Source organism: Pinus tabuliformis, chromosome 9, assembly GCF_031772625.1.
Source record: "Pinus tabuliformis cultivar Carrire ecotype Pingquan chromosome 9, CPIR1, whole genome shotgun sequence".
NCBI lineage: Eukaryota > Viridiplantae > Streptophyta > Pinopsida > Pinales > Pinaceae > Pinus > Pinus tabuliformis.
The window spans coordinates 190,184,643-190,256,731 of NC_142307.1; the positions used below are offsets into that span (position 1 = coordinate 190,184,643).

General features: G+C 38.6%; 1 pseudogene; it reads left to right on the forward strand.

Moving 5' to 3' along the window:
* The first annotated feature begins 1,894 nt into the window (after positions 1 to 1,894).
* Positions 1,895 to 30,162, forward strand: LOC149147777 (inorganic phosphate transporter 1-4 pseudogene; annotated as a pseudogene).
* The last annotated feature ends 41,927 nt before the right edge of the window (positions 30,163 to 72,089 follow it).

Sequence of the window (72,089 nt, forward strand, 5' to 3'; positions counted from 1 at the left end):
ATATTTTATAATATTTTAATAATAGAATATTGAGAATTTATAATTATATTATTTATAAATATTGAAGTAATATAAAATAAAAATAAAAATATATAGTTTTTTTTGTTTATTAAGTTGTTTGTGTTTGCTATATATATTTTGTTATAGACTTAATTTTTGGTTTTAGAATCACTTTGGGATAGTATTTTTTTAGGCTACATCATTCCTGAATCATTTTGGGATAGTATTTTTTTTAGGCTACACCATTCCTTAAACAGTGACGTTTCACATGAGAGAGAAATTTAGCAGTACATCTTATCTCCATTTATTCTAATTCTATAAGCAATATATATGGATTTTAGAGAAAAGTAAATTATATATATTTCATAATATTATATAATAGTGGTTGCACTAATAAAAAAATTACATAATTTAATGTTTTCTATAATAATTTAAATGTGTTATATAATAATTAAGACATAAGTTTTTTTTTCATTATTTTATAAACAATAAAATTTCCATTATTAATTTAATTACACCAATAGATATCTTTATTTCATAATAGAGTTTCCAAAATTTTAATTTAATTATTAATACTTATTAGATGGATGATAGAGATTTAGCTAAATATTCTACCATATTGATAATAGAATATTCATAATAATATATAAAAATCAAAATTTAAAATTTATCTCCAAAATAATTATAATTTTTTCATCTTTTTAACTAGATTCACTGATTAAAAAATTATTATTATATAATTATAGTTCATATCAACTTAACTATGATTTTATAAATATATAATATTGATAATAACAATACGAGTAAGCATACTTACAAATTAGGATTGTTTATGGTAAAATGAAACTACATCTCGTGATTAAAAATCAATCTTATTACATAAGATATATTAATTTTAATTTAATACTATAAAATTTGAGTTTCAATATCTATCATGGATCTCTATTGGTCTCCAAATAACATAATATGATATGAAAAAAGAATGACTCTTTGAAAAAAATTTCCCCCATTTAATTCTGCATTGACTTTTGAACAATAATATTGAGATAAATGAACATAGACAACAACGTTTACTGCTTTGTTGTAATCGATTCGGAATGGCATAAAGGAATATACTTCCGAAATGTGGCTCGAGTTACGAACTTTGCAAGCAACGAGAAAAAATCAGAGAGAGGGATCCAATGACGAACTTTTAAAGTGATGAGGAAAATTGGAGAGGAACAGGAGTCTGTAGAGCATAAAACTGTTGTGGGGAAGCTTAGGGAACTGGACACAGATACTTTCCTGCTCAGTTCTCAGTTCCATTGAACGAGAACTAAATAAGGTATGGTATGGATCTCATGCATTTTTACTCTAATCGAATCTAGTGTGTTACCTCGCCCCATTTTTCATCTTTCAGGTAATCTTCGGTTCCCAGAATTGCAGAATGGTCATAAATCATGACTTCGATCTATGAATTTTGGTCTTGGCGTCCTATCTGTAGTAAAAATTAACTAGAACTCGAAGAACTGAGAGTTTTCCATTTTGACGCTTTTTATAATTTTTAAAATATAGCCAAAGCTTTAGAAAAGGTTGTGGGTATTGCAATTAACGGTCTTAGATCTTTTTTATTTGGGATTTTCCGATTTCCATGATTGGTTTTCTCAACACTTTCAGGAGACTTTGCAGCCATGGCTTTTGAGTTGACCCTTTCCCCCTTTTCACCGTCTTCTGATTTCTAGGTTTGAGTTTCCTGCATTGAAGAATTTCACAGTATGAATTTGAAGCTTCTTGCTTCGCAGCTGTTGAATTTCTATCTTTGGTTGAATCTGGAAGTTGTTTATTTAAATTGAAGTTTGTGCTGTACAGTGGGAATTTTTTTTTCAGAAGAAAGCTTGGAAACAAGGTTGGCACCATGCCGAGAAATCAGTTGGAAGTATTCACTGCCTTGGACTGGGAAAAATTGCAATGGTACCACTTTACTGCCATCGTTATTGCAGGGATGGGCTTCTTCATGGATGCTTATGACCTGTTCTGCATCTCCACCATCACGAGTCTCCTCGGAAGGATTTATTACTTCGACCCGCACAGTAAGAATCCCGGTACCCTACCTAAACATATCGCGGGTGCTGTGATGGGAGTGGCCTTATGTGGAGCACTTTGTGGGGGGCTATTCTTTGGTTGGATGGGTGACAAAATGGGACGAAAGAAATTCTTTGGAATAATGCTTCTGCTCATGGTCTTTGCCTCCATAGGATCAGGTCTTTCTTTCGATCGAACAGCCAAAGCTGTAATAACTACGCTCTGCTTCTTAAGGTTCTGGCTTGGCTTCGGTGTCGGTGGAGATTATCCTTTATTCGCCACTATTATGTTAGAGTATACCAACAAGAAAAACTGAGGGGCGTTCATCACAGCAATGTTTACCCTGCAAGGGTTTGGGATTCTAGCCAGCGGCGCGATGGCCATTTTCGTCTCTGCAATATTCAATAGCAAATACCACCGCCCCGCATATAGTGACAATCGTGTAGGTTTGACAGCCCCTCAAGCCGATCATGTGTGGCAGACCCTTCTTACGTTCGGGGCCATTCCCCCTGCATTTACATACTACCGGCGAATGAGAATGTCAGAAATGGCTCGCTACACGGTGCTCATAAGAAGAGACGCAAATAAAGCTGCGACCTACATGTCTAGTGTTCTTAACATAGAAATTGAAATAGACCAGAGGAGGGCTGAAGAGATTGCAATGACCAAGCCGCGGTTCAGTTTATTTTCCAGAGAGTTCGGAAGGTGACACGGCTTGCACCTACTGGGCACTTCAAGCACATGGTTTCTGGTCGACATCGTGTTTTACAGCCAAAATCTTTACTAGAAGGACAAGTTCACAAAATTGTGATAGCTTCAAGATCCCAAGTCAATGAATGCCATTGAAGAAGTCTATCAAATAGTAAGATTCCAGTTGTTTGTTGCTTCTTTTTCAATAGTCCCGGGCTACTTCTTCATAATTTCCTTCGTTGATCAGATGGGTAGAAAATGTATTCAGCTGATGGGATTCTTCTTCATGACACTCTTCACCATTGCATTTGCTATTTCATACAACAGTTCGCAAAAACATCTCATCGGCCTGAAGATCGTACTTTATTCATTCAAATTTTTCTTTTCAAACTTCGGTCCAAACGTTACCACATACATTGTGCCAGTGGAAATCTTCCTAGCAAGGCTTTGTTCCACATGCCATGGCATCTCCGGAGCAGCAGGAGTAGCAGGCGAAGCAAGAGCTGTAATCGGAACCATCATTTTCCTCTACATAGGTGACCTATTTTGGAAAGGTAGAGAAGACAAAAAACACAAGTCACACATAAAACATGAGCCGCTGCTCTTCTATTGATCACACAAAACATAACAATTACAATGAACCTGGTGAAGGGTATTTAAATCTTTTCCAACTAGCTAACTGCCTAAAATATCTTAACATGCAACTACATGCAATCTCACACTCAAAGTGGTCTATCACTTAACTCACTTGACTCAACACTCAAACACTCAATCATACAATCACTCAGTTAACTGACTCTCTATTTTTATCTAACTCTTCATGCATGAGTAATTATCTTATTTTAACACTCCCCCTTAATTATGACTGCTAAACTAAAACATGACTCATGACAACTCAAACATGCCTGCTGGTCTATGTCTCAGCTAGGCTTACAACACCCAAGTTTCTTCTATGAAACTCAAACACATCTTGTGCTAATGACTTAGTAAATATATCAGCCAATTGATCACTATATTTACAAGGCTTCAAGTGAACTTCTCCATTGCTCACAAGTTCTCTAATAAAGTGATATCTAGTATCAATATGCTTGCTCTTCTGATGAAACACACTATTCTTGGATAGTGCAATCGCTGAGGTGTTGTCACAATATATTGTTGTTGATCCTTGTTGTTTCTGCTTGAGTCCATCAAGTACTCTTCTTAACCACACTGCTTGACATGTTGTTGATGTTGCTGCTACACATTCCGCGTCTAGTGATGAAAGTGTCACAATGGGTTGCTTCTTAGATGCCCATGAAATCACACCTGAACCAAGGTGGAACACAAAACCAAAAGTGCTCTTCCTATCATCCAAACTGCCTGCAAAATCTCTATTTGTGTATCCAGTCAATTCTTTCTTTTTTGTGCTTGCATACATTATGCCACAATCTCTAGTTCTTGCTATGTATCTCAGAATTCGTTTTCCTTCACTCCAATGTATGTCTTTTGGAGTCTCCATAAATTTGGAAATCAAACTCACTCCTTGCATGATATCGGTCTTGTAGCTGTGAGATACATGAGGCTACCAACCAATTTTTTGAATAAAGCTGGAATGACATCTAATCCTTCATCATCCTTGCTTAACTTTGTATCTGTTGCAACTAGTGTAGGGACAAGTTTGCAATTTTCCATTCTGAATCTTTTCAACAAATCTTTGGAATATTTATTTTGACAAATAAAAATTCCTTTTTTAGATTGCTCAACTTCTATGCCAAGAAAATATTTCATGAGACCAAGATCTGTCATCTCAAATTCTTTCATCATGGCTGCTTTAAACTCATCTATGTCAAAATCACCTGTAAAAATCATGTCATCAACATATAAGCAAACAATCAAAATTTGTCCATGCTCATTTACCTTTGTGTACAAGGTAGGCCCAATGTTGCTTCTGCAAAATCCAATCTTAATCATGTAACTGTCAATTCTACTATACCAAGCTCTAGGTGCTTGCTTCAGTCCATAGAGCGCTTTCTTCAACCTGTAAACTTTGTCTTCGTTACTTTCAACTTCATATCCTGGAGGTTGCTGCACATAAATTTCTTCTTCTAGAATTCCATTCAAGAAGGCTGATTTCACATCCATTTGATATACTTTCCACTTGTTCTGAGCTATTATGGCTAGAACTGCTCTTATAGTATCCAATCTGGCTACCAGAGAAAATGTTTCTCCAAAGTCTATTCCCGGTTGCTGCGAGAATCCTTTTGCTACAAGTCTTTCTTTAAATCTGTCAATTTCACCTTTCTCATTCAACTTTGTCTTGTACACCCACTTCACACCAATGATATTTTTGTCCTTTGGTAAATCAACCAAATCCCATGTGTCATTCTTTTCAATAGCTTCAATTTCTTCATCCATGGCTTGCACCCAATTTTCATCTTTGATTGCTTCTTCAAACGAAGAAGGTTGGAATGACAACAATGAAAAATTTGAAATAACATCCAAATCATCATAAATATCTTTCAAACTTCTCATATTTCTCTTACCATTGCTTGATTCATCACCTGATTGATTGCTGGGAGAATCTTGATCTGTTGATCTGCTTGAGGATCCATGTTGCTCTGAAAATCTTGGAGTCCTTGTTGGTGTGTCTCTGTTTGGTGTCTTCACCTGTGATTCTTGCTGCTCCTTTTCTGCTACATCATCTTCTTCCATCAGTGGCACTTGTGCATCAACTGTTTTGTCTGCAGTTCCATTCCATGACTCTTGTTCCTTGAACACAACATCTCTGCAAATTATGCTCTTCATTGAGATAGGGTTATACGATTTGTAAGCTTTTGATTGCTCACTATAACCAATGAATATGCATTTTTCACTTTTATCATTCAATTTTCTTCTTCGCTCCTTAGGCACATGTGCGTAAGCTACACATCCAAATACTCTGAGATGAGATACACTGCAATACATACCTGACCATGCTTGTTCTGGTACTCTATTCATCACACTCTTTGTAGGAGATCTGTTGATCACATAAATAGCACATGCAACTGCTTTTGCCCAATACTCATTAGACAAGTTTCTACCTTTCAACATGCTTCTTACCATGTTCATAATTGCCCCATTCTTTCTCTCTGCTACACCATTTTGCTGCGGTGTGTACCTAGTTGTAAACTGTCTTCTGATCCCATGTTGTTTGCAATAATAATGGAATCCCTTTGAGTCATATTCTCCACCATGATCTATCGATCGGTTTGGTTCTCTACTAAGGCTTTGAATTCTTTAAAATTTGCAAAAGTTTCAGACTTCTGCTTCAAAAAGTAAACCCAAGTCTTTATGTTGTAGTCATCAATGAAAGTGAGGAAGTAGCAACTTCCACCAATCGACTGTGTCCTCATAGGTCCACACAAGTCTGTATGCACTAGATCAAGAGGTTGCTTTGGTCTGCATGCAACTCCCTTTGGAAAAATTTCATGGTGTTGTTTCCCAAGATGCAACACTCACAAGTAGTAGAAGGCTCTTTGATGGGAGGTAATCCTCTGACCATCTATTTCTTCTGCAACAATCTTAAACTAGAAAAATGCAAATGTCCAAATCAAAAGTGCCATAACCAATAATCATCAGAACATGCAACTGTAAAAGAACTCACCTGACCACTGTAATTCAAAATGAGAGGAAACAGTTTGTTCCTTGTCATCTGCACCTTTGCTATCAGTTGCTTGCTTGGGGGCTTGTCATATATAATAACTTCTTGACCTTGAAAGATAACCCTGTATCCTTTCTGTGCCAATTGACCAACACTTAACAAATTATGTTTGAGACTAGGAACATAAAATACCTTTGAGATTGTCTTTGGCTCCCGTTGCTTGGTCGAAATGTTGACCACTCCTTTGCCATCTACTTCCACAGTATTATCAGTCCCCAACTTTACCTCTGTTTTCACAGATTGATCAAAATTTGCAACCAAATCCTTGTTGTCTGTCATGTGGTTACTGCAACCACTTTCTAACAACCACACACTAGCAGAGGGTTCATGCATGGTATGGCAAGCTAGGAACATAGATTTAGTACTCTCTGTAGTGACATTAGCTCTCTGGTTCCCTTGATCAGCTATTTTCTTCCTGCAATCATGAGCAAAATGACCAAATTTATTGTAGTAATAACATCTCACATTTGATTTGTCAACTCTTTGATTATTGTTGAAGCTTTTGTAGTTGCTTCCATTTGCATGTTCATGATTTTCTTGGTCATCTCTCCAACCACCATATCTTCCGCTTCGTCCTCTGCTTCTCGTTCTACTTCTGCCTCGACCTCTATCTCTTGAAATAGAAACTTGACTTTTGAAAGCAGTCTCTAAAGTGGAATCCTTGTTTGTGTCTATCCTTGCCTCATGCAATAGAAGTGATCCCATAAGTTCATCAACTGTCAATGATGCCAAATCATTGGCTTCTTCTATGGCTGCTACCACAACATCAAATTTGGTAGACAAAGATCGGAGGACATTCTCAACCACTCTTTGATCTTTTATATCTTCACCATAAATCTTTAACTGATTTACAACAGTTATGACCCGATTCATGAAAGAATCGATGTCCTTTGTCTCCTTCATCTGCAAACTTTCAAAATCTCTCCTAGTATTTTGCAACTTAACAATATTGACTTTGGCCATACCTTTATAGTTTATCGCCAAAGTATCGCATGCTACTTTTGCTAAAGACATGGTCATAATCTTCTGGAACACTGCTAAGTCCACCCTCTGTTGAATAAGCTGCAACGCATGTGCATTCCTCTTTGTGTCTTTCTTCCATTGTTCCCTCTCTGCATTAGTGAGAGCTTGTTCTTCTTCTTCATTCATAGGTTCTGAAAACTCAAACTTCACATAATCCCAAACATCTGGTGGAAACTCGCGCTACAAATTTGAGAAAGCCATCTTTCTCCAAAAATTTCTCTTTAAAAAAAAACTTTAAAAAACTTCTTCTTTAATAAAATTTGCAAAACTTTTTTTTTTAATACCCCTTTTAAAAACTTTGAGTTTTTTATTTAAAAAAAACTTAACAATTTTTTTTTTCAAAAACCTGAAAAAAAAAAAACCTTTGAAAAAACTTTAAAACAACTTTTAACAACCTAACGGTTATTAATGTTAAACACACATGGACAGCAAACAATATGAAAGATAAATCATGTGAGTTCATTTTTTTATTAACAGGAGATGTACATTTATAATACAATGTTGTGACTCTTGGGTTTCGGATCCCAAGGTCTCTTGGACTGCTTAGTCTTTTCGGCTTCCACACTAACCCTTTAGGATTAGGTGTCCAACATTCCCCCCCTTAATCCGAAGGGTTATGTATGAGTCCAAGAAGAGAGCTGTAATACAAAATGTGCAAAAATGCATGGCAGCACTAGGCTGAATGTGCTCTATGAAATGTTGGTATAAAGGGCAGTGGTTTAAGGATGACCACCAACACTGGAACGCTTAGTGCAGTTCCCGGAACTCTTCCAAAACTGGCAAGAAACTGAAGTTTTCTGCTAGAGGAAGTGTTCTTAATCTGTGATGGTTTAAGGATGACCAACAACTCTGGAATGCTTAATGCAATTCCTGGAACTCTTCCAAAACTGGCAAGAAGCTGGAGTTTTCTACTAGAGGAAGTGTTCTTAATCTGTGATGGTTTAAGGATGACCAACAACTCTGGAATGCTTAATGCAATTCATGAACTCTTCCAAAACTGGCAAGAAGCTGGTGTCTTCTGCTAGAGGAAGTGTTCTCAATCTGTGATGGTTTAAGGATGACAAACAACTCTGTAATTCCTGGAACTCTTCCAAAAACTAGCAAGAAGCTGGAGTCTTCTGCTAGAGGAAGTGTCCCAGATTGCCAACTGAAGGCATGTTCAGGAATCTTTGTCTTTGGCTACAACTTTGAAACTGGTGTGGCAGGTTGTGGCTCAGGCTCGCTTGATGTGACTTTGAAGCTTGTAGATGACCATCATTTCCCCCCCTGTCAGGTACAAGGTGAGAAGATGGAGAAAACTCAACTGCAAGACTGTTCAATACTCTGGAACAAGTTCTGACATGTGTTTGGAATGTCTTCTTGGCTGTTGATGCCCATTGCCAAGAAGCGATCCATCCAAGATGAATCTTTGTTCTTGCAGGACATTTGTTTCTGAAGCATCTGTGTGAAGAATGAATGGTTTTATGACAGTGCTTACATGGATGAAGATCAAAACAGTGATCTTTCAAATGGCCAACTCGATCACAGTGTTGGCATTTCACAATCTGTTGTTGTTGTTGTTGTTGTTGCTGTGGAAGAGGGGCAGAGTCTGGAACAGCTGAAGCTGAACTGTCATGAAGAGCAGGTGAACTTTCATAAATGAATCCAACACTTTGAAACTGAATGGGCTTTGAGTAGTCTGGAATATGAAAGGACAAGTCCTTGTCATATCCAAGACCAGTCTTGTGCTTGTTGTGGACAAGCTGTTCCCAAGGTCTGATGATGGGCTTGGGAAGTGCAGACTGAGTTTCTGCATCTGCATGTACAACTGCTGCTTTATTTGAATGAATGGTAACATTATTGACTTGCTGTTTATGGGAGTCTGTTTCAATCCTTTGAACAGAAACAGGTTCAGAATGATGACTCCACTGCTGTAATTCTTCCTGCTGCAGTTGTGATTCAAGCTGCAAAAACTCTATCTTTTCTTGTGCATATTGCAGACATGTTTGAATGTCTGAAAGAGAGGCTTTGTTAATTTTGACTGTGCTGTTAGCAGTGGACATGATTAGAGTTCTCAATAATTCTAATATTCTTTCAAGCTTAGCCATTTTTCTACACCTTAAAAATCTCCAAATCCCACAGAAAAATGTAAGCTGCTAAATATCTTCAAGTTGCACAAGAGAGCCCTATAGCTTAAAGGGAAAAATTAACCAGAGATATCTTGAAACTGTCAAAATTATACAAATATCACCAGACTTTCAGAGATTTTGTTCTTTAAATTCTGTAGAAATTTCACAGCAAGAATGAGAGGCTCAAAGTCCTTCCAACACAAATACAATAGATATGTTTCACCCTTAAAATGCTCAGGTATACCAAGATACGCTTTGTATGGATGCACAACTAGATGAATTTTTCCTTCTTTGAAATTCGAACTTCAACTACAGGAATGGATTACATATACTTCTGATATATCAACTTTAATAATAACAGAGATCTGAAGTAAAATATACCAGCAAGTGTAACCACAGAAAATACAAGTTTGTAGCCTTGGGGCTAGATCATTCTTTATGGAAGTCGCTGTAGAAAATACAAAGTTGGCCTATGCAGATCACGAACCAACTTTAGAAAGATTGCTTTAGTGCTGCTCAATTTTAACGTTACAGATTTAATGGAGCACGAAATATGGCGATCGGTCCCTCCTTTAGCGCTGGGTTACCTCGCGTTCCGAGGTAAATGGAGCAGGTACTGTGGCGATCGCTCCAGCCTCCTTCAACCGAGGGGTTACCTCTTCAATCTGATCAAGATCTCTGAAACTTCAGCTCAACTATAGAGATAAAAATTCAGTCTTGTTACAGACTTCAAAAGACTTCAGGCTCGGCCTCGCTACAGACTTTAGATTCTCGGTCTTAACTCAAGTTCTCGGATCTATTACAGACTTCAGATACTCAACTTTGTAGATGTGACAGGTATAGGATAGAAATTCAGACTTCTGTTGCTTTTTATCTTAACTTCTTTTTCTCCTTAGAATCTCAGATTCCTTTCCTTCTATGAATCGCAGAAGTTGAACTATCTGTGCTTGCTTGTATGTCTGCTCCTCCTGGACAAGTTCTCAAAACTTATGAGGCTATTATCACAGATTATAATCCTGTAGATATTCGATGGGATGGGGAAAAAGGAATCAATATCTTCGTCTACAGATGAAAGTAATAGCGAGTCATTTCCCTGACTCGGTCTGCCTGAAAAACATGCAGTCCATAATCCTACATTCGTTAAACCTGAAAAACAGAGTTTACACGCGTCCTCCTGCGAGAATCTTCAGTCGACAACTTAGCAGTATGAAATTCACCTTACCGATCCAAGCCTGATAATTCGAAAAATGTCGACCAATTCTCTCCCGTAATTTCATGCTAGAATGAAGAATCGACGCATACCCGACGAGCCTCCCCGTTTAAGGCCCGAGACCCATCCGAATTATGGATCGATGGAGTGCACGAGTTCGAGTCCCGAGCATAACCGCAATATTCATTATCATCGCCTGACCACAGTTGCTAGGGACTTCGTGGGATTCGAACCCGGATTCAACGGCATTGAATTTCTATTCGGCTCTGGGTACTTACACTATAAGCCAAGAGATATGAAGATAAAATGCCCTTTATATCCGCATTGGTGGTTTCTTGTTTTCTTTTCGGGCGTTATAGTGGCAGCTGATGATACAATAACTCCAGGGTCTGTGCTTAACGGAAACCAGACAATTGTCTCGAAGAACGGCACATTCGAGCTGGGTTTCTTCAAGCCCAGTGGCGCAGATAAATGGTATGTCGGTATCTGGTATGCCGGAATCTCTTTCAAAACCTGTCCATTCGAGAGACTAGGCGTTACATATGGGATGCGTTACTATGCTCAGCAGAATGGCAGCCAGAATGGCGCTGAACATTTATGCTGCTCGGTCTCTTCTACGCATCCGTCTCCCAACGTTCAGATGTAATAAGTGCAGGCTTGAGCCCAAGAATAAACATCCTCTTAAAATAACTAAGTAATCAGACCATATCAACGCGTTATTCAAGGAGGCTCAAACAAGCTTGGCAGGGAATGACAACATGTCAGAGAATCTGGCGTTATCTCAGGGCGCAGAAGATCACATAATGGTAGATGCGAGACATGCGCAAAGAGTTGAGAAATTTTTCAGCCTTTTTTTTTTTTTTTTTTTTTAAAGGAAAACACCAGGCCAACAGAAGATTGAAAGATTGATACTGAAGAAAGAGCGTTTCTTAGAAGCTGGAAAGAACATTAACCTCTACGCCTTAGTCGCTGCCCAAATGCAGAAAGCCACCCAGATTCTACAACTGTTACAATAAAAAATACCCTTCCAAACTGTCCATCTCAAAATCAGAAAACAGCTATCCACCGTCCAATTCTAAGTTGTCGAATGAATACAAATATCTAGAGACACAGGGATTCGTAGGTTTACACAGGCCACACAAAAACAAGTGGCTCACAAAAGATTGAGCATATTATGAACGAACTTGCTCTGATACCATGTTAAACACACATGGACAACAAATAATATGAAAGATAAATCATGTGAGTTCATTTTTTTATTAACAGGAGATGTACATTTATAATACAATGTTGTGACTCTTGGGTTTCGGATCCCAAGGTCTCTTGGACTGCTTAGTCTTTTCGGCTTCCACACTAACCCTTTAGGATTAGGTGTCCAACAATTAAAGCCATAGTTTCTCTGCTGCTCTTAGCAGTGACAAGCGCTCTAGGGTTCCTTTTCACATTCCTGATCCCCGAATCAATGGGCAAATCACTCGAAGAAATCTCCGGCAAGAATGATCAAGAGAAATCAGTCCAGCTTGGACACTACCAATCATCTACATCCGTATCTGCCCCAAGTGAATACTCGGTAAATCTCAAGTGACAGGAACAAATGTGAAATTATTTGAATAGTTAGAGCGATAATGTAATCTAGTCGTCTGCAACACCAATATAATTCAGACATTTGCTTAGGATTTCTGCGCATTTAGGCTTTGAGTGTCCGAATTTTCCATTACATTCCTTCTCATCTGCAATATTTTACACGTTTGTCTGAAATTAAATTAAATTGTAATTATTTCACAGCCTCCAACCACACAAATAGTGGCTTTTACAGAGTTTTTAAGGTTGACCGTTCTGGGTTTATTATTTGAAATTTCAATCTTCCACATAGTATTACCGTGGCCATTGTTTAATTCCCATGAAACTTCTGTATTGGTGTAACACTTTCAAAACCTACCGGGTTTTACACAGTCTTAGGGGTTCATTCAACTGCTAGGGAATTGTTATCTGGCACCGTAAGGGTATCTTTTCCTTACAGCCTAAAACTGAGATTATTTTAAATGTGGACATTCTTCTTAGAGACGAAACCCCAAACCTGACGACCCACCTGATATGCGGTTTCTTTTCACACAAAGAGGTTAAAGGATGATTTCTTAATTTTTTCAAAGATTTACTTGCTTCAAGATTCTCATCCCTCTCTCCAAAAGAAAATGTTCGAACTTATAAACTAACCATTTATTAAAGGCCAATTAGCCAAAAGTCCCCAAACTAACATGTATCAACGGCCCATTTCCCAAATGTACCAAGCTCTTTTACATTTGTCAGAAGAGGCTTCATGAGTAGCTTCCATGCTCATGTGATAGAAAAGATATTATATATCAGTTATCATGCCCTTATATCTGTCACATGTTTCTTTGGTTAGATTCCATGCTCATGTGATAGAAAAGATATTATATATCAGTTATCATGTCCTTATATCTATCACATGTTTCTTTGATAGTTTGTGATAGATGTTTGTAGAGAAAATGTTTTAATTTTCTTATTTTTCGGAGTTTTTTTTTATTGTTTTCCTACTCTTTGGGTAGCAGTCTATTTATTTTGCCCCTCTTTCCTGCTTTGGCCTTACCCACCTTTCTCACGGGTAAGATTTGACTTATAAATTGCAGATTTGTACCTAAGCTAAAGTAAATTAATTTCAATAAATTGCACTCAAAACAAAGTTGTTTGATACATACAAAAGTAAAAAAGAGAAGATAAGAGCTTAGATGATTATATTTAGAGAAGTTGCAAGTTAGTCAATGCAATATTCAAGGCTTTAAGGTTCCAAAGATGGAAGAGAACATGCTATATTATTTAGAACATTTTTATGAGTGTTGATCCATACTCACCAAAGGTCATTATTGTAAAGGAGCTTAGGGGATATTAATGGGATACACTTATGAGGAAATTAGGGATAGAACAAGAAGATGTCACAATTTTCACTAAAAATTTAATAGAAAGTAATGTACAAGTAATAGATGTGGAAACAACAATTCTTAGAATGTTGACCTTTCGAGTGAACACTTCACCTATCTTTAAGGATTGTAAACTTGAAAATTCATGGTGAAGAGAGAGCAAGATGAGTCAATTTAAAGAGGATTATGGTTATTTAGTGATTAGAGGAAAATTAATTAAGAGGGGCTTTTGAAGGTTTAGTCCATTAGGGGAATCTTGAGGTAAACAATGAACCTCAAAAAAAAATGTACTAACAAAATTAACTTTAAAATAACCAATAGAATTTAAGATGGTGATGTCATCCCCAAGGGAACATATTAAAAGAACCAATAGAATTTAAGATGGTGATGTCATCCCCAAGGGAACATATTTTGGAGGAAAAAGAAGAAAACTCCTCTTTTTACTTTAGAATTATGTTTTCAACTTATCTCCTTATAGGTTTGCTCAAATTTTAAGAGTAGATATCTGTCGGATCTCAAATTTAATTCGGCATCCAATAGGTTTCTACTCTTGAAATTTGAGTGAACCTAAAAGGAGATAGGTCTAAAATACAGTTAAAAAAAAATGTATTTTCTTTCGTTTTCTTTAAAAATTCATACATCTTGTTTTTTTATTTTATTTTAACTATTATTTTATTCTTTTAATTATGAGGCTCATTTCAGAGCTCAAAATTTCCCTAATGTATAAATAATTTAATTTTAAATAAATTTCAAAGTTTAACATTCAAATAAACTGGAAGAATGAATTAATAATAAAATAATAAATTAGAAATGAGAGTGGGTAAAAACGAGAAACAAAAAGTCATAAATAATTATTAAAGAATTGTTGAATAATTAAGGAGAAGATTATATGGGGAAGAACGGGTGGGAGGGGTTATTTTTCGCCCCAACAATGGAAGAGAGATATAGTATTCTTAGGGTTTAGGGACTTTAACCATTAACGAGGCCAAACACTTAGTGTTGTGGCAAGTGTTAGATTTCACAATTGCAAGAAAAAAATCACATTTATCGGTCTTTGGTGACTCCATGATTATAATATAGCAAGTGGTCAAAATTAAAGAGAGGTTTCAGCATATTCAAATCCCAATTCTGCATACAATCAACCTCTAAATTGCTAAATTTGAAAGTGTGGAATTCTTTCATATTAGAAGAAACTCTAGAAAATAAGGGTGCCACCTAGAAACGAGGAGTGTTTATTTTGGATGATGAGAATCCATCTCATAAACTAATACCATGACAATATCTCTCTTAACTCAGATTTTGGAGATTAGGTTTAGAGTTAAAAATCAAATTAAGAGATGGGACATATGTTTTCCTGGATGGAAATCTACTTTGTAAAGATGTAAACGTGATAGTTATGCAGTGTGACAGAGAGAATGGACAAAGAAATATCAGTTTAGAGATAGAGGGATAATAAAGGTGAATTTTAGGAAAGTATACATGGATCCCGTGAAGAAAACCTGCGTACATACGCAAGTATGATGAAAAGAAGTCGCGTACATTTTTTGCACTATGGTATTATGAATACCAGGGGTCTTTACCATGGTATTCACCCTTAGTAATGAGCGCGACAATGGGTATTTGATCCCGTCAAAGAATACCATTGACATTACTAAGGGATTGGCCTAGGGTATTGACTAAGGCTCATACTATATAAGGAGATGGAGATCAAAGTGTTAAGTGTGCATATGATAGATTATTTATAAATGAATTGATATGAAATAACTGTGCACCAGGGAGCATGGAGATTGATCAGATCTAACAGATCTTAAATGACCACATATTAAATAGTTTGTTTATGGTTTGATAGATCTGTGATGATGATATTATGATGTGTTTGTAATAGTTTGCATGTCGAGATTTGGATTTGACAGATGTTGTGTTGTGCAACAAAGGTATGACTTAATGATTACAAATTTGTATGCTGGTTTGCCATTAGGAAGTCACATACATATGTGGATCTTGTCCTGGCTAGTCGAGTATATATTCTGTAATATGGATAGATTTGTACGCAAGCGTCAAGTATGAAAAGTGCATACATACACAGAAGTGCTTTATAACAATAAAACACATCTACTAGGGTTTTGTAGTATGAGTTGTTAATGATATCTTATCAGCTCTTTCATGTTTGTTAATGTCTGTCAATGATGTCTCTCTCATGATAATATGTGTTTGATAATTCTCATTGGATTGAATTAATTATGGATTGATATGTTGACTAGGGATGATGCTATTGTGTGATGACCTATATCTGGTTCGGTGATATGTGATGGGTTTAGTATGTGAGTCAGTGGTTGATTTAGTGTGATAGTGAGTTAGACCGAGTTTTTTAGGATTTTGAGATCTGTACATAAGTCCTCTTAAGGAGAAGCACGTACCTACGTGGTCCTGTTGCAAAAGAGTAGCATATATATTATGACATATGGTTGATCAAGGTGTGTAGTAGCAGCACTTGGTTTCTATGATGGGTAAGAATGTTTGGCTTGGTATATTGATGAGTAGTTGTGCATTGATATGATCTATCTTTGTTTAGTTTGATCTAGTTGTATTGATTGATTAAGATTCTGTGATTTCTTTGATGATTTAGTTGGTTCAGTGATTGAGTGATTTCATACAGTGATTGGTTTCAAGATTTTTATTTGGTATGGGGCTTAAACGTTGTTAGTGGATCCAGTCTGAAACTATGATGAAAAGTGGCATACAGGTTTGATGCAGTTGAGTCAAGTGGATCTAGTATGAAATATTATGAAATGTGGTCCACATAGGTGCTGTTGGAGCCTTCAGTAGGGGAGTTGAAGCTTCCTTCCAGTGGTAGCTAGTAAATCTAATAAGGGGATTTGAGCTCCCATTCGTTGGGTGTCGGTAAGTGAGATTAGGGGGTTGAATCTCCCTTCCAATGGGTGCTGGAGAATGAGAGGAGGTTGTAGCCTTCTGCAGGTGGGTGCATGCATACTGGTATGAGTCTACACTAGTACAAGATTGTAAGATGTTTTCCTTTATAATAAAAGATGAAGACAGAGAGGATAACAACGATGATTCTCTCCCACATTGGGTTTCCACCTAAAAAATCCGAGTGTCCTCATGTGTTGTTGTGTTGCTTATGTGTGATGGTTTATTTTGTTCTTACTGTTCATGGTTATTGTTTAATTAAAGGCTAATGAAGTAATGATACACTAGTTAAAGTAAAACAGATGATGAAATATATAAAAGTTTAGTTAACTAGATATATGTCATTTTCCTTCATCATAGTCGCGTACATACATTGGTTTACTTAATGAAAGTAGCATACAAAAATATGAAAAATAAATTGAAAGTCTTAAGTGAGTTTTAAAATACTGATTCACACCCCCCCCCCCCCCCCCCCCCCATTATTTTCCCCAACAATTGGTATCAGAGCATATCACTCCAACAGAAGCTTAAACGCTTGAGAGTGGACCAAGGACAATGGGAAATAAGAAGGTAGCTCAAAGGAAGAAGTCAATCAAAGAAAATTGTGAAAGAAATATGTGACATGAAGTGACGATTATTGATGTTAACAAACATTCAGCTATAGGAACACCTCGCTTTCTGGTGATCAAGAAAGAAGAAGCCATTAAAGATAGTCATGAAGAATCACGAGGTATTGATTTTTGTCTTAATTGTAGATGTGATGACCTTTGTAAAATTGATTGCACATTTTCCATATTATTTAGTGATGATGATAATGAATCTATTCATATTTCCCTAGTGGCTAAAAGAAATCATTTTCTCTGAATAATAGAAAAATTAATCGATTCTCTCCTTTGATCAATAATATTGAATTTTTTATATGTCATAATTATGGACATGTTGCAGCCAATTGCAGAAGAAAATTATTTTGATCTCAAGTAAATAGTTGCTTCACAGGAATATCATCAAATCCCAAGTACTTAGTTTTCTTTAAGGGATATTTTTTTCTTGAAACATATTTGGTGACAAAGCTATTGATTACAATAAGAGGAATATGAAACAAGATATTATGATTACTCTGCTCCCTTTTCTGGTCATATAAGATGTTATGCTTGTAACAAATTTGGACATGTAGCAAAGGAATGCATGAACAAATCAATGGATCGTCGGAGGCAACATGGAAAGAAATTAGATAAGAATATTAATGTAAAAATACCTAAAAAAGATGGATCCACCAACATTTCTCATAATAAATAGAAAGAAAAAGAGTAGATAAGGTGTGATCTTGCTCTTAGCTTGTTTGAAGATGAAGATGAATGGTACATAGAGAATGGATGATCTAATCACATCACTAGAGATAAGAACATGTTTGGGCCTCTCAAGAAAAACACAGATGGTAAAGTTATTCTTGGAAATAGTGCTCCAACAAAATTTCTGGGAAATGGTAGAGCCAAAATTAATAAATATATAAGAGTAGTTGATACTTTATTAGTTCAAGGGCTAAGGAAGAATATTCAAAGTGTAGGTCAAATGGTGGATAAATGAAATGCAATTGTGTTTACATCAACCAAATCCAAGGTTATAGATGAAGAAACTAGAAAAGCCATAGAAATAGGATATACAAAGTCAGATAAATTATATGTGTTTAAAGAGAAATTCTCGCAGAAATGAGGAGGATGCTTCCTCTTGTTCAAACTTAGAGTAAAAGAAGATGGTCTCTACTGCAGTACATTGTTCTCAAAAGAATACTTCTCACAGTAACTTCTGAAGTGATGTGAGGTACATGACCTCTTGAAAGGGAAGGTGATGATTATCAGGTCCTTAGAATCATTGGTGTATGATCTTCAGGGTAGCTATACATATGCATATTTTGATGATGATTCCCATGATTTTTTAATTTTCATGTTGCTTATATTAGTGATAGTGCATCTGATGTAGTAACACTGAACATGAACATACAATATAGGCTTAGGAGGAGTTGTGGTTATGAAAATTCAACATTTTACTTTCTGTATACGGATACCATGAAATACATTCACGTATATAAACGAGTTTTGATCTAAATAGTCGTGTATGTTTATCTAAGATAAAAAAATAGTTGTAGATACTCAGGGAGAGGTTCTTATATGCTTCAATTAGTTATAATTTGGATTTATGGTTCTCACATTGGTTGGCTACAGTTTTTTTATGCTTAGATACTACTTAGAAGTAGTATTAGCTTATGATGGTTTATTAGTTGTTGCAATATGACATTGTTTCTTTGGTTCTTTTTATGGATTTATTGATTAATGAAGATGGATTTTATTGGTTCTTTTGATGGATTCATTGATTAATGAAGATGTATTTTATTGGTTCTTTTGATGGATTTATGATGTTCTGAATTTTTTGACCAACAAAACAAAAATTTACGGTGGGTTGACTGGGTTGCTGACTAGGCAGATCATACTATTGATGTCATGATGATGTCAGCATGCCAACTGGACATACGGTTGACCAATTGCAGCTCACCAAGTGTCAAGCTCGCACAGGGTTTGTTGGAAATTTTTTATTAGGTCGTGCAATTTTCGTGGTCCAATAGAAGGTTGCCAAGCGGCCTAACTAGAGGCTTCCACATGGCACCTCATCACTGGTCAAAAAATTGTGTTTCGCCTGAAGGGCTTGACGAGGGTCTAGCCCGCTATTGTCACTTACTGCAAAATGTGTTTTCATTTGTCCAACGAGTAAATGAGTAGAGAATTTTAAGGTCATTTCCCAAGTAGCAAAAGGAATCAAAGCCTAAATTAGACCCTCTCCATTGGCAAGTTCCCTAAGCAATCTTTCCAATGATATGTGGAAGTCCAAAAATTGGCTCCTCGATCAAAAGATATGGTCTACTGAAGTTCAAGGATTGAAGCCTTAGGAAGGTCTAGAATATTGGAGATCACATATCAGAGGTCCACAGATATCGGCGATCGCAACATCAGATCATCAGAGATATCGATGATTGCATATTGAAGATCCTAACATATCGGTGATTTCATATCGTAGGTCCTGCATGTCGGAGGTCCAATTCATCGAAGTAGGAAATATTGAAGCTAGGAGGAGATTTGTGCATCACAATATGGCAACATCACAGCATCGAAAATTAGAGAATCAAAACTTCTGAAAGTGTAAACCCTTTAGAATTTGTGATACTCAAAATGTTCTAATAGCATTAAAGACCGTCGTGGGTGTGTTGATAAGGACGAACAAAGAATTTCATTGCAAAGGTGGGTGGGCCCTTTTCTCTCTCCTCTAGAAGGACACGTGGTGACATATGATTGGTCATTGTTCATTCAATTTAGTTTCCTAAATTTCTACATAAATTATCAATTCGGGTATCATAAACTGATGAAGTGTAGTGCACTATATGTGCTAGATAACCCTTCTTACCTCACTATTTTTGAGTTTATGTTTGTTTTGGGGGTTTTGCTCTTTTGATTCCTAATGTTCTGCAATGTAATATACAAAATCTTAATCTACTGCTGCCAAGGATCTAGAGAAATGAAATGAGAGTTAAAAGTTATTTAAGCTAGATTGGAAGTAAAGTTTCAGACAAGAAAATGAAAACAGAGCTTCTCTTCTTGCTGTTATGATAGTTTCCAAAACATGAACTGAAAGGACTTAGAACTACTATCTACTCAATCACAAAACCAAAGCTTAAATGAGAAAATCAAATTGCAGCTATCTATGATAAACCAAAAATGAAATACTGGAAATAAGATTACCACTACTGTCTAATCTATTTGTAGAATCAAAACTTTGATGAACAACTGAAGATGGAATTGCAATTAAACTAAGTGAAAAACTATAATTGAAAATGAAGTTGCAACTATTCTATTATGAAAGCAAGGCTAAATGAAGTACTTTTGTCACGCTGCTACAAAATTTAGGGAGAACTACCTCCTTCTGATAGCATTTTTAGAGATTTCATTCTTCATTATTCTAAGAAAAGTAAACATAAAAATACAGAGAAAGACTCATTCACAAATGAAACATTTCACATTTAGGAATTGATGGCATTTAGGAATTAATGAATGTCGAGGTCCCCCGTTGCCCCGCTTATTTTGAAGATTAACCATCAATTGAAAGGGCTTTTGGAAATATTCATTTATAACATGAGCTACTAAACTAATAAGAAAATGGCATTGAATAGATTATTTCAAAATCTAAAAACTAATGAACAGCAAATTAAGTGAATCAATTTATGCTACTGACATCAACTTAAAACTACTGGTAAGAAATTAGAAAGAAGTGAAAACCAAAGAACTATTTTGAACTGAAATGAAACTATTTTGAGTTAGTGAAAAGATGACACAAGCTGCATTATAAACAGAGTTAGAAAAAAATTATAAACATTATGAAAAAAACACAGTGAATATACAGTTGAACTATGAAAGACAGAACAGCAAAAAAATGTTCCCTTGACCACGCAGGGGCCCTCTACAAAGGTCTCGAATTATGAGCACTCAATCAACAATGCTTCAGGTATCCATTGAAAACAGAGTATTCATATTAAAACATAGAACTGAGTTCTTCAAACTACAAGCGGAAATTTGAACTATTACATAAGCAAAAACTTGGACTTGTTCTGCATTCTACACGCTGATATTTATAGAAAAATATACAACTATTTTGAAGAGAGAAATCGGCTATGTAGACAGGCCAGTATGCGTAATTCTTGTCCTTGGTTGCTTGGAAACATAAATCCATGGTAGTGGCTTGTTAGATTCTGTTTGCGCAGGTGGCATATGAAGTTTGTTGCTTCAGGAGACTGCTTCGGATCCCATCACTGAGAGCCATGTGCAAACAGAGTCCTGTTTTGCCATAGTTTTCTATAGTTGACTTCCCTTTGACCGGAGTCCTCCTCATTAATCTAGGCCAGATAGATAGGATACGATCCATGCTCTGATGTTTTCCCAGCTACCCATGTGGTCCTTTTCCTTTCTTAACATCTATAACCTACAAAAGCGTGAAGATGGCTGCGGAATAGCCGATTAGCTACGGAATGTGGCTGCGTTCCATAGCTGAAAGACAAAAACCTATTCAAATAGAAAACATAGCAGCATAACTTGTAAATCACTGAACATACTCCTTGAGGCAATGTGTAATGGTTTTTGATGATTAAGGATGCATTTTTCATGGAAAAGCAAAGAAGGAAGGATGAGAAAGTTGCTTAAGCGAAAGGCAGTTTTGGAACTCAACATACCCCCACTGTGAGACTATTGCATGTCCCCATGCAATCAAAATTGTGGACTCCCTCTCCTCCTACTGTATTTTCTCTAAGACTTAAGCCAAAACATCCAACCTCTTCTTGCTTTTCTTTGCTGCAACTGCCATCCTAGGCTTCCTCATGAGAAATATATACTTGAGGTTAATGAGAGCCCTTTTTAGCTTCTTTGATCCAGGTGGATATTGGTGGCCACCTTCCAAGTCCACCTGGACCCCCACCATTGTCTTTCTCAGCATTTTCAGTTTCCTTAATTGTAGCACAACTTACTATTTTTAGCAGTTTTTCGGGTCCTGAACTTCCAGAGCCGTTTTGAGGCCCTAAACGATGTTTTTTGGGGAATCTGGGGGCAACATGTTGCCCGTTCCAACAATGATAGTGCTTGGATAGATCTTTCTAATGAGCTATTGTACGCGTCAAACGGAGATCATATGCCAAAGTTACGACCCCGGGAAGTTGATGTACCACTTACCCCCAAACGGGGCCCATAGTTTGGCGTTTCATCTCCTAGGGTTAGGTTTTGGAATGTTAAGGGTTTTCCATTGTTTCTCAACAATAAATAGGCCTTCGAGCCTCATTGTAACACAGTTCAGAGGCATGTAGCCATCACATCTCTTCTCAGAGATAAGCTACCATCGCCCTAGCTGGTTTATTTCCATTTCTGGTTGTAAGCATATTTCAGTATTTTCCATCAATGAAATGAAGTATTATTTCCGCTGCATCTTTGTGTATATGGTTATCTCTGTAATTTGTTGCGTTCCTGTTTAAATCCGGATCAGTGGTATCAGAGCGGTCTGCTTTTTCTCTGTTTTTCTTTGCATGTACCCAACAAGGTCGGGATATAAGGAGTTAGGGCTTGAACTGGTTGAACCTTTGCAAGACCAGCCTCGCAAATCCCGACGGCCTCCCATGGCGGACGAGAAGAAAGACGAGGGGGCAGAAGATCCCATCAAAATCTTGCTCGAAGAAGCCCTCGAGCGACAATGGAACGCGATGATGGACAGCTTTGCCCAGATCCTTCAGCGGCTACCCAGAAGCAACGCATCGGCTTCCAGCAGCTACTCTGGAAACGCCACACCCTTTAAGGTACAAGTTAATTTTGAAATCCCCATATTTGAGGGTCAGATAGACGCAGATGCCGTAGATAAATGGTTAAATCTGCTAGAGGGTTATTTTTCTGTTCATGAATTTTCGAGTCGGGAAAAGATTGTTTTTGCTCTCCTCAAAGCAGCCCCCCACGTCAAGGACTGGTGGGAAACCTACTGCGAGCAGAAGGATGAAAGTACTGGCTCACTATTTTCAGCTGCACCCACCTAGGATTCGTTCCGGGATGCCATCAAGGAGCAGTACTACCCTGTCAGGAGCTATGAGGATGAATACATAAAGTGGACCACGCTGCGGCAGGGAAGGGACCAAGACGTGCCGGAGTTCACCAATCTTTTCCATACCCTTCGCACAAAGTTGGGTATCAAGGATTCGGTGCAACATTTGATACTCAAATATCGTGGCTGCCTGCACAAGTACATCCAGGAAGAAATACAATTCCTAAACATCCCCTCGCTCGGTGCAGCATATCGGTATGCCGTCAAGGTCGAGCAAAAGTTTAAACAAAAGAAGCGAGACTTTGGATCTGCGAATCCAAAGCAGGGGAAAGGTGTCCCTAAACCACAAAACAAAGGACAAAGCCAAGGCAGGACAGCCCAAGACAACCAGCCGAAGCTGCAAACAAAGAACAGCGTCGCGAAGCCGAGAAAGGACACTGGAAAATGGTGCGAGTTCCATAAGAGCTCCACTCACAACACAAGTGAGTGTCGGGCCAAGCAGTCACTGGTGGCTGAGCTAAAGGTTTCAGAATCAGATGCATGTTTCGACTCTGAGTCAGAACCCGATAAGGGGTATGAAAAAGGGAAGCAGATCATTGATGCGGACCCCAGCGCCACTGTTGCTACCGCAAAGATCCAGAAAAATGAACCCGAAGATCCAGAGGAGGAGGAGCGTCTCTTCCACTCCCAGATGTGGGTAAAGGGCTCCCCGATACAGTTCATTGTTGATAGCGGGAGTCAAAAGAACCTCATTTCGGCAGAGGTCGTGAAGCGATTGGGCTTACTGACCACAGCACATCCACAACCATACACCATTGGGTGGCTTCACCAAGGACGAGATCTTCGCGTGAGCCAGCAGTGTCGCCTTCCATACAACATCAAGCCCTTCACGGATGAGGTATTGTGTGACATTGCTCCCCTTGAAGTTTGTGATGTATTACTAGGGAAACCATACTTGTGGAAGCGACATGCTGTGTATGAATCAAGGCCCCGTGCTGTTATTATTACATTGGGAAATAAGTTGTTTAGGATACCAGAGGTAGCACCACCTGCCGCCCTCTCTTTGATTACTGCAAAACAATGCAGTAAGATCATTTCCAAAACCAGGAAATTTGTTTTCCTGATGATACGCCCTCAAGGAAAGAAGAAGACAGTGGCCGCGACCTCCAAACGGGGCCCCTCTGCACGACAACTACAGATGGACAAGATTGTGGAGGAGTACGAGGACATCTTCACATCCCCGGCAGGGGTTCCTCTGCACTGTCAAGTCAAGCACTCCATCGATCTGACCCCAGGTGCGCCGCTACCCAATGGACCAATTTATCGGTGCTCCGTTCTGGAGAATGATGAAATCAAGAGGCAGATTCAGGAGCTCCTGCAGAAAGGTCACATCCGTCCGAGTTCATCGCCCTGTGGGAGCCCAATCGTGTTGGTACAGAAGAAGGATGGGACGTGGAGACTCTGTATTGACTATCGGGCGCTGAACAAGATCACTGTCCGTAATAGGTACCCGATCCCGCGGATTGATGACCTCCTAGACCAACTAAAGGGGGCAAAATATTTCAGCAAGATCGACCTGAAGTCGGGATATCACCAGGTACCAATCGAACCCTCCGATGTGTGGAAGACTGCCTTCAAATCCAAGGAGGGCCTCTTCGAATGGTTGGTCATGCCTTTCGGATTGATGAATGCTCCTGCAACCTTTATGAGGCTAATGGATGACATCTTGCGGCCATTCACCAACTCCTTTGTAGTAGTATACTTGCATGACATTCTGATCTTCAGCCAGAGTTGGGAAGAGCACCTCCACCACATCCGACAGGTTCTCCAAACACTGCGGCAACACAAGCTATGTGCCAATTTGGAGAAATGCACTTTTGGCATGACCCAGGTTCAGTATCTGGGATACATCATTGATGAACAGGGGGTGCATGTCGATCCAGCCAAGGTCCAAGTCATTCGGGATTGGCCCTCTCCAACCACTCTAACAGAGCTCCGCAGCTTTCTAGGTCTTGCCAACTTCTACCGCAGATTTTTGTTGGGGTTTTCTCATATTTCTTGGCCCTTGAGTCAAGTCACCAAGGGCGGGGCGAAAGCAAAATTCTTTTGGTCTGAATCTCAACAGAAGGCATTCAGGGAGTTGAAGGATCGCCTTTGCACGGCACCAGTGCTCGCGTTACCAGATTTACAACAACCATTTGAGGTCGAGACAGATGCCTCTGACTATGCTATTGGGGCAGTCCTTACTCAACATGGACATCCAGTGGCATATCACAGTGAAACACTTTCAGACACAGTCCGTAAGTACCCCACTTATGATAAAGAGATGTATTCCATTGTACAGGCCTGCCGACAATGGAAGCATTACATTTTGGGGAAGGAAACGGTCATCCACACAGACCACCGACCTCTGCAGTTCATACAGACCCAAGGGAAATTGCAGAATGATCGCCATCAGAAGTGGTCTACATACCTGCAACAGTTTCACTTGAATATCAAGTATAAAAAGGGCAGCACCAATAATGTTGCAGATTGCCTCAGTCGACCACCGATCATGGCGCTAACCACCGTGCTCAACTCTTGTGGGCACGAGACTTCTGATTGGCCACGTCTCTACAAAAGCGACCCAGAATTCGGCCACACATACCAAACACTCTTGGAGGGTCGGAAGGTTGCAGATTTTCACCTCCAGGATGCCCTATTATGCCACCTCGGTCACCTTTGTGTTCCTTCAAGCGAGCGTGCCAAGATGATTTGGGAAGCACACTACAGTCGGGCTGCTAGGCATTTCGGGGTCGAGAAAACAGTGGCAGTACTGCAAAATTATTTCTATTGGCCAAATCTTCGACAGGATGTTGGGAAGTACATCCGATCATGTACTGCCTGTGCCATTGCCAAACCGTCCATTAAGAAGCACGGCCTCTATACCCCGTTGCCTACCCCTAGTCGACCTTGGGAATCCATCTCCATGGATTACATGTCAGGCCTTCCTTCCACTAAGCATGGAAATGACTGTGTTTTGTGGTCGTCGACAGGTTCTCGAAGATGGCCATTATGGTGGCCTGCAAGAAGAATATCACAGCAGAAGCCACTGCTAAACTCTTCTTTGAACGAGTGTGGGTGCACTTTGGGATCCCACAGTCTATCATCTCAGATCGGGACAGTCAGTTTCTCAGCACATTTTGGTCCAGTCTCTGGTCAATGCTGGACACCAAACTCACGAAGTCCACAGCCTTCCATCCTCAAACTGATGGCCAGACAGAGGTTGTCAATAGGATGATTGTGCACATTCTGCGCATGTATAACTCAAAGCATCCACGCACATGGGACGAGATCCTCCCCTATGTTCAGCACAGTTACAACCGAGCTCTTCACAGCTCCACTGGCCATAGCCCTTTTCAGGTGGGTTTGGGATTCCAGCCACTATGCCCCATTGATGTGGCCATGCCACTTGCAGCTACTCACATGAATTCAGCTCATGTCCAGTCCGAAACAGATAAGGCCACCAGCTTCATTGAGCGCATCCAACATATTCGCTAGTAGGTCCATGACATTCTTGAGAAATCAAATGCCAAGTACAAGCAGCGACATGATCAACATCAGGTGCCACACAAGTTTCAGGTGGGCGACAAAGTCTGGTTGCATTTGCAAAAGGAACGCCTTACTGGAGCCTATCGGAAATTGAGACCACTCCAATATGGTCCTTACACCATTACTAAGGCTATGGGAGACAATGCATTTGAGCTCAGCATTCCCCCATTCCTTGGCCTGCACCCAGTGTTCAATGTGGACCGCCTTCGGCCATACTTTCCACCATTGCTAGACACATCCGACATTGCAGAACAGCTCAAACCCACAGAATTAAATCCAGATTGCATGGAACAAGCTTCAACTGATCGGATCATGGACACACAGATCAAGAACACTCGCCAACAGAATATCCAACTGTATCGAGTTGTCAAAGCAGGCCAACTCCTTCAGCAGGGCAAGTGGCTCACCAGGGAACAAGTTCAGCAGAAGTTTCCTCATCTCATGGAGGAGCTCAACGCAATGGGGACCATTGCTTCCTAAGGCGGGAGGAATGATCTAGGTGGATATTGGTGGCCACCTGCCAAGTCCACCTGGACCCCCACCATTGTCTTTCTCAGCATTTTCAGTTTCCTTAATTGTAGCACAACTTACTATTTTTAGCAGTTTTTCGGGTCCTAAACATCCGGAGCCGTTTTGAGGCCCTAAACGACGTTTTTTGTGGAATCCGGGGGCAACATGGGTCCATGGAATGGACCGATGTTGCCCGTTCCAACAATGATAGTGCTCAGATAGATCTTTCTAATGAGCTATTGTACACGTCAAACGGAGATCATATGCCAAAGTTACGACCCCGGGAAGTTGATGTACCAACTTACCCCCAAACGGGGCCCACAGTTTGGCGTTTCATCTCCTAGGGTTAGGTTTTGGAATGTTAAGGGTTTTCCATTGTTTCTCAATAATAAATAGGCCTTCGAGCCTCATTGTAACACAGTTTAGAGGCATGTAGCCATCACATCTCTTCTCAGAGATAAGCTACCATCGCCCTAGCTGGTTTATTTCCATTTCTGGTTGTAAGCATATTTCAGTATTTTCCATCAATGAAATGAAGTATTATTTCCGCTGCATCTTTGTGTATATGGTTATCTCTGTAATTTGTTGCGTTCCTGTTTAAATCCAGATCATTCTTGTTTTTCCTCTTTAGTTTTATGTTCTTCTTGTGCCAAAGACCCAAATGAAGCATAGTGTTATCATGGATAATCTTATCCAACTTGTCTTGTTCTGTTAAGGCTTCATGTTCCCTCTGGATGTGCCAATTTAGAACCTCTAGCTCATATATTTCCTACTTAAGTGAGCTAGTCAAAGTCTCTTGTGATGTGGCTAGCTGCTCGGGGTTGGATGAAGTTCCTTGATCCACTGATGTACTCCTGTTCTCTAGTGACTCAATGTAATTATAAATCTGTTGCTGGATTGGATCAATTCCTGGAGAGGTTCTCTTTGGGCTGCGTTCAAAGTTTTGTTTAGGAGAGTGTTGTGGGCCCTGCTCAAATGAGATATTGTCTTGGGATTGAGTTGGAGTTTCCTCTCCCAAATCTATGAACAGAGTCTCTTTTGATTTTGCTTTATTTACTTTGCCCTTGAGTCTAGAACTTCTCCACAAACTTTGGGAGCCTATGATTTCTTCCTCTATAACCTGTCTTCTTTTCCCCTTCTATTTCTCTTTCTTGCACTGATCCCTGATGTCGACTAAGCTTTCAGAAAGTAATTGTTCATCCTCTGATGAAGGTTCAGGAATATTTCTATGGATTTCCTCAACTTTTTCTTTCATCTTTCTCCTTTGTTTGGTTTTCTTTTTTATCTTTGTTAATGTTTCAGAGATGGGCTCTTCTTCACTATTTTTTTGAGCTGAAGTTTTAGGAGTATTTTGAATGGTGAGACTGGTTTTCCTCCTCCTACTTCTTTTCACAAAACTTTCCTCAGGCAATTATGGTGTATCTTGGAAAACTTTTCTGATCAAAAAGTTCTCCCATGTGTCTCCTACTCTCTTTAAGTGATATTCAACTAAATCTTTTGCTAGACCATGGTGATAAATATTGGCTTCTATGGCTTCCATTTTCTTCTGAACAGTAGTGGCCATTCTCCTCAAACTATTCAACAGGAAAAATGGGAGATTGATGGTTCCATTTTCAAGAAAATTCATCAACAGTCTTATGTGATATACGTACATGGAACCAAATCTTCCCTCGCATGTAATAAATTTTTGTAAAATTAATAACATGCTACTCCATTTACCCTTAAGTGCAGAGATGGGAATTCCTCTTTAAAAAACTATAGTGTCCATCCCTAGATTTTGGAGAATGACTTTCCAAGTTTCATCATGGAATTATTTATTCTTGAACCACCTCTCTCCTACTCTTGGTAGCTCAGTTGCTTCAGCAATAAAATCCTGGGTCACTGTAAATTTTATGTCACCAATCTCCACGTCCATCCCATCAAATGATCTAGCAAATGTTTTGGTGACTTCTTTATGGTGACCATCGAATTTCTCAATGAAACTCAACCAGCCAGCTTTCTTCAACTAGTATATGGAAGCAAAGATAGCTATGGATACGGGGATGAAATGACAGAGACTATGAGAATGAAATAACATGGTTGTACATACAGGGTATATGAAAACAGAGAAGCTATATGCATGGAATACATGAAAACAGAGTGTGCAGAGGATATATGAAATGGAGTGGCTACACACGTAAACTGTGTGAAAAATAGAGTGACTGCTATACCCAGAGAATACGAAAATGGAATGATTGTGTTCTCAATGTAATAATGTGTTTGTATGCACAAGACAACTGCGGAGGTATAAGAGAGAACTCGATGTAATAAATGAACAGTAGGGTTTTGAAGAGTTGTATTCAAATGGGTTATGTCATGAATCTAACCATTTAACAGGTGTGCTAGAGAAGTACAGTTAAGTACGAGTTAAGAACGGAGATTGTATCATTAGACCATTAGGCATTAAAGTCAGAAGGTGTGGTGGAATCATCATGGCAATCAAATCTCATAATGATAAATCAAGGAGTAGTGTGATTATACGAGTTATACAATCTATGTTTTGTATTGCTTTTTGAAATAGGTTTTTGATCTTACCTCTAGAACCAGACCTTCTAATTGCTAACCTTTTGTTATTTGCTTCCTCAGGTGCTTAGATGTTGATATATCTTCAAAAGTTGTTTTCTTCTCCATTACCTGCATATGAAATTTATTATGAACTGGCCTCTTTATTCTTGATTTGATGATCAGACTGTTACTGCAGAGTCAGATTGGCTGCAGAACAGGATTAGCTATGGAACTGGAACAGCTGCGGAATGTAAAATAAAGAATAAAATGTGACTTTATGAATGAATAAAATGGAGATGACTGTGTGGATGAAAATATGAAAAAATGGACATGAAAAAATGCTAGAGAAGAAAAAATTATTGGTGGAATATGGTAGTGGAGTGAAGTGAAACTTGCAGAAGTAAAACAGAGTGAAATTAAATAAAACAATGAATTTTTTAGAATGCACAATGAGTCACCATTTTCTGGAAAATATAGGGTGTCAGAGTCTTCTAATTTTCACCCTGTATTTTCTGTATAAGCATGCCAATCTGTGATTTTTTTTCAACCTAATACAAATTTATTTATATTATTATTATTATTTTATTTTTTGGATATGATGAAAAGAACAAAGACTAAGTTGGTGGAGAAGAAGGATTCTTCTTCACCAATTTCATTTCAGAATTATTTTGAAAGATCTTGATGAACTCTTCCTTTGAGATTGGCTTGTGATAAATTTTCAACCTATGACCATTCACAAAGAGAGGAGTTTGATTCTCATCTATTGTTCTGATTCTTACTGCTCCATTACTAAAAAAAATTTCAATCTCATATGGCCCAAGCCAATGAGTTTGAAACTTTCCTTGAAAATCCTTAAACTTTGAATCAAATAACAATGCCCAATCTCCCTCTTGAAACCTCTTGTTCTTGATGTATTTTTCATGCCACTTAGCCCTTTGTTGCTGAACTAGACAAGTTCTTTGAACAGCCTCTTGCTTGATTTCATCAAGTTCATTCAACTGCTCCAATCTATGCTTTTGAGCTTTTGATAAATCCATCCCTAACTCGATAGCCATCTTGAAAGTTTTGACTTGGAATTCTATGGGGAATAGGACTTGCTTTCCATAAACAAGTTCATATGGTGTATGTCTTGTTGTGTTCCTGCATGTAGTTCTATAGGCCCACAAGGCTTCAGGAAGCCTTTTTGTCCAATCTCTTCTATGTAGACGCACAGTTTTGGTGAGGATTCCTTCAATCACTTTGTTTGTAGACTCCACTTGACCATTTGCTTGTGGATGATAGGGAGTGGATTTCCTATGCTTGATATTGTACTCTTCCATAAGCTTCTTCATCATGTTGGATGTGAATTGAGTTCCTTGATCTGTCACAATTTCTCTTGGAACACCAAAGTGAGTAAAAATTTCCTCAAAAAGAAAACTAACTACATATTTTTCGTTAGCAAAAAGTAATGCTTTGGCTTCTACCCATTTGGTGACATAATCAGTGCATACCAATATATACTTTTTCTTCTTGTATGGAGGATTAATAGGTCCAATAAAGTCTAAAGCCCATTTTTCAAAGGGTTCGATAAGTACCTGAGGTTGTAATGGCATTTCATTTGAGGGGGCAGGTTTCCCTACCCTTTGGCAGTTGTCGCACCTTCTGACATATTCTTTAGCATCTTTGAAGATGGATGGCCAATAATATCCTAAAGAAAGGATTTTATAGGCTGTCCTCTTGTCAGCAAAGTGTCCACCACACGGCTCATCATGACATGCTTTGAGAATATCAGGCATTTCATCATCCCTGACACATCTTTTGATCATAAGATCTGGCCCTGTTTTATACAATTCATTAGTGATCCATGAATATCTTGCACTATCTTGAATAATCTTTCTTTTCTTTCTAGGAAATAAAAGTGAAGGTAACTTCCCTGTAACCAAGTAGTTAGCAACATTTGCAAACCAAGGAGTTTGAGTAGTTACTACAAATAGATGTTCATCAGGAAACTTATCCTCAACCGGAGAGTCTTCTTTGATATTCTGAATCCTGGACAAGAAATCAGTAACTGTGTTTTGTTTTCCAGGTCTACCTAGCACAGTAATGTTGAATTCTTGCAAAAGTAAAATCCATCTTATAACTCTGCCATTAGTAATAGGATTATTCATCAAATATCTAATTGTAGAGTGATCTGTATGAACAAAAGTTTCATAGCCTGTTATATAGTGTTTGAACTTGTTGATTGCATGAAAAAAAGCTAAGAATTCTTTTTCAGTCACAATATAATTCAACTTAGTGGGTGTCAAATGTTTACTTGTATAGTAAATGGCATAAGGAATCAAATCTTTTTGTCCGAATACAGCTCCTAGAGCTGTATCTGAAGCATCTGTAGAAATATGGAAATGAAGTTTCCAATTTGGTCCTCTTAAGATAGGTGCTTCAGATATTTTTGCTTTCAAGGTTTCAAATGCTAGTTGGCAATCAGGATTCCACTTGAATTCACAATCTTTTGTAAGAAATTTGAAGAGTGGAGATGCTACTTTGGTAAAGTTTTCTATAAACCTTCTATAATATCCTATAAATCCTAGAAAACTTCTAACATCTTTTTGGAAATTTGGAATTGGTAACTTAGAGATGACTTCAACCTTTGATTTGTCCATTTTAATCCCATCTCCTAAAATGTGATGTCCTAAAACAATACCTTCTGTAAACATCATAAAGAATTTTTCATGGCTTAGTGAAAGGTTTGTTTCTTTACATCTTTTAAGGACTTTTTCCAAATTTTCCAAAGCTTCTTCAAATGTGTTACCATAGATTGTAAAATCATCCATATATACCTCTACACAATCATGTATTAGATTAGAAAAAATTCTTGGTACTGCTCTTTAGAATGTTGCTGGTGCATTACATAACCCAAAAGGAAGCACTCGGTAGGCAAAATTTCCCCATGGACAAGTAAATGTGGTTTTATCCTGATCCTTGGGCGCTACCTGAATTTGATTATAACCACTAAAACCATCCAAGAATGAGAAATATTTTTTACCTTCTAATGTATCTAATACCTGATCTATAAAGGGCAAAGGAAAGTGATCCTTCAAGGTTTCTTTATTCAATTCTCGGTAATCAATGCACACCATCCATTTATCATTATCTTTAGGCACAATTGCCAAAGGAGAAACCCATTGGCTATCTGAGATTGGGTAAATGAAGTTTACATTGAGTAATTTTTGGAGCTCTTCTTTCACAGTCTCCCTAAGATTTGGATTCATTCTTCTTTGAGGTTTTCTGATTGGTCTATTTTTTTCCTCAATATAGATATGATGAATGCAAGTCTTAGGATCAATACCTTTCATGTCAGTATACTCCCATGAAAATGCAGCAGAATGCTTTTGTAATATCTTGGTTAGCTCTTCTTGTTGTAGTTCCTCCAAATTTTTGTTTATGTTCAATGTCCTACCTGGAAAAATTTCAATTGTAGAGCTACCAATCTCTTCCATAGAATAGAGAGACATCTGCCTAGATGACAAGTATTCAACATTAGATTTTTCTTGGAATTGTGCATGATCATATTCTGAAGATGTTTCAAAATTTTCCAATGTGTTCAAAATTTGACTAGCTTCACTAATTTCTGATATAGTAAAGATAGGCTGAATAACGTCTTCATCTGACTTAGTTACCAGAGAATCCACAGTAAAAACCATTTTCTGTCAACATTTCAAATCCCAACCGGGATCCATCATCAGGACTTCTTGAATGCTTGATAGTAGAAGAGCTTAATTGAGGGATTAAATAGTTATGAGGAGAGTAGAATTTTGGGATCCATAATCATTTCCCTATATGGAGGGGATACATGGAGTGAAATAATTTTACTCGGAAAATTTAGAGTGAAGATAGCAAGAAGAACTGCAGACCTACATTTTCTCAAGAACTGTCGTGACAATACCGACATTCAACTCATCCCAAAAATATACTCTCCTCATTACTATTTAATCCCTCAATTAAGCTCTTCTACTATCAAGCATTCAAGAAGTCCTGATGATGGATCCCGGCTGGGATTTGAAAAGTTGACGAAAAATGGTTTTTACTGTGGATTCTCTGGTAACTAAGTCAAAAGATATAAACCATAGATGTCTTAAATCCAGAAACATCTTCATCATCGATCCATTCCTTGTCATCTATTTTTGTGATTGATTTTGCTGGAGGATATAAAGTAAATTTCTTTGTTGAATTACCATAAGAAATGTACATGTCATTGGATCTACAACTAATAAAAGCATCAGTTGTGGCTAGCCAAGGTATTCCTAATATGAGTGGGTGTACTCCTAGATTATTCTTGGGAGCTACAATCATGAAATCAATAGGATATTCCCAAGAATCTAGGGAGACTAAAATGTCTTCTAGCACACCATCTGGTTTAATTACTGATCTATCTGCAAGTTGCAGTAAGGTAGGTGTGTAAAGAAGGTTAGGAAGTTTAAGTTGCTCCATAATTTTTCTACTCATAATATTTATTGCTGCACCTAAGTCAATCAATGTGTTTGGAATTTCAATCCCATTTATATGTGTCTTGACAATTGGACTTCCCGGATCTACATATTTCTGCATGGCAATCTTCCCATCATGATATCTGTTATCTTTCCTACCAGGTGAATTCTTTTTGTTTCTCTTGGTTTTCTTCCTGGTCTTTTGATGCTCAACTCCTTTATTGTCTTAGCTAGAATTGGAATTTCTCTAATGGCTTGTAACAAAGAAATTTTGATACAAACATTCTTCAATTCATATAGGAAGTCATAATTGGGCAACAAGATTTGTTTTTCTACTCCTCTATCAATTTGTAATCTCTCAGGAAAAGGAGGTGTAGAAATAAATGGTAGTTTCTCAATGATAGGAGTTGTGCTTATTGACTCTTTTTGTTTTCCTTTTTCAGTGGTTTGGTTTAGGAGGGATGTTCCCTCAAAAATTTTATTGACTTTTAGAGAATCATCCTCAGAAGCATCTTGTTCTTGAATGACTATAGAAGTTTTTTCCTTTTCTAATATCCTACCAGATCTAAGTTGAACATCATTAAGATCTAGAGGAGCAATCATGTAAGTAGGAAATTGTTGTCCTTCTACCATGTAAGCATTCTGAGGGTTTTTATTATTGGGGTTTGGCAATGGTTGGGCTAGTAGTTGATTTGGTTTTTGTTGAAATGGAAGTAAGAGTTGAGGATTTTGACTTTGTTGTGGAGGTTGTTCTAGAAATGGCAATGAAAGCTGAGGGCTTTGATTTGGAAGTTGTGGTTGCTGATTTTGCTGCTGATTTTGTGGGGGAGGATAGCTTTGATAAAATGGAGGATATTGATAATATTGAGTAAATCTCCCATAAGTATTTTGTACCCCTTGTGCCCATGGTTGAGATTGATATTGAGTTTGAGGTTGAGGCCAAGGTTGCTGCCAAGAATTCCAATTTGGTGGGGGCTGAAAATATGTTGGATTGTTAAATCCTTGATTTTGTTGCCCATGCCAAGGTCTTCTTGCAACAAAACAATGATGTTCTACATAATTTGAGACTATTTCCTCTTCAAATACAACCTTAAGACCTGGGATTGAAGGACAACCCTTGGTCTCATGGCTTTCTGAAAAGATCATACAAGTTTCTACAATTTTTGCATCTAAAGGGCATTCCCTTAGAGCATGTTTCTTTCTTCATTTTGGACAAAAGATGGCTAAAGCATCAACCTCTGTTTCCTGCATGTTTTGGATTTTGATGGTGTCTAGCTACTCACTAAGGCTACCTAAAATATCAGTTTTAAACTCATCAAGCATATTGCCAATTTCTGCCCTAATTACATATCCGGTTGCAGATTTATTTTCTCTAACAAGAGAAGGATCTCCTGGTCCTTTCCCGGTTTTAGATTTCCCTCTTGAGAGATGAACACCTAGTTCTTCTATGTCATTCAATGGACGTTGAAAGATGTCTCCCTTCCCCATCATGTTAAGGATATCTATCCATTCATCTCTAATGGCCTTTAACAAAAGAACTTTCAAAGTTTCTTCATCTAGATTGTTCATCTTAGCTCTTTTCAAATTATAGTTAAATCTCTCAAGAAAATCCTCTAAGTTTTCATCTTCCTTTTGCATCATTTTGAATACTTCATCCTTATGATTGGTAGGCATACAATAATCCAAATATCTATCCAAAAATGCCTATTTCATGCCAAGTTCTAATGGATTGAGTGACTATCCCCATAAACCACTTCAAAGCAGCCCCTTTTAGTGTTGAAGGTGTTGGCAATATGACATAGGTTGGCACAATGACACAGGTGTTGTTCTTGATGGCAACTCACTCAAAAGACAGATCATATATCAGGCTATCGAAATAAAAGAAAAGAAGGTACATGCAGGTTCCCTTTGACTCATCCACGTATATACACGGGATCGCCGACACAAAGGTGCGTATGTGTATGCACGCACTTTCATACAAGGAAAAGCGCGTATATGTGGGAAAATACTTTTTTAGTCCATGGTATTTAGTCCTTGGTATTTGGACCTATGGTTTTGGACCATGGTATCTCGTTCGAAGTGTTGAACCCAGGTATTGAGTCCCAAGTATTGGTTCTAAGTGGTTTTGGACCATGGTATTGAGTAAGGCCTAAGACTATAAAAGGGGAAGGAGATCATTAGGCAAAGGTATTAACTCAAGGATTAAATATCTTATGAAGAAGCAAGATCTAGAATACTGGTCATTGGGTTATGGTGCATAGCTAGATCTGAACCAAGGAGGAACTTGAGCGCTAGAAGAAAAATATGTTCTATTGATGGGTCTAGATCTTAAGGCGTGAATAGTAGTATCTTTGTATGATTTTGATCTGTTATATTTGGCACATGACTTGATATATAAATCTAATAATCTGGGTATAACTGATGTCTGAATATTTGAAAAGAGAAAATTGTCTTTTATAGATCTATACGTTGGTTCGGCTCGCAGAGGCACGTATGCACGCTGGATCCTTAATTCAAAAAAGCGTATAAGTAGGTTGGCCTTAATACATCAGCGTATGCACGTAGGTTCTGCATATTGAAGTAGCGTACCTCTCATGAAATATGTTTTAGCTACTTCTATTTATTGTTGCAGTGTTATGAGTTCAGGATTGGTTTTGGTTACTGTTACTGTATTTTGGTTACAACTTTCTGAGAAGTGATTGGTTGATTCAGTTTTGGTTTGTACAAAGGAGATTGGTTGATGTAGATATACTTGATATTTGATTGATGTTATTCATGGATCCAGTCTGAAATTTTATGAAACGTGGTCCCTAGAAGAAAAGAGAAGGTTGTAGCCTTCAGTAGGTCAGCGCCTACATACTAGTACATCAGCTAGTACAAGAGCTAAGGGGGTTGTAGCTCCCTTCCAGGAGAAGCTGGAGAAGGAGAGAAGGTTGAAGCCTTCTGTAGGTGGCAACCTATGTACTGGTATAAGACTGCACCAGTACAAAAACATTGTAAAAATAAGTTTCTAATTAAAGGAAGATAGAGACAAATTGCAGTAGGTGGTTTTCACCCACATTGCGTTTCCACCTTATATCTTGTGCTCTTATGTGTGACTGCCTATTCTATTTTAATGTTCATGGTTATTGTTTATATGGTTTTATGCACAGATTAATGATAAACATCTGAAGAATAATTTAAATTACAAGTCTGTTGGTTATACGCTAGTTTCCTTAACTGCAGTTGCGTACATACGTGGTTTTTACTAACTGAAGTAGCGTATACAATTTTGATTGTGAAATGAAAAATAATTGACCTGATAATACTGATTCACCCCCTCCCCTTGTAGTATTATTTCCAACAATTGGTATCAGAGCAGGTCCTTCTGAAGAAGCTTGATCGCTTGAAGGAAAGATCTATCATCATGAGCAACTACAAAAAGGAGGCATCTATCATGCCACCAATCTTTGATGGGAGCAACTTCATTTATTGGAAGGTAAGAATCACAGCCTATCTCCAATCTCTTGATACAGAAGTTTGGGATATCGTGGAAACAGGATACACATTTCCATCAGCAACTCCTACAGATACGGCTGGTAAGAAGCAGTATGAAAGAAATGCAAAGGCTGTCAATACTCTATTAGGGAGTTTATCTCAATCAAAATTCGTCAAGGTTATGCAGCTCAAAACTGCAAAAGAAATATGGGACAAGATCATTCTGAGCTATGAAGGAGATGATCAGGTAAAACGTGCAAAACTACAAACTCTCAAAATTCAATATGAAAATCTTGGAATGCACAATGATGAAAGTGTGGCTAATTATTTCTTACGTATAGATGAGATTGTTAATCGTAAGAAAAACTTGGGTGAAGAGATAAAAGAAGTTATTTTAGTTGAAAAGGTCCTAAGATCTTTGTCTCCTAATTTTGAATCAAAATTTTCTGCCATAGAAGAAAAGCAGAATCTACAGAGCATTACCATGTCACAGCTGCACGGAATCTTAACTGCTTTCGAAATGAGAAAAGGGGGACCATCAGACATGAGAGAATCTGCATTCAAAACCTCAGGAAAAGGAGAATACAATGAGTCGGGACATATGTCAGAAGGAGAGGAAGAATCAAACTTTGTCAAGAACCTTCAACGGGGTTCTGGAAGATTCAGAGGTAAGATACCTTTTAAATGCTTTTCTTGTGGAAGAGTCGGTCACTATGCAGCCAAGTGTCCTCATAAAGATAAGCTTGATAAAGGTAAGGAACCAGTTAGATGGAACAAAAAACATAATGTAAGTAAGAAGAGCTATTATACACATGAAGATAGTGATGGAATTTCAAATAGTGATGAAGCTGAACAAGGTAATGATTATAGACTTTTGATGGCTTTTGAAGATGATGATTTCTTGGATGCTATAGATGAAGAAGGTCTTTATGAAGAAATTTCTAAACTTAAAATTTGTTTAGAAGAAAAGAATATGATCATAGATACTCTGACATTCCAACTTGCTAAAAGGGAAAAACAAAATGAAAAGTTAGAATGTGAAATTGTGGGGCTTAGAAAAGATATTGAGAAAACAAAAGCTCTAAATCTTAGATTTGCTAAAGGATCTGAAACTTTAGATGAGATTATCAAAGTGTAGCGTTCTCCTCTAATCAAGACAGGTCTTGGATATACTGAAGAAGCACCTCTAGCATAGAAGCCATCCACCTCCAAAAATTATCTTGATGTAGCAAGGAAAAGTGAACAGGTTGACAATCGACAGTAAAGGCATAATGCAGATCAGGGATAATTTACTTCAAGAATGAACAGAGATCACCTAGTAAATCGGGGGAAATCTACTTCAAGGATGAACAGAAACTACAACCAACCACAAGTAAATCATTCTCAATTTTCTTCAAGAATGGATGTCAATGGAAACTACAATCATTTGGTCGGTAGGTTTGTTAATCGCAGGAATTTCTTCAATGGCCAATGTTTCTCTTGTCATAACTTTGGACACAAAGCTGCTCAATGTGTTGCCTACAAGACCATCATGACTAGAGAAGCTCAAAAACAAAGGAGTATGACTGGGATCATGAAAAGGACCTACAATAACTTTTATGCTCTTGAAAATGAAATAGAATGTTCTATTTGTAACAACTTCGGTCATGAAGATTCTAAATGCAGGAGTAGGTTTCAGCAAACAACACAGAAGGAGCAAGCTTCATTGAGTCCCAAAAAATGGAGAAATAAAGAACTGCAACCAGAAAGATGTGGTATAGCCTTATATGCGAAACGGCAGGAAAATCAGTGGTACATCGACAGTGGATGCTCGAAACATATGACAGGTGATAAAGAAAAAATTCAGTCATATAGTGCCTTAGAAAAGGAAAGGAAGGTCTCATTTGGTAATGACAACCCTGCACTCATAAAAGGTAAAGGTTCTGTTCTTTTGAAAGAAAAGGTCAAAGCTGGAAATGTTATGTATGTTGATGGCTTAAAGCATAATCTATTGAGTGTTAGTCAAATGTGTGATCAAGGAAATGAGGTAATATTTCGATCAAATCGATGTATTATTCGTGAGCTTGATACAGGAGAAATAGTGATCAAAGGCATAAGAACTCCAAATAACTTATACATACTCAAGGGAGGACAACAACAATGTTATCTAAGCAATAATGATGAACACTGGCTATGGCACAGAAGATTGGGGCATCTAAGCTTCTCTCAGATAAGGAAAGAATGCAAATATCAGGCGGTTCGTGATCTTCCTGACATCAGAATTCTAGACAATACAATATGCAAATCATGTTAGTTTGGTAAGCAAACTAGAACTAATTTCCCTGAGAAGGAAGGATCAGCTAGTAGGCCACCTGAACTTGTTCATATTGACTTATGTGGTCCATCAAGGAAAAAGTCACCTCGTGGGGAGGAGTACTTTATATTTTTCATTGACGACTTTTCCAGGATGTGTTGGATAGGACTTTTGAAGCATAAAGATGAAGCCTTCGAAAAGTTCAAAGCTTTCAAAGCCTTGGTTGAAAATGAATCAGATCGTAGAATCAAATGCCTCAGGTCTGATCGAGGAGGGGAACTTACCTCGGATGAATTTTTTTATTTTTGTGAAGAACATGGAATAAGAAGAGAATTCTCTACTACAAGGACTCCTCAGCAAAATGGAGTAGAGGAAAGGATGAACAGAATGGTTCAACAAATGGCTCGTGTTATGCTTGATGAGTTTGGAACTCCCACAACCTTCTGGGGTGAAGCTGCATTTGCTGCCATTACCATTCTCAACAAAACAAACATTCGAGTGAACAACACTAAAACTCCTCATGAACTATGGTATGGTAAGACTCCTACAGTCAAATACTTCAAAATCTTTGGAAGCAAATGTTACATCAAAAGGACCGATGAAAACCTTGGCAAGTTTCAACCTAGAGCAGATGAAGGCATTCTTCTTGGTTACTCTTCCCGAAGTAAAGGATATAAGTGTTACAATAAAAGACTTGAAAAAAGTGTTGAAAGTATTGATGTGGTGGTTGATAAAGCAGGAAACAATCCAAGGCAGGTAAAATCCGAAGATTTCGAAGATGATGAAGACTGTCCTTCAACCTCAAATCAGAATAATGATGAAGAAGGAACCTATGAGGCACCAGAAGAACAAATAAGGATAGAAGACAAGACTCCATCCAGGTACGTCCAGAAGAATCATCCAAAGACTCAAATTTTGGGGCAGAAAGAGGCAGGTGTTCAAACAAGAAGATCTATTACAGAAGCTTCAAGTTATCTAGCATTAATCTCCTCCGTCGAACCATGAAATGTAAGTGAAGCATGCAAAGATGAATGCTGGGTCAAGGCCATGAATGAAGAACTTGAGCAGATTGAAAAGAATAACACTTGGGAGTTGGTTCCTAGACCAAATGATAATAATGTTATAGGGACAAAATGGATATTCAAAAACAAGCTGAATGAAAATGGAGATGTTATTAGAAATAAGGCCAGACTTGTTTGTAAAGGGTAAGCTCAACAAGAAGGTATAGACTTTGAAGAAAATTTTGCACCAGTTGCCAGACTTGAAGCAATAAGAATGTTTCTTGCTCTTTCTAGCTTTCAGAAGTTCAAAGTATATCAAATGGATGTGAAATCTACCTTCCTGAATGGAGACTTGGAAGAAGAAGTGTATATTGAGCAACCAGATGGGTTTATCCTTGGAAATGATCCAAAACTTGTATGCAAACTCAAAAAGGCTCTCTATGGCCTTAAACAGGCTCCAAGGGCTTGGTATTATCATTTGGATAAGTACCTCCATCAACAAGGTTTTTCAAAAGGATCAATAGATAGCAATCTATATATAAAAATTGACCATGATAAGTTATTAATACTTGTTGTATATGTTGATGATATCATATTTGGTAGCAATGAAGAAGACATGAGTCAAAACTTTGCTTTGGTGATGCAGAAAGAATTTGAAATGTCCCTACTTGGTGAACTCACATATTTTCTTGGTTTACAAGTCCAAAAAAACAAAGACGATATTTTTCTATCACAAACCAAGTACCTCAAGCAGATCTTGAAGAAATATGGGATGGAGGATTTGAAACCAGTATGTACCCCTATGATAACAGGATGTAGCCTCAGTGCAAATGATGAATCAGCAGCAGTACATCAACCAACCTATAGATCCATGAATTGTAGTCTACTCTATCTGACAGGTACACGACCAGGCATCATGCATGCAGTGGGAATAGTTGGAAGATTTCAGACAAATCCAAAGGAAACTCATCTTCAAGCAGTTAGAAGAATTTTCAAATATCTTCAAGGGACTCAAAACTATGGCTTATGGTATCCTAGAGATACAAATCTCACACTTCATGCATATACAGATGTAGATTGGGCAGGAAGCATGGATGACAGAAAAAGCACTAGTGGTGGTGCATTCTTTATGGGTTCTAGATTAGTATCTTGGTTCAGCAAGAAACAAAGCTCAATTGCATTATCTACAGCTAAAGCAGAATATGTGGCTGTTGCATCTTACTGCACACAAATCCTTTGGAAGATGCAAACTTTGCAAGACATTCAAATCACTTGTACTCCACCGATCTCCATTTTATGTGATAATACAAGTGCAATCAGTATTTCAAAGAATCCAGTTATGCATTTGAAGACCAAGCACATACCTATCAAATATCATTTTCTCCGGGAACAAGTGCTTGAACAAAAGGTCAAATTGGAGTATGTTCCCTCCAAGGAACAGGTTGCTGATATATTCACCAAACCTCTGCCCAGGGAGACTTTTGAATACCTTAGACAGAAGCTGGGAGTAGTTGATGCATCATCTTGCTGTTCAAATTATCTGCTTCAGAGAACAGTGGTTGTACGCAAGTTTCATGAAGCGTATCCACGTACATACGCCGGTTTTTGTGGATAGAGTCACGTATATGTTGGTTTGAAGACAAGCAGTGGACCAGACTCAGGATGAAAGGAGTTTGATATGGGTCTGACAGAGACCATCTGGCACAAGTTCAAGGGGAGCATATACTTCTAATAATGCATTTTTGGCATCATCTTAGAAGATGTTTTTGTTTCAGGTGGAACAGGTGCAGAGGAAGATCATGGTTGCCAGTTTGAATGATGATTGATAGATGTTGCTAATGTTAGTTGTTGATAATTGATGATGCTACTAGTCTTGTCTTAGATATTTTGTCTCTATGTCATGTATATATTTTATTATCAAGGTCATGTAACGGCCTATTTTGGTTTCCCCACTATGCCTGGGATGGATAATGTAATGTTCTTATTTTATCATGTGTAAACCTTTGGTGTATCCCCACTTGGGTGGGTGGATGAGTTAATATTGGTATATCCCCACTTGTTTGGGAGATGGATGCATGTATGAGTCTTTGGTGATAGGAAGGTCATTTTCTATGTATAGAGTCATGTTCTTTTAGAACATCATTTTGCAGACCTTGCCTATAGTCAGGGGGAGCATGGACAACACAGCAGAGCAAAGATTTTAGCATGCACTCAAGGGGAACATCACCCTTTTCCCTTGATGACAAAGGGGGAGAATGACTTTGAGTGACTTGGGGTTGCCATCAAGTCCAAATGGGGAGATTATTGGCATTATGACACAGGTTAGCAATATGACACAGGTGTTGTTCTTGGTGGAAACTCAGTCAAAAGACAGATCATAGTTCAGGCTCTCAGAATAAAAGAAAAGAAGGTACACGCAGTTTCCCTTTGACTCATCTGCGTATACACGCGGGATCGCCGACACAAAGGCGCGTATGTGTATGCACGCACTTTCATACAAGGAAAAGCGCGTACATGTGGGAAAACTTGTTTTTTATTCCACGGTATTTAGTCCTTGGTATTTGGACCTATGGTTTTGGACCATGGTATCTCGTTCGAAGTGTTGAACCCAGGTATTGAGTCCCAAGTATTGGTTCTAAGTGGTTTTGGACCATGGTATTTAGTAAGGCCTAAGACTATAAAAGGGGAAGGAGATCATTAGGCAAATGTATTCACTCAAGGATTAAATATCTTATGAAGAAGCAAGATCTAGAATATTGGTCATTGGGTTATGGTGCATAGTTGGATCTGAACCAAGGAGGAACCTGAGCGCTAGAAGAAGAATATGTTCTATTGATGGGTCAAGATCTTAAGGCGTGAATAGTAGTATATTTGTATGATTTTGATCAGTTATATTTGGTGCATGACTTGATCTATAAAACTGATAATCTGGTGTAACTGATGTCTGAATATTTGAAAAGAGAAAATTGTCTTTTATAGATCTGTACGTAGGTTCAGCTCAGCAGAGGCGCGCATACATGTTGGATCCTTAATTCAAAACAACGTATACACAGGTTGGCCTTAATACATCAGTGTATGCACGCAGGTTCTGCATATTGAAGTAGTGTACGTCTCATGAAATATGTTTTAACTACTTCTATTTATTGTTGCAGTGTTCTGGGTTCAGGATTGGTTCTGGTTACTGTTACTGTATTCTGGTTAAAGCTTTCTGAGAAGTGATTGGTTGATTCAGTATTGGTTTTTACAAAGGAGATTGGTTGATGCAGATATACTTGATATTTGATTGATGTTATTCATGGATCCAGTCTGAAAATTTATGAAACGTGGTCCTTGGAAGAAAAGATAAGGTTGTAGCCTTCAGTAGGTCAGCACCTACGTACTAGTACATCAGCTAGTACAAGAGCTAAGGGGGTTGTAGCTCCCTTCCAGGAGAAGTTAGAGAATGAGAGAAGGTTGAAGCCTTATGTAGGTAGTAGCCTGCGTACTGGTATAAGACTGCACCAGTACAAAAACATTGTAAAAAGAAGTTTCTAATTAAAGGAAGATAGAGACAAATTGTAGCCAGTGGTTTTCACCCACATTAAGTTTCCACCTTATATCTTGTGTTCTTATGTGTGACTGCCTATTCTGTTTTACTGTTCCTGGTTATTGTTTATATGGTTTGATGCATAGATTAATGATCAACATCTAAAGAATAATTTAAATTACAAGTCTGCTGGTTATACGCTAGTTTCCTTAACTGCAGTTGCGTACATAGGCGGTTGTTACTAACTGAAGTAGTGTATACAATTATGATTGTGAAATGAAAAATAATTGACCTGATAATACTGATTCACCCCCCCCCTCTCAATATTATTTCCAAGATAAGGGAACAATATGAGTTTTTGAGAGTCTTCTAGATAGTCATAGGTTCTGCACAAGACTTCAAAATAAAACAAAAATGTTTCAGGATCCTCACTTCTCAACCCATAAAAGTTTGGGAGGACAGATGGTGAAATGTTTTTCATTATGGTATGTGTTTCCTCATCCACTATAGGGAATCTAAATGAGTTATATACTTCCCTATTTCCTCTGCCTCCTCCATTATTACCTCTACCTTCTCCATTGTTACCTCTACCTCCTCCATTGTTTCCTCTACCTCTCCCTCTACCCCCTCCTCCAAATAGTGAGAATTCTCCATCTTGTTCCTCTTCTACCATTATAGTTTCTTCAGAGTCCTCTAGTTCTTCTATTAATGGATTATGGGAGAGAGTTTCTACTTCTTCTTCTTCACTAGGTATTCCTACTTCCTCAACTACAATAGGCTCCCCTGTAGAGGTGAAAAAGTTCTTCTCTCCTAGGTCTATTTTACTAGATAGTGTGGGAGAATCTTCTAACCGAGTTGTTTCCCCTTGAATTCCAGGATCCAATAGCTAGGAGTATGAGTCTAGGATGGAGGTGTGTCCTTTCTAACTCTTGCTGGAGTAGGTGGAGTTGTGGAAATCAAACTTCTACACCTAGCTATAAATCTACCCCTAGAGTCTCTTTCTCTATGCATGTCATTGTTTTGCTTTGTTTTTTTTGTTTTTCTTTTTATGAATGTAAGAGTTAAGGCTACCTAGTTACACTTCCTCGGCAACGACGCCAAAATGTTCAGTCAACTTAGCTTCCTAAATTGCTACATAAATTATCAATCCGGGTATCGTAAACTGATGAAGTGTAGTGCACTATATGTGCTAGATAACCCTTCTTACATCACTATTTTTGAGTTTATGTTTGTTTTGGGGGTTTTGCTCTTTTTATTCCTAATGTTCTGCAATGTAATCTACAAAATCTTAATCTACTGCTGCCAAGAATCTACAAAAATGAAATGAGTGTTAAAAGTGCTTTAAGCTAGATTGGAAGTAAAGTTTTAGATAAGAAAATGAAAACAGAGCTTCTCTTCTTGTTGTTGTGATAGTTTCCAAAACATGAACTCAAAGGACTTAAAACTACTATCTACTCAATCACAAAACCAAAGCTTAAATGAGAAAATGAAATTGCAGCTATCTATGATAAACCAAAAATGAAATAATGGAAATAAGATTACCACTACTGTCTAATCTATTTGCAGAATCAAAACTTTGATGAAAAACTGAAGATGGAATTGCAATTAAACTAAGTGAAAAACTATAATTGAAAATTAAGTTGCAATTATTCTATTATGAAAGCAAGGCTAAATGAAGTATTTTTGTCACTCTGCTACACAATTTAGGGAGAACTACCTCCTTGTGATAGCGTTTTGAGAGATTTCATTCTTCATTATTCTAAGAAAAGTAAACATAAAAATGCAGAGAAAGACTCATTCACAAATGAAACATTTCACCACTTAGTTTGAAGATTAACCATCAACTGAAAGGGCTTTTAGAAATATTCATTTATAACATGAGCTACTAAACTAATAAGAAAATGGCATTGAATAGCTTAATTCAAAATCTAAAAACTAATGAACAACAAATGAAGTGAATCAATTTATGCTACTGACATCAACCTAAAACTACTGGTAAGAAATTAGAAAGCAGTGAAAACCAAAGAACTATTCTGCGCTGAAATGAAACTATTCTGAGTTAGTGAAAAGATGACACAAGCTGCATTATAAACAGAGTTAGAAAATGATTATAAACATTATGAAAAAAACACAGTGAATATACAATTGAACTATGAAAGATAGAACAACAAAAAAATGTACCCTTGACCACGCAGGGGCCCTCTGCAAAGGTCTCGGATTATGAGCACTCAATCAACAACGCTTCAGGTATCCATTGAAAACAGAGTATTCATATTAAAATGGAGAAATGAGTTCTTCAAACTACAAGCGGAAATTTGAACTATTACATAAGAAAAAAACTTGCACTTGTTCTACGTTCTACAGGCTGATATTTATAGAAAAATATACAACTGTTTTGAAGAGAGAAATTGGCTATAGCAAAACACGTAGACAGGCCAGTATGCGGAATTCTTGTCCCTGGTTGCTTGGAAACATAAATCCATGGTAGTGGCTTGTTAGATTATATTTGCATAGGTGGCATATGAAGTCCGTTGCTTTAGGATACTGCTTCGGATACCATCACTGAGACTCGTGTGCAAACAAAGTCTTGTTTTGCCATAGTTTTCTATAGTTGACTTCCCTTTGACCAGAGTCATCCTCATCGATCTAGGCCAGATGGATAGGATACGATCCATGCTCTAATGTTTTCCCAGCTACCCATGTGGTCCTTTTCCTTTCTTGACACTTGTAACCTACAAAAGCGTCAAGATGGCTACGGAATAGTCGATTCGCTGCAGAATGTGGTTGTGTTCCGTAGCTGAAAGACAAAAACCTATTCAAATAGAAAACATAACAGCGTAACTTGTAAATCACTAAAACATACTCCTTGAGGCAATGTGTAATGGTTTTTGATGATTAAGGATGCATTTTTTATGAAAAAGAAAAGAAAGAGGGATGAGAAAGTTGCTTAAGGGAAAGGCAGTTTTGGAACTCAACAGTTATAATAAGCTACACATGGTAGCGTATGATTGGCTCTGATAAATATAGGTGGTAGCACATGATTGGTTTAGATAAAGCTATAGTGGCATTTGATGCCAGCATGATGTCGTGGAACGATAGGACATGTGGCAGGAAGTTTTGGTGTTTTGAGGGGCCTAAGGGGGAAAATCTAGGTAACACATGTCACCACTCAGGAAGTGCTAGTAGAGTGATGACATCATATCAGAGGTTGGAATATAGGAGGCTAAGGATGTCGGCACTTTATAACAGTTGGCAACTGAAAAAGTGTCGATTAGGGGGCTCTGATATTAGGGTTGGCACATGGTCCAGAGGAAGTTAAAGAACCTTGGGCGCTAACCAGTTAACAAAGGGAGAATGGCTCCCAGCAGAAGTTTAAATGCCCTATCACCTTAAGGCTAAGCCTCCGGTCACTGCACCTAGGCCCATGGAGGAAAATAGAAAGGGGTTAAACAAAAGGCGCCAAGGACATCAGAACTCTATTTTTGTAATGTATTTAAGAACAAAATTCTCAATGAGTAAAAGCTCTGATATAGCACTTTTCCAATAATATACGACATATTGGGCTCTGATAGTGCAATACAGAGAGTTATGAGATCGATGGGTCGACAATTGCAATATTAAATGAAGGCGCAAAGGAGTTGGTAATAGAAAGGGGCTAATCCTGTGGAAGACTCTGTATCAACAAACCAAGAACAACATTGGCAATAGAAATGAATTTGATTGCCTCACGTGCACGTCTTCAGTGAGTAAATGGAGGTATGGGACTCAGGAAGCAGTGTGCAAGTCACCTGAGAATTAATTTCTCAACATGGAGCTGCACACAGTCAGACAGTGAAGGACTGCAAGGTTGATCTATGTTTTTACACGGTGACAAGAAACCGATAGGTGATTGCTTCCAGCTCTAGAGGGTGGGGAATTCAAGCAGTTAAGGTGAAAACGACAGGTGAACCGGTCAAGCAACAAGAGAGGCACATCATGGAAAAGATGTGGCTTGATTGAAGGCCATCACAGGAATGGTAGGTAGATATTTTCCTCAAACATCATTCAGTCTTCCTTTTCTCTTTTATTCTATCATTTCTGCATTTTAAAGAAAGGAACCAAATCCGATTGTAATGATTTGGGTAGCAGACCTTCACACATCAAGACAGCTAGTTGATCAGATCGTTGGAGATCGGTTGAGATATTTTGTAACTGCTTTCAAATCTCCCCCTCTGCTTATAAATAGAGGGAAGAAAAACTTAATAAGGGTTCCATAATTTTACACCCAAGAGGCCAGAGCTCTATGGTTCCAATTTGGTTCAATTTGCTTGTTCATGAGGGACTTGTGTTACAGTAATAAGTACCCTAGGGCTTTGGGTTGAAACCCTAATAGAGCAAGAGAAAACTACAGTAAGAAACACTCATACAACTTAGGCAACATGCTTATATAAACAAACTACGCGATAGTGACCATACCCGGATGTCCTTCGTTTGGGTAGTTCCAGCAGGGTTCAGACCCTCTGCAACTCCTGATGATCTTCGAATCTGCAAATCAACCAATCCGAACATACATAGCAGCATATAGATAAAGAATTTTAATGAAATCAACTTTATATCATATAAGCAAGATGATTAGTTATACATCAAAATGACATTCATACATGAATTACAATAGTATTTGATGCATAAACAAGGTTAATCTCAGGAACAAGACAATGTTTATTTTTATTGTAGAAAGCTATAACCAACACGGAGAGAATTCACCTAATTCTTCTTCTTCCAGCTTCAAGTGGAACCATCCTCCAGATCTTTCTAGTCCCAGTCTTCAACAACATCCTTCCATAACCAATACCATGATATCTCAAGAAAGTGGGAGAATATCAACACTCAAGGAAACAATGGTTTCTTGAACTTGGGGAAGTGCTTGAAGCATAGAGATACTTCAGACTCAATCAGGGGATAATCTCAGTATAGTAATTCTATCTCTTCTCCTCCTTAAGGCCTTCCCATAGAAGTCTATTTATACTTCTCCCAATTAGTTTTTTAGTTGGGAAACAATTGGGAAATAGTTAGGCCGTGGGAACTAGGAGGTAATCAACAGGTAAAACCCATGAACTCTGCCCATAGTTGAGGAAATTTAATTTCTTTTAAGTGTTTTAACACATATACGCGGGTTGGTTATTGACTAACCTGCGTGTACATTCTTTTATCACAGGGAAAAGTAGCGTACATGGAGTAAAACATTCTTTTTAAAATATTTGGACCAAGTCTGGAAGGAGGGGTTTCCCTAGGCCATAAACCAAGAATAAAAAATACCAAGGGTGATATTTGGAGCTATAACACATGTCGCCTAATATATGAGGTCAGAAGGGGTACATGATGGCTGAAATGTATTAAGTATATGGAAAGGAAACCTGTCAAAACTAAGAAGGACTTCACCATATTTCAGCTTGCCAAGCCATCAAAAAGAGATCAGAAAGAAATAGTTATCTAAGGAGGGCATACCCATGCTCAGAGAAAGTAAAGCATGTCCACATATCAAGTAGAAGCAGATCCACTATGTATACAAGTATAAAAGACTGAAAGTACATAATGGATCATCTGATCGTGATCAAACAAGTACATGTCTGAATATCACATATAAGAGGATGATTAATGAAGCTGAAAGATGAAGCTGATCACTAATGTTAGAAAACTGATCCCAGTAGTACCAAATGAAGATGATGGAATAAGATGATACTACTTCGCAACTCGGATGCCAGCATATAAGATGTTGTTGTGAAGGACTACAACATATAATGTGGATGGTGTCGAATAGCAGTAAAAGGAGCAACTAACAAGTGAACCAAAGAATTTTGATGCAACCCAAGGTCTTCACCGACCTCCGTGACACATTTCTACGTAATGGGAATAAATGATCTGAAGTCAACCATGTGAGAAATCATTTGATTACTGGTCATTGATGTATATCATTAACAAACGCGAGACTACTCACCGATAATGATAATGAGAGTCAAGGTACCCAGTACAATCTAATAAGTGTGAATGAATGAGCTGAAGTCGAACACTTGGAAGAATCTATCAACCAGGGGACAATGTTGGTTTCCCACTGTTGATAGCAAAGGAATCTGCCACTGATGACTGCAAACCCAAAGGTACTACCAAATGGACACTAGATCTTTACCCCAGAGTAATGAGTCATATTCGATAGGAAAAGATCCGCTAGAAGGAAGGCATTAAGGCATCCTTCGTCAATCTAGCACAAGTGTAACCCGTAGGCCAATAATGTGGAAGGAATCGGATGAAAAAGATGTAGTAACCTGACCGAAGCACGTTTTCGGCATACACAATATGTAGCTAGCACACGATAGAAACCCTATGAACCAACCAATAATGAAAGCTGGCACAAAGGCGAGGAATCCACCAATAGGGTCAACTGGAAACCAAGGCACTACACAAATCCCAATGTGTGATAATGAAAGATGATGTCGAACACAAGGGAAACCACTCAGTCAAAGACCCATGATACTGATTGATGCTCATCACAAGGTGACCTATCAATACTGAAAATAGGGCTAGGGTGAGGCTCTAGGTCTACCCTTAGAGCAATATTACGTCGTCGATAAGGACAAGACCCGCCTGTAAGAATTCAATGGAGACCTTCTCAAACCAGCATGAGCAAAGGACCAATATAACTGATGTGATGGTGAACATGACACTGACAACTATCGATGGCCGACTGAAAAATAGGTCAAGAGACACCGCAGGGAGGCTAACTCAGGCTTACTTCCCTTGAACAAAAGCACGACTCAATGACGACTACATGGCAGCATATGATAACTCTATATAAGTTTCTCATGCAGGAGGCACGAGCGAACTCTCCATATTATTGGAAGAGGTAACCAATCGGAGGAGAACTAACTCAATAACAAGGTTAAGGCGTACCTAAGTCAAAATAAATCCCGCCCAAAATTGAGGAGAGACTTTCTTTTGAGTGCTTTGTTCAAGGGCGACACGACTGACTTTAGCTGCCAACAATATATGGAAATGTTGTCCCGTTACCACTTGTTATAAGATTATATATTACGGAGCAATGGAACACATAAAATATTGCAGAAATATAAACACAAAAAACACATAAGACAACATCGACACATATATACGTGGTTCACCCAATTTGGGCTACATCCACCCCGAACAGCCAGTCCTTCTTTTCTATTATCCAGCAAAATGAAGAGACACAACCTACAATAGATCCGTTGTAATATCCTTTGCTTTCTCTCACAGTCTCGCATCTCTGTTTCTCGCTCAGAGAATACACATATATTTCACAGCCTCAAATACAATACCCTCATACAAAGAGAGGGGGTTTCCTTCTAGGGCAAGAAACCCTAAACTAAACATAAGTTCTACCTTCAGATCATCTGCCTAATGAATGGCCAAGATTGACAAAAAATTACTATACTTTTACAAGGTAATTTTACATCTATTTTTGGCTTCGGGGGCGCTGGCCCCCGGACCCCCCAGCCGGGGGGGATCGGCCCCCCCCAGACCCCCGTGGGGGGGACAAGTCCCCCCCGCACCCCCCGTGTGGAGGGGTGTACAAACTTCCTGGGGTATACATTCGGCTGAAACAAAGACCTCTGAACAATCATGCTCCACACACAACAATCTCCCACTTGGACAATGATTGTAGCAACTTCACCGCTGCTTCATTTGCTGGAAAATGAGTCCTCTCTAGACCTGGCCATTTCTCATCTTCATCGTCATCCTTGAAGGCCAATTGAAACTGAGCATATTCTCAGTTTCTCCCTGGTTACAACTTTTGTTAGCATATCTGTAGGATTCTGGCTAGTGTGTATCTTTTCCAGCTTCAACTCTCCATCTTCCAACACTGATCGTATCAAATGGTACTTGAGTTGTATGTGTTTAGTCCTGGAATGAAATGCTGAGTTCTTTGCAAGATGGATGGCACTTTGGCTATCACTGTATAATGCATGCTCCTTACCCAATTCACCCATAAACCTTTGTAACCAATTCATTTCTTTACTAGCCTCTGTAGCAACAACATACTCTGCTTCTGTTGTTGAAAGTGCAACAACACTTTGGATTTTTGAAACCCAACTGACAGCCGTTCCACCAACAGTAATACATATCCTGTAGTGCTCCTCTTGTTATCTCTGTCACCTGCCATATCTGCATCAACATATCCCTATAGAGAAATGTTTGAACCACCAAAGCATAATGCTTGATTTGCAGTACCTTTCAAATATCTGAGAATCCATTTCATTGCCATCCAGTGTTCCTTTCCTGGATTGTTCATGTACCTGCTTACAACTCCCACTCCATGTGAAATATCAGGCCTTGTGCAGGCCATTGCATACATTAAGCTTCCAACTGCTAATGCATATGGAACTTTAGACATATAATCCATGTCTTCTTTGGTCTTTGGGCACATTTCCTTACTAAGTTTGAAATGGCTAGCAAAATGTGTACTAACTGGTTTTGCATTGTGCATATTAAATATTTTCAACACCTTTTGTATGTACTCATTTTGAGACAATGTTAATTTGCGATTTTTCCTATCTCTAGTTATTCTCATACCAAGGATTTGTTTTGCAGCTCCCAAATCCTTCATTGCAAATGAATTTGCCAATTTTCTTTTGAGCACATTTATTTCCTGCATGTTAGACTCTGCAACAAGCATGTCATCTACATACAATAACAATATAATATAGCTACCATCATTTTGCTTTTTCAGATAAACACAATGATCAAAGTGACATCTAGTATAACCTTGTTCAGACATAAACTTGTCAAATTTTAGATACCACTGCCTTGGAGCCCGTTTTAAGCCATACAAGCTCTTCTTCAACCTGCACACTAGTTTCTCCTTCCCTTTTACCTCATATCCTTGTGGCTACTGCACATATATATCTTCCTCCAAATCCCCATGGAGAAAGGTTGTCTTTACATCTAACTGCTCAAGATGCAAATCTTCAGCTGCTGCTAGACGTAAAATAGTTTTGATTGAAGTCATTTTAACAATAGGAGAAAATATTTCATCAAAATCAATACCTTTATTCTGTGCAAACCCCTTCACCACAAGTCTAGCTTTGTACCTCTACTTTCCTCCATCTTCTTCCTTCAGCCTGTAAACCCATTTATTCTGCAATGTAGTTTTACCTGCAGGCAACCTGACTAAGTCCCAAGCCTGGTTATGCATTAAGGATTCCATCTCTTCTTCCATGGCTAGCTCCCACTTCTTCTGGCTTTCAACCTTCATTGCTTCTTCATAACATTCGGGTTCACCAGAATCAGTCAACAATAAATAATATAATGAAGGAGAGTATCGTTCAAGGGGTCTACTTATCCTGGTAGGTCTTCTAACACCACTTTCAGGTGTTTGGGGTGCCTGTTGTTGTTGTGGTGGTTGCTGTTGTTGTGGTTGTTGATTATTATTATTTTTAGGCACCTTTACTTTTTCAGTGATTTTATCAAGAACTACGTATTCCTTGTTTTCTTTTTCCTGTTTCTTTTCCTGCAATTGATTCTTATACAAGACCTTTTCATTGAATATTACATCTCTGCTCCTAATGATTTTTTGATTTTCGTAATCATATAAGCGATAAGCAAAATCATTAACAGCATATCCAATAAAGGTACATTTCTTTGGCTTTGTCTCATGTTTTGTTATATTTTCTTTATCAATATGGACAAAGGCCTCACAACCAAAAGGCTTTAAAAAGGAGTAGTTTACCTTTTTACCTATCCATGCCTCCTCTGGAACACCACCATCCAAGGAACTTGAAGGTCCTCTGTTTATTAGATAAACAACAGTATCTATAGCATCTGCCCAAAACTGTAAAGGAAATCCTGCATGCAATCTCATGCACCTTGCACGCTCCATGATTGTTCTGTTCATCCTTTCTGACACACCATTTTCTTGTGGTGTTCTTGGAACTGTCTTCTCTCTGCAAATTCCATGCTCTAAACAATAGCTATCAAACTATTTGCTGCAATATTCACCTCCATTGTCTGATCTGAGACACTTCAATTTCTTTCCTATCTCAATCTCAACCAAAGCTTTCCATTTCTTGAAAGTATCAAATACATCAGATTTATTCTTAATACAATAAATCCAAGTTTTTCTAGTTGCATCATCAATTAAAGTAACATAATAACGAGAGCCACTGAGAGATGATACCTAAGCAGGTCCCCATACATCTGTATGCACAACCTCTAATTTTTCGCTCTTCTTTTCTTTCCCAACTCTGAGAAATCTGACTCTCTTCTGTTTTCCATAAATGCAATTCTCACAGAAGTCCAAATCAAAATTCTTCAAACCCGGCAACAAATTCCTTGAGTGAAGAATCTTCATCCCCTTTTCACTCATGTATCTGAGCCTATGATGCCATAATGTTGCATCTGCTCTTTTGGAAGTTAAAGCATTAACAGAGTTAGAAATACCATTGCATAAATACAATGTACCAACCTTTTCGCCTTTTGCTATTACCAAGGCTCCTTTGGTGACCTTCCAAGCTTTATCTGTGAAAGTTGTCACACAACCTTCACCGCCTAACTGCCCTGTTGAAATCAGATTTTTCTTCAGATCTGGAACATGCCTTACCTCCTTTAGTAGCCATTGGTTTCCATTCTGCTGTTTTTCAAGAACCTTACACATTCCAACAATTTTACAGGGTTTATCATCACCCAAACGAACTTGTCCAAAATTTCCCTCAACATAGTCATGAAAGAATTTCTTATCAGGTGTGGCATGGAATGAGGCCCCTGAATCTACCACCCAGGAATCAGTAATATTTTCGAAAGAAAGAATCAAAGCATCTTGTAACACCTCACCTGTCACATTTTCTTCATGATTTTTTTCTTGCTATGCATCTCCTTCTTTTCCCTTCTGAGATCTACAGTCTTTCTTTAGGTGTCTTTTCTTTCCGCATTTCTAGCACACTATCCCTGATCCAGACTTGGATCTGCCTTTCCTTGATTTACTGCGATATCCTGAGCTCCTTCCTCTTTCCATTTTTCTTCCTCTAGACTCTGCACTCAAAGAATTACCCGATGTCTCACCGGAGCTTTTCCGTCGCATTTCCTCGCTAAGGATAGCACCGACAACATCATCAAGCTTTAAAGTACTAGATCTAGAGACAGAGTTACTAATGGCCATTACTAAACCATTCCAACTTTCTGGCAATGAGCACAAGAATAACAGAGCTCTAACTTCATCTTCAAAGTTTACCCCTACAGAACTTAACTGACTTGTAAGTATATTAAAATCATTTAAATGATCTGCAACATATCCACCTTTCGACATCTTCATATTAAATAACCGTTTCATAAGAAATACCTTGTTTGAGGCCGAGGGTTTTTCATATAGTTTCAACAACGCTTGAATCAAACCCTCTGTCGTTGTTTCCTTCGAAATGTTGAAGGTGACTGACGCAGCGAGGCACAATCGTATTGTTCCGAGTGCCTTTCTATCGAGAAAGTTCGATTCTTCATCTGTCATAGCCGTCGGCTTCTTTGTTTTTCTGCTCAATGGTAGGTACAGATCTTTTTGATACAGATAATCTTCCATCTACATCTTCCATAATGAGAAGTTTTGGCCGTTAAATTTCTCGACCCTAAACTTACCATCTTCCGCCATTGCTCCCACTCGAATGAGGAACCCTTCTTTCCCGCGAATTTATCAGCCAAATAGACCTTCGGCTCTGAAACCAGTTGTTAGAAAATTATATATTACGGAGCAATGGAACACATAAAATATTGCAGAAATATAAACACAAAAAGCACATAAGACAAGAGAGACACAGATATACGTGGTTCACCCAGTTTGGGCTACGTCCACCCCGAACAGCCAGTCCTTCCTTTCTATTATCCAACAAAATGAAGAGACACAACCTACAACAGATCCGCTGTAATATCCTCTAGTTTCTCTCACAGTCTCGCCTCTCTATTTCTCACTCAGAGAATACACATTTATTTCACAACCTCAAATACAATACCCTCATACAAAGAGAGGGGGTTGCCTTCTAGGGAAAAAACCCTAAACTAAACATAATTTCTATCGTCAAATCATCCGCCTAATGAACGGCCCAGATTGACTAGAAATTACTATACTTTTACAAGGCAATTTTACATCTATTTTTGGCTTCGGGGGCACTGCCCCCGAGCCCCCACCGAGGGACCGCTGGTCCCTGGACCCCCCAGCCAGGGGGGATCAACCCCCTCGGACCCCCGCGGGGGGGACAAGTCCCCCTCACGTGGAGGGGTGTACAAACTTCCTGGGGTATAGATCTGGCTGAAACAAAGACCTCTGAGCAATCATGCTCCACACACAACACTGCTCTTTTTGGAATATATAATTTTTTGTCTTTTTCTTTAAGCTGGAAAAAGAATAAAAGAATGCTATAATACAGTGGAAAGAATGAGTGTCAAATAAACAAATGATCTAGTTCTTAGGATGAGAACAATCCTATGCTCAATGTAGGGAGGCGAAACTGGACAAGGACACTCAAAGGGATGTTCCTTCCATGGGTCAAAGGGTGTGTCAAGTTGCAGAAGCTAAGTAATTGCATGGTTGATCTTGCAGAAGACATGGTCAAATAAGTGGCTTAAACACGAGTCCAGGTGAAGCCGGCTCAAGGCCAAAAGGTGAAAATAGCCAAAATGCAATGCATCAGTACAACTAAACACAAAGGAGCCTCCGGGGTATAAGGCCAGAAATAAGCATAGAAGCAAGGAGAATGTGTCTTCAACGCAGAAGTCATGGCAGGACTAAAGAGGACTCCCAAGACTACTCAGTAAAACAACATGGGAAACCAATGTTAGTGAGGTTCTAACTACGTTACCCATGTAAAGAATGGCTCTACCATCACATCATGATTTAAAAAACCAGTGAGTGAACATGGTTTGCTAACCAAGACATGATGGGGTTGACCCTATGGCTAATGTATCGTTGAACGGAGGCTAGTATGCAAGATGCAATGGAAAAAATGGTTTCCCTAACCTATATGCCAGTAAGTGAACGATACCTACCATGACAGGTCAGTGGTCATGGGATCGAAATAGGATCTCGAAGAAGTGTCCAAAATACCCTGAAACAATAACTCATTCTCGACAATCCAAGCCAACAAGTCAAAAAATTCATGAGACGAAAAATCAAGTTTTGAGAAATTTTTTGAAATTTCAAAGCTATATATTGACTTTTAGACTCACAAATTTTTCATTTGCATTTGGAAAAAAGATGTGGATCAAAAAGGGAGCAAACTTGCCTCTGAAGAATTCAACCGTTCAAATCGTGCCAAAGTTACTAGGTAACCCTCAAACCATATTTGCAATGTTTTGTGATGCTTTTTAGAAGTTTTAATTAGGATTTGACTGTGGGAATTCTTGTCAAAAAATCCAACTCTGCGTACACGCAGGTTGGCTGTGACAACCCGCGTATACGATGGCCCTAAACGCGACTGTGTGTGAAGGGAAACCGCTTGTATGAGAGTTGAAGTTCAAACTCAAATTCTAACAACTGAAACTCATTTCTTTTCAAGATGACCATTACATGGAGAGAGAGAGAGCATACCACAATTGACAATGAGGTAATGAATGAAAAAACTACACTAGATGCATTGAGAGCGTGCGGATTGAAAATTTTCAAAATGTCGAACATGAAAACGAACACACGCCTGCTCAAGTTATTGATCCACTACTGGAGTATGGAGGATGATGCCTTCATGATAGATCAGATGCCTCTCAAGTTTGAGGTGGAAGACGTCTACTTTATCACAGGTCTCTCCTGAAGAGGGGAGGTTGTGCATTCGACCAGTAGGACATGGAGTAGTCTTTCAGTAGAAGACTATGTACACATATACTATCCTGTGCATTCAGAAAATATTGGAAGTAAGATTCCAATCAAACACGTGGATAGTTTATCTCTCAAGATTTTTTTGTTTACCATTGCCAGGGTAAATGGATCAGCTTCACTACATCAGGCTTCACGGGTGTCCACGAGCTTGGAAGTGGAATGCCTAACCACTGTGTTCAATTGGTGCACACCTCTTCTAACCAACATGAAGAGCCAACTGACCTCCATTCAGAAAGGGCAGGCTAAAAACTTTGGATATGGGACTATTTTATGCTCCTTCTTCTTCAAGAAGGTACCTGGGATACGTCCCAAGGTATCTGTCCCTATCAGCAGCCCACAAGATCCACGGATGGGTAGGTGGGCTGACTTGATGAAACGCCTTGGAGGCGGCAACATGCCAAGGATGACTTTTGATGATTATTTTTTCGCCTGGTGGGACCAAAAAATCATCGCAGTTGATGACTACCCTTATGTTGGCATGGATTTTCGAGGAGATCCAGACTTGGTGTTGCCACCAAACGCAACATGGGGAGACATAGGTAACAATTTTTTAAGTTTTTATCAATTTTTAATATATATTTTTTTTTAATATGAAAATGAACTTAGAAATATTTTTGATGGGACTAAAATACCAGCATAATGATCATGTTCCACATGTGGGTCTAGTAAGACTAGATGGATTCCCGCGACACAGGCGTCGCGGAAGAGGTGCTGAAGAGGCAGTTGCTGAGGTAGAAAGGGTCTTATATGCAGTCCAAAGAAACTTGGTGAGATTGACTCACCAGGTACTGATGGTGGCCATAGAGGACCTACCTGAGGAGATACAACGTGGCATGGTAGGAGTACCACGGGATTGGGTCCGCATAATTCGGCGTGTGGCCAATGCAATAGTTACCTTCTTAGCCGCTCATCCTGAGACAGGTCGATAGATAGATTGGACATGATTATGGGCATTTTGTCCCGATTTTGTATATTATTTTTTGAACACTTTATGTATACACGAGAAATTTTATGATATATATATATATATATATATATATATATATATATATATATATATATATATGTATGTATATGTAGAGTTCCAAATTTTTTATGTTTGTTTTTAACTTGATGAATGATTGATATGCCAATCTAATACTTGATTAGCGATAGAATCAGCTAATGAATTTTCAGATCGTGGAATGTGTAAATATGTAATATAAACAAATGATCGTTGTAACACCCTCACTCTCAAATATTGGCAATATAAATAAGGATCCTGAACCTGATAAATGTTATTTAATTGTGACACTACCAGTTGTAAGTCAAGATACACTACCAACAAATCAATTCCATAAGAAATAGCTTCGGATAGTAAATTAATAATGACAGTATATTCGGCAATATTATTTGAAGCAGGACCAATACATACTCCCCTTGACACCATCAACTGACTAGATGGATAATAAATCACCCAAGTTGTGGAAGCGAGATTCCGAGTGTGCTGACTCGCACCATCAGCAAATCCGAAATAGACCAAGTCATGCATCAACACCTGCCGAAGCAGATAAAAAAGGTTTCGATGTCACAAAAATTCCCGATAAAACATGTACAAAAATACAAAATATACAAAGAAGCCATTACTCGGCCATAACCTAAGAAAAGTACTTCTTGAGGTAGAGCCCATTTCGGGGCTCTGTCAACTTGTTCCCTTCAAAATCGACTAATTCATAAGCCCCTTTTCCTAAAACCCATTTTAATATAAAGTGACCATACTACATAGACTTGAATTTGCCTACCCACAAGGCGTCTTTATCATGGTCATAGACCAAGACAAGGTCACCTTCAGAAAATACCCGAGGACAGACAGCTTTATCACACTGCGTTTTAACCCTTTTCTTATGGGCCTCGTTTATTATGGTGGCATCTCGACACTGATCATCGAGATGTTCCAAATGAATGAGGTGCTCTTCGAGACTAGAGGTCTCCAGAAGAACCTCAACAACTAACATAAGGGATGGAATTTCGCATTCAATAGGAAAAATAGATTCTAGCCCGTAAACTAACTGAAAAGGTGTAAAACCTGTGGCAGTCTTTACCGAGGTTCGGTATGCCCAGAGAGTTTGGTACAACATGATGTGCCAATTGGAACGATTTTTGTCAATTGTCCTTTGCAGCATCATCTTAAGGGACTTATTCACGGCTTTGACTTGCCCATTGGATTGAGGATAATATGGAGATGAATGCTCTTGCTAGAAGCCCAACTTAAGAGCCAATTCGGTCATCAGTTGGTTCTGGAAATGACTGCCATGGTCAATGACAATCTCTCGGGATACCAAAATGTGAAATAATTTGATTGAAGAGGAACAATGTTGCTGTTTCAATATATTTTTTATAAGTAGACATGGCCTCATCCCACATTGTAAAGTAGTCTACGACCACTATAATATACTTGTGATTCGCCACTGGAGGCAGATTACAAGTGGTAAAGTTAGTACCCCACTTCGTAAAAGAACCGGCAGTGACAACAGGGAAAAGAGGAGCTAGATGCACGTGCATCTTCCGAGTATAGACTTGACAAGGGTGGCAACATTTGACTCCTTCAATACAATCTTTAAAAATTGAAGGCTAAAAGTAGTTGGCATGCAAGATTTTATGGGTTGTTGCAAGCCCTGATAAATGACCACAACAAGCTCCACTGTGGCAATCATTGAGTACAGACTTTGCTTCCTCCAAAGTTAAATAGCACCTAAGGATTGAATCAACCACTCGGCGATATAATGTATCACCAATAATAAGATAGTTCTTGGCAAGGTGACGTAATTTTTGGCGTTCATCCTTGGAGGAAGCAGGCGGGAACTTCAAAGTCTGGAGATATATGATGATATCTCCATACCAGGGATCTTGTGAAGAGATGAGGAATAGATGTTCATCTGGGAAACTTTCCTAATAAACAATGTCTTCTTCACAAGCTAGCTCCGAAATCAATTCCGCAAAAATCAAAGACTTCTTAGACTTGGCTGACAAGAACTCGAGATTGAATTCTTGTAAAATAACAATCCATCGATTGTATTTGCCCCCAATCACTCACCTACTGAGGACAAACTGAAAAGGATTGAAAACTGCTAAGACGAACGTTTTGCGTAGCATAATATAATGACGCAGCCGCTGGATAGCATGGACAGCTACCAAGGCCAATTTCTCAGCAGGAGAATAGCGTAGTTCAGGACCTACCAGGCCTCGACTCAAGTAGTAAATCACATGCTCTGTGAGAGCATCATCTTCCTGAACCAGAACCATACCTATGGTTGATTATGCCGCTACAAGATATAAAAGGAAATCTCTACCATAATCTGGTGGACTCAACAATGGGGTAGAGATTAATGCCTGCTTCAAGGCATCAAAATATCGTCGCACAAAGTCATCCCATAGAAACGGATCTCCTTTCTTCAACAAACACATAAATCCTTTAGTTATCTCAACATAGTTTGCTATAAGCCGTCTCAAGAAATTTGCCTTTCCTTGGAGACTTTGAAGTTTTCGAATGGAAGATAGGGAAAGCAACTGAATTATTGCCTCAACCTTGAAGGGATCAACTCAAATCCCTTCAGTTGATACGATGAATCCTAACAACTGACCAGATGTGACCGCGAAAACAAACTTATTCGGATTCAACTAGATTTTGTAAAATCGACATCTCTCAAAAACTAACCAAGGTGACTAGGATGATTAATTCTCTTTCAAGAATGAGTAGCTAAATCATCCAAGTACGCTTCGATGACATGCTTGATGTCATGGAAAGCGTAAGCCATGGTCCGCTGAAATGTAGCGCCATCATTTTTAAGACCAAAAGGCATCTTTTTGTATGCAAAGGTACCCCAGGGACAAATAAAAGTTGTCTTATGCTGGTCTTCTGGATGGATAGATATTTTATTATAACTAGAGAATCCATCAATGAATCAGAAAATTTCATTTCCCGCAAATTCATCAACTATCTGATCAATAAACGGGGTGGGGTAATTGTCTTTCGGACAAGCCTTGTTCAAATCCCTAAAGTTGATGCAGACTCAGATTGTTCCTTGTTTTTTGTCTACCGGGACTGGATTAGAAACCCACTCCATTAGAGGAATGGGGTATATGAAACCCGCCTTTAGCAACTTTTCTACTTCAGCTTTAACAACTGCTGCCTTCCTAGGATTCATCGGCCGAAGCTTCTGACGAATTGGCTTGGCGTTCTCATACGGCTTGATCTCATGTTGAACTATAGATGAAACAATACCAGGCATTTCCTCATAAGGCCAAGCAAACACGTCTCTAAACTCTTTAAAGAGGTTGGTGTAAATTTGAATCTCTTCAAGGGAACAATCAGCTCTGATGAAGACATTTTCTATAACGTCAGGATTCCTAGAGATGTTTATAGGTACAATTTTTGAGATAATCAACATATTACCTTTGGAAAATAAATGTGTTGGAGCCAAAGGGCTTGACACTATACAAACATCACTAGTAAGCAGATTGGAGAAGCTAGATTCGACTTCCTACAATGGTGTAAGAAAATATGATCAATGATTCAAATCTTCCGAAGGTCAATCTATACCCGTCATCACTTCTAAAATTGTTTCGTCAGATGGTAAAACAGTGTCTAAGCAATCCGGAACAGAAGTAGAGTCAAGGGTCCAAGCTGGAGCCACATCACCATCTAACTCCTCTTCTGAAAAAAGAGTGGGATGGTTATCCGCAGAGTTAACGATAGATTGATAACTAAGCTCTGTTGTAGACATGGGGAATGCCATTCCACCAACCTGGCCTCCAGCTAATGTGGTCGTAGATGAAGGTAAGGTCCAAGGGTTTGAAAAATAATGAGTTCGAAAGAACTCTTTCCGTGAAGACCCCTTGGAGGATGAAATGGCATTGATTCTAGCTATAGGAGGGGGAAGATCAAATATACCCATCAAGGAAGAGTACATCCCTACTCCTAAATTCTCTATAGGCTGACGAGGATTATCCACCAATGGAATGGTAGAATCTGAAGTTGCATGAAAATCACCAGGAGAATAATCTAATTGATCAATTTTAAAAATTCTCCTCTCATGAGGAAAACAAAGGATGCGAAACAAAGATGAAACTATGGCGTCCATCTCATAAATCCAATTTCTTCCCAATAGGAGGTTGTAATCCAAGTTGGCATCAATGATTTCTACCTCAATATTAACGACCTTTCCTCCAACACTTATAGGAAAAGTCGGGATAATTCTGTGTGGCCTATGAGAATGACCATCAAATGCTGTTAAGAGAGTCAATGAAGGAATAGCTGAAGGTGATCCAATGGCCTTCCAACATGACATAGACATTACGCATGTGGAAGCTCCCTCATCTATAACTATCTGAAAAATATTGGTTTTCCAATAAGTAGACTTTATGTGGAAAGCCATATGATGAGGAACTCTCTTTTTGACATTGATCATATAAAAAATGAGCACTAAAGAATTTTTTGGATTTACTGCCCCGATTGCTGAAAGCAAAGCACTTCTTTGAGCTAGACACGACTGGAGTACCTCCATTGTAGACATCGCACATGGGCTTTGAGCTAGATCTTCTACAATCGAGTAGTTATGGGCTGCCCTAGCATTAGGAATAATCGTCGAGCGCTTAGCGGAACCTTTCGGTATCTGAGGTATAGACTCAACAGAAGGTCGCTCAATATGAAGCGGGTCTGAGGTTTCAGGAACAGATTTTTCCTTAGATGTTTCCATTTCACCGTAATCGCGTGCGCGTGTGGCAATGTCGACATGCAAGTTCATCATATACACATTTGAGGAATTTTCCCCTTCCTGGTTGCCCGTTGCGGAGGTACCAACGTTTTAGTTCGCGCCAGCAAGTAATTGTTGCCCTTGGGGAAAAGGGTTAGTCAGGATAGCTTGGGAGCTAGAGGACCCTTGCTGCACTAACAAGCGCTGAGCATCCTGAATCTTGGGGTAGAGGTGAGTCAAATGATCTCCATTGCATAACTTGCATGGAAATTTAACTTTTTTCTTAGACTCTTTTCTACCCTCACCGGCACCATTGTCGGGCTTGTTCGCATTACCCTTCCCTTCCTGGTTCTTCTTCTTACCTCGTCCCTTCTTCTTCCCATTGGATTGTTGATTTCCTTTGGGGTTAGAAGCCTGGACGACGTTAATGGAGGTAGGTTGGGAGGGCCATGGTGTAGACGGTGCTGCCTGGTTAGAATAAGTAGTTTCTAAAGACAACTACTACAATTGGTTTAAAAGGTTCACTGTATTTGCGTCAATTGATCCAACTATACCATTGGCATGAGGGTCGAGCTTCATTTTGGCTAAATCAACCTTGGACCTAGGAGCGTCATGTAAGATTTTCTGAAGAGTTCCAGACTGAGAATATATCAATTCTAATTTTTGGGCTCAAAAAATAGCCTGCTCTTTCGAATAAACACCAGAAAGAGAAACATCCTTAGATATTTCAGGTTGTAAAGATTTTAAAAACCATTCGAGACGGAACTCTGGTGGAATTTCTGCTTTGATAAGCCTCTTTCTCCATCTCCATTCCTGGATATGATCTAAAATGTGAATGGCCGTGTCTTGATGAAAATTGGCCAGAAGTTCAGTTTCAGCTTCATAACAGACATGCAACTGAAAATGGTTTAAGAAAATATTATCCAAATCAACAAAAGAAGTAAAAGTGCCCCCTCGCAACTCTATATACCATTTGGCCACATTCTGCGTTAAGGTGTGCTGAAATAATCTCAGCCTGACTGAATCATCGATCAGGGAGTTTTATGAGCACCATAAATGGAATGTGGTCACATGGTCTCCCGGGTCTTCACCATTATTCCCTTCGAATTTTGGAATATCTGATGGAAGTTTAGTTGGGGCCAGAGGCCAAGCCAGACTGTACCTAATTGGATCATTCATTAATTTAGTCAAGTCTCGCAGATTAGGCATGGCCAGAAAAGGAATTCGTGGAGGACCTTGGGGATTCCGTCTGGACTGGGCAGGGTTCCCATAGGTCTGAAAAGAATGACCTGGATTTTGAAAGGCACTAGGTTGCCCGAAGTAACTTGTAGAACCTACTGCACCAAAGGGTGATCCTTGTGGTCCAGCAAAACTCAGAGTTTGACCAACTCCAGCCGAAAATCCTCTGTAACTGGTAAAGTTACCCCCTAACGAAGTAATGTAAGGAGTTGAAAGCTCCTGCTAAGGGTTCCAAGCGTTAGCAAAGGGTGAAAACCTTTGAAATGAATTAACCGAGGAATACGGCACATTCCCTTCTTGGCCGAAAAACTGACTCCCAGCTCCTATCCCACTAATCGCAAGGTTTGTCCAACTCTGAAAGGGGTTACCACCTTGACTTGTGAAAGGAAAAGGCATAGACCCTACTGTCAGATTGGAATGTGGTATATGACCACTTCCAAATGGGAAACCCTGAAAAGAAGCCAATCCACTCATCATGGATGTGGAGGCGGTTGATGGTATATTCAACGGAACTTAAGGAATACCTTGAGAGGGCATTCGAAAAGGGAAAAATCCAAAACTGGATGCATTAGCTTGAGAATGTCCACTCGTCATCGGAATGGAAGTAGACCCAAATAATGAAGCGTTGGGAGTGTTAGAAGGGATGGGAATATTTCCTCCCCCTTGCATAGATATGGTAGTCTGCATGCTCACAACAGTCGTGGTGGATGCCATGCTTCCAGCAGTGGTCATTGAAGGGATAGATGTGTGTGGACCTAGGCTCGAAGGCCTGTGAGTTGGAGTTCCAACCTATAACAATACGTCTGGATGATCAGGAGGGAGAGGAGAATTCGAAGCCGCAACCGACTCTGAAAGCTCTTCTACTTCGATACTATCTTTCGACTGGAAGAGTACTCGAGAAAGAACTGGTGTGTTCCTCTCTAAATCTATGGTAGTACCAGGTCTATCTTGTGAACTACTACCCCCAAGCAAAGGATCAATCTCTGATGCACCTACTGCCATTGGTTGAAAACCACTGGCGAAATTGCTCCTACGCCTTCTAGGAGAAGGCTCTGGACTCGTAGGTCAAAGCCCACGAAGTCCCCGGGACCGTTGAGATGGTCGATCGGCCACTTTGAATTATTTTTATAAGATATACTTAAAGACTCAACAAGATTAAAAGCTAGGCCGACTAGGAGCATATAACACACACTAAAAACGTCCCTAAAGAGATCAGCAATCAAATAACTTCCAAGTATTTCCGCTTTGGGTGATTAGGATTGGACACCAAAATACAAGAAAGCTAATAATAAGGGCCTTCCAAAAATAGAATGGGATAATTACACCCTAGGTTTACTAGTGAATGTATCAGAGGTAGTTACGCTAACCTCTAGACAACAGCCTTTGCCGGTGCAAGCCCCCAAGCTTCATAAGGGTGCCCTCCAGAAGTACTGTTGAACGTGATGCAACATCAACCTAAGGTGCCACAGGATTCCCCTCCGCAGCCACCTATGTGGATCCCCAGGATAGGCAACTAAAGACACCAACTCGTATCAGAAGCCGGGTGGAACAGTCATGAGGTAAGATCTGACAAGTAAGAGAGGGGGTATCTCTCGTCCTTATCTTCACGAACCCTCGTGCTTAACTCCCAGTCACGGAGCTTTCCCAATCTCCCTAATGCTATTGGATTTCACTCTTTAATCAGACTTCTATGTTTTACAATTTAGAGTGGCCTTGGAGAGTTTACTCTCCTCTCACCCTATCCAAGGCCCTAAATAAACCTAAAACTTTTTGGTGTATTCTAATGACAATACAAAAAGTTCTAGTTTATTTTATTAAGCACTTGATTTTAAGTGGCTGTTCTTTTAAGTCAAAGGGACAATATGGAAATGAAACCCATGGTGTTTGTATGACACAAAAGAAATTAATGAAAAACTAACTTATATGAAATGAAATTGTTTGTTCTTCGATGAAAATAAATTTCCACTTGGGTTTCAAGAAACTTCTATAAAGCAAAAACTTTTTTCTTTTCTTTTCTTATAGCACACTTCACACTCACAAAAACTAAAAAGACTATTGATGTTTTAATAATGCAAAACTACCCTAATGCAAGGTCTACATGATAATGCAAGATCCTAGGCTACTCTAAAAAGAATGAAAGCAATTGTTTATAACTTATTAATAAGCCAACTTAAGTGTTTGAAAATAATACAAATTTCGAATACAAAATCTTCTCCAAACAAGAAGGACTAATCAAAGAGATCACAATTCACTTTTAAAAAATCAAAAGAAACCAAAATCAAACTCGGAAAAAAGAAAACAAAAACAATGTTTTTTAAGAACTTCTCTTTTTCAAGAAGCAATGAAAACAACTTTTCAAAAGCACTCAAAATTCCACCAAAGACTCAAAGACCGAAAGCAAAGCATAAGGAAACTTTGTAAGTTACCAATTCGACACGAATGAAAACTTGAACAAAAAGGGATTCAACTTGCACTAAAAAATCCAAAAGAAACAAAAGAGCTTTGATAAACTGACCAAGAAGTCAGGAAAGAAACACTTTCAAATTCGTCAAATGGAAACTTTCAAAAAGAAAGAAAAGGTGCAAGGCCACAAAATGACGGAAAGCAAAGGAAGTAGACCAATAATAAAGCTTGACATAAAGATTGAAAACAATTTGTTGTTCCAGAGGACTAGAACAACCAAGAACTTCTCTAAGAAGTCTTGTGTATCAAAACACAAATCGTAAAACTCGCTCAAAATTAAACCTAGGCCAAAAACTTTTCAAAGAAGAAGAGAATTCTAAACAGTAAGCTCACTGAATAATTAAATTCTAAAGACAAAAACTGACCACTTAAAAACCAAACAGACCAAGAAACAAATCTTTCTGAGCAGAAATATTTGAAAAAAGCATGCGAAAGATGGTATATGCGATTGTGTTCAAGCACAGAGGCGTGTACATGCGTTTCTGACAAAGGAAACTCGTGTATACGCAGGTTCACTTCACCGAAACAAGCATGTGTACGCTACTGTAAACAGAAAAAAGTGTGTACACAAAGCTTTGCAGGAAAAATAAAAAAATGAAGCCAGATCAAAAAGATCAGACTTAAGGTCTAAGATTTTAATGAACCAAACAACACTGTCACAGCAAGAAAACCAAGAACTAAGCCCTGATTGACTGTGAACAACCCACACTAGGAATAACAAGATTGTTATCCCCAGTGGAGTCACCAATTCTGTTACGGGAATAAGTACCCTAGGGCTTTGGTTTGAAACCCCAACAGAGCAAGAGCAAACTACAATAAGAAACACTCATACAACTCAGGCAACATGCTTATATAAACAAACAATGCAATAGCGACCATACTTGGATGTCCTTTGTTTTGGTAGTTCCGACAGGGTTCAGACCCTCTACAACTCCTGATGATCTTTGAATATGCAAACCAACCAATCCGAACATACATAGCAGCATATAGATAATCATTTTAATGAAATTAACTTTATATCATATAAGCAAGATGATTAGTTATACATCAAAATGGCATTCATACATGAATTGCAACAATATTTGATGCATAAACAAGGTTAATCTCAGGAATAAGACAATGTTTATTTTTATTGTAGAAAGCTATAACCAACACGGAGAGAATTCACCTCAATCTTCTTCTTCTGGCTCCAAGTGGAACCATCCTCTAGATCCATCCAGTCCCAGTCTTCAACAAACTCCTTCCATAACCAATACCATGATATCTCAAGCAAGTGGGAGAATATCAACACTCAAGCAAACAAGGGTTTCCTGAACTTGGGGAAGTGCTTGAAGCACAGGGATACTTCAGACTCAGTCAGGGGATAATCTCAGTATAGTGTTGGATGTGGAGCATGATTATCATCCTAATTTAGAGGTTTTTGTTTCAGCCGAATGTATACCCCAGGAAGATTGTACACCCCTCAAAGCGGGGTGGTGCGGGGGGGACTTGTCACTCCCGTGAGGGTTCGAGTGGGCCCATCCGCCCTAGCTGGGGAGTTTGGGGGCCAGCGGTCCCCCAACAGGGGTTTCGGGGGTAGCGCCTCGGAAGCTAAAATTAGATGTAAAATTGCCTTGTAAAACTATAGTAATTTTTAGTCAATCTGGGCCGTTCATTAGGCGGATGATTTGACGGTAGAATTTATATTTAGTTTAGGGTTCTTTTCCCTAGAAGGAAACCCCTCTCTTTGTATGAGGGCATTGTATTGAGGTTGTGTAATAGATGTGTATTCTCATAGCGAGAAACAGAAAGGTGAGACTATGAGAGAAAATAGAGGATATTACAGCGGATCTGCTGTAGGTTGTGTCTCTTCATTTTGCTAGATAATAGAAAGGAAGGACTGGTTGTTCGAGGTGGACGTAGCCCAAATTGGGTGAACCACATATATCTGTGTCTCTCTGGTTTTATGTGTTTGCGTTTTTCCGCATATTATATGTCTTCTATTTCTCTATCATACATATAATTTTTCTAACAACTAGTATCAGAGCCGAAGGTCTATTTGGTTGATAAACTCGCAGGAAAGAAGGGTTCCTTGTCCGAGTGGGAGAAATGGCGGAAGATGGTAAGTTCAGGGTCGAGAAATTTAACGGCCAAAACTTCCTGCTATGGAAGATGCAGATGGAAGATTATCTATATCAGAAATATCTGTACCTACCATTGAGTGGAAAAGCAAAGAAGCTGACAGCTATGATAGATGCAGAATGGAACATTCTCGATAGAAAGGCACTCGGAACAATATGGTTGTGCCTCGTAGCATCAGTCGCCTTCAACATTTCGAAGGAAACAATGACATAGGGTTTGATTCAGGTGTTGGTGAAACTATATGAAAAACCCTCGGCCTCAAACAAGGTATTTCTTATGAAACAGTTATTTAATATGAAGATGTCGGAAGGTGGATCTATTGTAGACCATTTAAATGATTTTAATACAGTTACAAGTTAGTTAAGTTCTGTAGGGGTAAACTTTCATGACGAAGTTAGAGCTCTATTATTCTTGTGCTTTTTGCCAAAAAGTTGGAATGGTTTAGTAATGGCCATTAGTAACTCTATTTCTGGATCTAGTACTTTAAAGTTTGATGATGTTGTTGGTGCTATCCATAGCGAGGAATTGAGATGGAAAAGCTCCGATGAGACATCGGGTAATGCTTTGAGTGCAGAGTCTAGGGGAAGAAGAATGGAAAGAGGAAAGAGCTCAGGATATCACAGTAAATCAAGGAAAGGCAGATCCAAGTCCAGATCAGGGATAGTGTGCTAGAAATGCGGAAAGAAAGGACACCTAAAGAAAGACTGTAGATCTCGGAAGGGAAAAGAAGGAGATGCACAGCAAGAAAAAAATCATGAAGAAAATGTGATAGGTGAGGTGTTACAAGATGCTTTGATTCTTTCTTTCAAAAATATTGTTGATTCTTGGGTGGTATATTTAGGGGCCTCATTCCATGCCACACCTGAAAAAATATATTTTCATGACTATGTTCAAGGATATTTTGGACAAGTTAATTTGGGTGATTATAAACCCCGTAAAATTGTTGGAATGGGTAAGGTTCTTGTAAAACAGCGGAATGGAAACCAATGGATACTAAAGGAGGTAAGGCATGTTCCAATCTGAAGAAAAATCCGATTTCAGCAGGGCAGTTAAGCGGTGAAGGTTGTGTGACAACTTTCACAGATAAAGCTTGGAAGGTCACCAAAGGATCCTTGGTATTAGAAAAAGGTGGAAAAGTTGGTACATTGTATTTATGCAATGGTATTTCTAACTCTGTTAATGCTTTAACTTCCAAAGGAGCAGATGCAGCATTATGGAATCATAGGCTTGGACACATGAGTGAGAAGGGGATGAAGATTTTCACTCAAGGAATTTGTTGTCGGGTTTGAAGAATGTTGATTTGGACTTATGTAAGAATTGAATTTATGGAAAACAAAAGAGTCAGATTTCTCAGAGTTGGGAGAGAAAAGAGGAGCAAAAAATTAGATCTTGTGCATACAAATGTATGGGGCCTACTCAGGTATCATCTCTTGGTGGCTCTCATTATTATGTTACTTTTATTGATGATGCAACTAGAAAAACTTGGATTTATTGTATTCAGAATAAATCTGATGTATTTGATACTTTCAAGAAATGAAAAGCTTTGGTTGAGATTGAGACAGGAAAGAAATTGAAGTGTCTCAGATCATACAATGGAGGTGAATATTGCAGCAAAGAGTTTGATAGGTACTATTGAGAGCATGGAATTCACAGAGAGAAGACAGTTTCAAGAACACCACAAGAAAATCATGTGTCAGAAATGATGAAAAGAACAATCATGGAGCATGCAAGGTGCATGAGATTGCATGCAGGATTGCCTTTACAATTTTGGGCAGATGTTGTAGATACTATTATTTATCTAATAAACAGAGGGCCTTCAAGTTCCTTGGATGCTGGTGTTCCAGAGGAAGCATCGATAGGTAAAAAGGTAAACTACTCTTTTTTAAAGCCTTTTGGTTGTGAGGCCTTTGTCCATGTTAATAAAGAAAATAGAACAAAGCTTGAGGCAAAATCAAAGAAATGTACCTTTATTGGATATGGTGTTAATGATTTTGGTTATGGCTTATATGGTTATGAAAATCACAACA